This window comes from Amyelois transitella, chromosome 13 (genome assembly GCF_032362555.1).
Source record: "Amyelois transitella isolate CPQ chromosome 13, ilAmyTran1.1, whole genome shotgun sequence".
NCBI classification, from domain to species: Eukaryota; Metazoa; Arthropoda; class Insecta; order Lepidoptera; family Pyralidae; genus Amyelois; species Amyelois transitella.
In genome coordinates, this window is record NC_083516.1 from 1,546,643 (window position 1) to 1,605,589 (window position 58,947).

The following is a 58,947-nucleotide window of genomic DNA, read 5'->3' on the forward strand; positions in this document are numbered from 1 at the left end:
ATAGTTTAAAATGTTGGACTTTTCCACACTTAATTAATTGAAATTGGATTCATCATCCTGATTAAGTCGCATTTCCCTGTCCAACCCGCTAGTGATCGTGGCAAGTGGAAAGATTTAGTCTCTGCCTACCCTACCCGGAAATTGGTGTGATTTTAGTAAGGTTAAAAGTAATTAGTGAACACGATAATACAAAAAATAAAACAATATAAAAATATCCACTTATGTCAATGAGTTGTTTCACAGTGAGAGGGACCATTTAAGGAGCGACGTTCATCTGATTTCCATAATGTTTGCAGGTGAACATAACATACATAAATATAATGACGTCTATATCCCTTGCGGGGTAGACAGAGCCAAAAGTCTATGCCACGCACAGCTGTTTGTCTTAACTCTAGAATTGAGATTCAAATAGTGACAGGATGCTAGCCCATCGCCTATAAGAATCCCAAGTTTATAATAAGCCTATCCCTTAGTCGCCTTTCACGACATCCATGGGATGAAATGAAGTGGTCCCATTCATTAGTGCCGGGCAACAAACGGCATTAGTAAATGTAATTATAGAAACTCCCAAAATAAAGTGACAATAATAAATGTAATTACATATAGAAACTCCCAAAATCAAGTAACAACAAAAAATTTATTTTCTTTTCCTTTTGGCGGCGTGTTTGTTCGGCTTCCCCTTGATGCGTCGCCTCACGCCTATCGCCTCCTCTGTGTCGTCGTCGTCGGAGCCCGCGCTACGCTTTTTTCCCTTAATCGACTTTTTGTCGTTTAACTCTTTCATTTCCTGAAACAGATATTGTAAGGTTACGTTGACGTATACTCGAAATAGTCTCAAACTACCCTTGGAAATGTGGGTATTATTTAGTCTGTATAAGACATTATTAATGTCGTCTCTACATTTCTCAGTCTTTCGATAAAGATACAAAAAAAGTGTATGCCAACTACTTATATTTTTACCCAAATTGTAGAAATCAAGGCAAAAAGAGTTTATAAACAGGATTCTTTTTTTCGTCAGTGGGATAGCATTGCTGGCAACCTGCCTCTTACTCTTATTGACCAATAAGCCATCCACTTAGCGTGGCTTTCGAGACTTGTGACTGTGTCAACGCCGTAAAGTAATAAAGACGCGTTATGTTTGTTGTAACAATTGTAATTGCAACGCCAAATCACTTATTTCCCTCTATTGCAAGCAGTAATTACACTAATACTAGAGGCCGCCCGCGACTTCGTCCGCGTGGAATCAATCCCGCGGGAACTCTGGGATAAAAAGTAGCCTATATGATATTCTGAGTCTTCAGCTACCTACCACATACCAAATTTCATCGTAATCGGATCAGTAGTTTTTGCGTGAAAGAGTAAAAAACATCCATACTGACATCCTGACATAGGTACTTACAAACTTTCGCATTTATAATATTAGTGGGATAACTAGACTAACATCACGCTATTGAAAAAAAAAAAATATTTGACGCACAACTATATTTTTTATTGCCAAGTAACTGTTCCCTATAATGCTGCAAAATTAAATAATACTTACAATGTTGGTGAGCCGCTGAGCTTCGGAGACTCTTTCCTGCAGCACCATTACTTCGTTCTCGTCGCACGCGTACAGAGGAAGCTGTTTGCCGATCAGCTGTTCTATACGCTGGTATAGCTCGACGTCGTACTGGAAAAATAATATTTCATTGAAAAAAACTCTTATCAAAATATTGCATTGTCATCGGTCCTTGATACGTGTGCAAAGTCCCAAGTTGATCAGACGTTTAGAAACCAGTGAAAATTAAGCTCAAAGATTCCGTTACATACATAGATACAACCCAAGCTAATAAAAGCGTAGTAAAATATATATATATATATATATATATATATTATTTTTTACATTTTACAGCTACCATGACAGGAAAGACCTAATGCTTTGGTATAGTAAGATTTTAATCTATCATAAAATAAAACACTCCAATGTCAAAAATACCAAGTACAGTACTACCAAATCGTATCGGCAATATTCGTGGGCGCCAGAATAGCGCAACCTACAGCCCCGAATCAAACCGAAAGAGAAACTCAAAAACGATCTTACTACAAGTACATTAGACTTTAAATTCCTTACAAAAAGTCTCCTGCTATCTCCCTAGTAAGAGCGCACAGGACTCTCGCCTGGAGGATGCTCATGATAAAAACCTTACCCACTTATCGGGAAGGACGCAACCAGAAACTAATTCCAGGATGATAATGATTAGACATGTCCCATGAACAGTAATAACCTCAAATCATTGTTGACAAGTAAAGCTTGCCACAGTAGGTCCCGGGTTCAAATCCCGGCCAGGGCATGATGAGATACGAACTTTCTCTGATTGCCCTGTGTCTGAAACGTACAATTACAATAGAGCCAGATTTCGTAACAAAAGTGATAGACGTCAAAAATACCAAGTATAGTTTTTCTATCACTTTTGTTAGAAAAAGACGCAAGACTCTATTGTAGGTAGGTACTTCATTATCAGGGCCGTAGGTAGACGATCGTAGCTCATCACCCATGACAATGGAGCAAAGGTGATGACGAAGCGCCAATACCTGTGAAACGAAGGTGATGGCTTTCCCCGAGCGGCCGGCGCGGGCGGTGCGGCCGACGCGGTGGATGTAGTCCTTGCTGTGCAGCGGGATGTCCAGGTTCATTACCACGTCCACGTGGGGGATGTCCAGACCTCTGCGGGTGAAAGTTTCATCATTAAATGGAGAATGTTATTTATACATACATATAATCACGTTTATATCCCTTGCGGGGTTGACAGAGCCAACAGTCCTGAGCGGACTGATAGGCCACGTTCAGCTATTTGGCTTTAAGATAGAATTGAGATTCGAGTAGTGACAAGTTTCTAGCCTATCGCCTAAAAAAAGAATCTCAAGTTTGTAAGCCTATCCCTTAATCGCCTTTTACTACATCCATGGGAAAGAGATGGAGTGGTCCTATTCTTTTTTGTATTGGTGCCGGGAACCACACGGCACTGCATGTTATTTATGTATATATATTTATGGCTCTGTCTACCCCGCAAGGGATATAGACGTGACCATATGTATGTATGTATATATTTATGTACATCAAGGAAAAAATAAGAATAGAACTTAAAGTGATGTTTAGTACAAGGGCATTACTTATTTCTATTTTCTTTTTTGCCTTCATCGGGTTTGACGAAGAGTCTACTTTTTCGTAGGAAAGCAAAGGTAAAAGAATAAAATCTTAAGAAGAAATATTTTGGCGTAGGCGCAGCCAAACCGCTGTAAAAAAAACATTCAGTTACATTAAATCCACATTTTGTAACCAACCAAAATGCAGTGTGGTTACCGGCACCTAAGAATGGGACCCGTTCATATCTGTCCCATGGATGTCGTAAAAGGCGACGAAGGGATACGCTGGTAAACGTGGGATTCTTCTTGTAGGCGATGAGCTGGCAACCTGTCACTATTTGAGACTCGAATCCATTATAAAGTCATACAGCTAAACATAGCCCTTGGGTCTTTTGGAAGACTGTTAGCTCTGTCTGCCGCGCTAAGAATGTAGACGAGATAATATGTATTTATGTATGCACCATATAGATTGTATAATGTAAAATTAAATTTAAAATTGAATTAATAGAGGAGGTGCTGTGTGGTTCCCGGCACCAATACAAAAAAGAATAGGGCCACTCCATCTCTTTCCCATGGATGTCGTAAAAGGCGACGAAGGGATAAGCTTACAAACTTGGGATTCTTCTTTAAGGCGATGGTCTAGCAACCTGTCACTATCTGAATCTCAATTCTATCATTAAGCCAAACAGCTGAACCGTGGCCATTCAGTCTTTTCAAGACCGTTGGCTCTGTCTACCCCGCAAGGGTTATAGACGTGACCATATGTATGTATGTATAAATAGACGACCGCTCACCTAGATGCAACATCAGTACATATCAGAATGGACCTGCTCTTGTTCTTAAACTTGTTCAACGCGGCCAGCCTCTTGTTCTGCGACATCTGTCCATGCAGAGGTACAGCAGCCAGACCGAGGTTGCGTAGTAACAACGCGCAACGCAATGCGTTTGCGCACGTCGCGACGAACACTATGATTGAGTTGCCAGCCAGCTCGTTGATTATATGTACTAGGTACACGTCCTGTGGGGATAGAGGAATTAAAATTATATACATACATACATAAAATAGGGGTAGACAGAGATTAAGTATATATATATTTCGTTCCACTTACAATCTCTGCATACGTCTTTAGAATAGAATAGATTTATTTTCAAAATTGGATACAAGGTATCACTTATTGACGTCACATCACATAAATCTAATTATAACTACCTACTACCGCTTCCAAAGCGCATGTGTAGAAGAAACGGCGGAACAAACTACACTGCAGCATTTTCATCGGACGTCAATTTACAAATATAGATCCCTTAAATCTAAATCGTGGACAGCAGAAATGCACATTGTCTACATTAAAAAACATGAATGAATGTAGAACTAATTATGTCAATACAAATTCATTTCAAATTCATTACATCCACATTCAAATACAACTTTTAGCAAGCTCAGCGGTTTAAGGTACTCTTGACTTGACCTTTCAATGTCAGAACGTTATTTATTTGATCAAGGTACGTTCGACTAGGCCTTCCCACTTGTTACGAACTCCTTAGAGTATTCCGAACTCCTTTGTAAAGGACAAGCACTTTGTATTTTAAAATAAGAAAAATAATAAAATAAATGACAGTCTGGTTTTAAGCGTGCATCATCTTTTATTTACCAGCGCAAATATTTATTATATATCAGCAAATTTCCTATATTTTGGTCCTTTTCGAGCTAAAAACAATAAAGATGATTACACGAAGTCATAATAAAAAAATTGTTGAATGTGAACCAACTCAGTCTACATCAAAGGAAAAACAAGGTGAGAATATTGATAATTCTTTATGTTCTCGACGGTCCTCGGCTTCCTCAAAAACAGTACGTAGGCTTGCTCTCCAGGCAGAGCACGCACGTCGCCTAGCAAATTTAGAGGCCGAACGGGAACGCATAGCCTTAGAACGAGAGCGCACTGTCTCTGAATTAGAACTTCAAGCCCAACTCGCCGAAATTGACGACGATACAAATAGTTGTAGAAGTTCCCGTCATAGTGAGTCAGTGCGTAGTCATCCTTGTGAGACTGTACAGAGTTGGCTCGACCAATGTCATAACCCTACTTCAAAAAACAATTTACAGTGTTCGCAGGAGTTTCAGCCTAATGTGAGTGTAGCCTCCGGTCTCCCTACCGTTGTGAATACTGCGGCTCATGAAGCCTTCATGACGGCACCGGTGAGCTTGCCTCGGCCCACTGCTGCGCACGGCGTGTTCCAGGATATTACTCCGACTGCTGTCGATATCCCGGGCACCTTCCTCGTGCGCCACAATACTCCAAACAGTATTCAACACGATCATTGTAACAAAAATAAAACAGAAAGTAGGGCAAACAATGACTTTCAGGCACTTGCCCGGGCTATCTCGGAGCTTAACACAAAGAGGCCAAAGGTGAGTAATATTCCCTTACCAATTTTTGACGGTAAACCTTCCGACTGGCTTATATTTAGGAAAGTTTTTGATAGCACCAAGCCAGCCTACACCGACGCAGAAAATTTAGCAAGATTAAGTACGGCTTTGCGAGGAACGGCCCGAGAAGCTGTTTCCATCCGACTCGTCGCTGCATCGGATCCCGAGGAGGTTATATCTCAACTACATAAAACCTTTGGACAAACCGAGTTGATTATTTTAGGTGAGGTCAACAAAATTAAATTATTCCCTCAAATTATTACTTCAGAGAGCAAGGAAATGACCGACTTTGCATGTAGGGTCCGCAGTTGTGTAGACACTATTAAGTTACTAAATCAAGTCGAGTATTTATATTCGCCCGAATTATCCAATGCCATCATAAGTAAGCTACCTTCCGCATTACGAGACCACTGGGTTCACTTTGCCTTTGAAAGAGCCGCTACAGGTATAAGCAAATTGGAGTTACTTTCTCAATTTTTGGACTACGAAACAGAGGTTCGAAACAAGTTCGGTTACATTGAGAACTTTAATTTGTTAGGTGCTCCCAGTCAGAAAAATAAGGGCAAGGTGGTAACCACTGAATGTACTGTAACTTCTTCTGAACCCGAAGAATCATCTACTGCTAGAAAATACATTCAGTTAAACTGTCGCTATTGCAATTTAACTAATCACGCTATAGAGACATGTAGAAAGTTTTTAGCTTTATCTGTAGACGATAGATGGCGTTGGGCGAAAGAACAAAAGGTTTGTCATCGTTGTCTTAAAAAAGGTAATCACAAGTATCGCTTTTGTAAATCAAAAGATGCGTGTGTTGAGGCGTTATGTGGTAAAAGACATCACAAATTGTTACATCGACCTTCGCATGAAGTTAATTTGGCGATTGATTCTGAAGATCAGTCAGCAAGTCAATCTGTTTCAAATTTGAGTCAACAAGTCATCACCCATACTGATATGAAACCGAACTTAAATATTTATCCTTTAAAACCCTTACTTAAAATAATTGCAGTTACAATTAAAGGCCCTACACGTTCTTATGACACTTACGCTTTATTGGATGATGGTTCAACCGGAACTTTTATTGATTTTAAAATATCCAAGCTTATAGGTGCTCGTGGCCCAAATGCCCATTTACGAATGGACTGTGTAGGGGGGTTATCAAGAGAAACGGCTATAGAATTAGTAAATTTTGATATTCGTGGTCGAAACTGTAATGACTTTTATCATATTAAAGCTAGGTCATTAGATAATCTTAATTTAGGTGCCCGACAGACGGTTTGTAAAGAATTTGTGAATTCATATTCACATCTTTTTGATATTAGTGACGATGTGGTTTATGAAAACGCAGAACCTACAATTCTTATCGGAGTCGATAACTGGCATTTAACTATATCAAGGGAAACTCGCAGTGGTACTAGATCTCAACCCGTAGCATGCCGAACAGCTTTAGGATGGGTTCTTTATGGCGTGGCTCAAAGCAAAACAAAACAAGTTGAATTCGTTAACCACTGCACCTTAGACGATTGCGACAAAATAAAGTCTATGATCAAAGATTATTTTAAATTGGATTCAATAGGCATTACGAAGAAAGAGCTTAGATCGTCGAGTGATGAAAGAGCAATAAGGATCTTAGATAACACTGCCCATCGTCTCCCGAATGGACAGTATGAGGTAGGGCTTTTGTGGCGAGATGACAACCTTTGCATTCCGGATGGCAGTTATAATCTAGCTTTAAGTAGGTACATGAGTTTAGAACGAAAATTTGCCAAAGATCCACAGTATGCAAATCAATATAGAGTTAATGTTCAAACCACTATTGACAAAGGTTATGTAGAATCTTGTGAGTTCCCACCAAACCCAAAAGCTACTTGGTATTTACCACATTTCGGAGTTACGAACCCCAACAAACCAGGAAAACTACGTGTAGTACACGACGCTGCCGCTAAATGTAACGGTGTTAGTTTAAATAATATGTTATTGTCTGGCCCTGACTTACTACAATCTCTTTTTGATATTCTTTTAAGGTTCCGTGAAGGTAAGGTTGCAATATCAGGAGATATTCGAGAGATGTTTCCGCAGATAAAAATTCGGGTTCAAGATAGAGACGCGCAACGGTTTTTATGGCGTATAACTCCTGATTCTCCTATATCTGCTTTTAGAATGTCTTCTCTGATTTTTGGCGCAGTTTCAAGTCCTTTTACTGCATTATATATTAAAAATAAGAACGCCTTAGAATATCAGTCAAGGTTTCCAAATGCCGTCGATGAAATCTTAAATAACCATTATATGGATGATTTTCTCGGAAGTTTCGATAATGTAGAAGAAGCGGCAGCAATAGCACGTGATGTATTTTTTATTCATAAACAGGCTGGTTTTGAAATGCGTTCTTGGGTTTCAAATTGCTCCAAAGCTTTAAAATTTATACCCCCAGAATTAAAAGTTCAGAACACTGAAATTGAATTAGGAAATAGTTCTGTTCCTGTTAGAACTTTGGGGTTAATTTGGTTTCCTTTAGATGATGCAATAGGTTTTAATATTCATTCATCTATTTCTGATTTTCCAGAAAACCCCACGAAACGTAGTGTTTTGTCGCACCTTATGAGCGTTTTCGATCCTTTGGGTTTACTATCTCCTTTAACAATCAGAGGCCGAATCCTTTTTCAGGAAGCTTGGCGAAACAAAATAGGTTGGGATGAAACATTACCAAACAATGAAATTATAAAATGGAAACAATGGTTTTTAGATATTTCTGATTCGGCAAAGTTGCGAATACCGCGGTGTTACATGCATTCCTCAAACTTGACAGTTCTAAAGAGAGAGTTACATTTATTTTGTGATGCAAGTAAAGTTGCATATGCTGCAGCTGCATACTGGCGTTTTACATTTGCTGATGGAACTGTAAAAACCACCTTAATTACTAGCAAAGCCCGTGTAGCTCCAATAAAAATAGTGTCTATTCCAAGATTGGAATTACAAGGTGCTCTAGTAGCAGCTCGACTGGCAGCTTCTGTTGTCAATGCTTGTATCAATAAACCATCCGCGCGTTTCTTTTGGTGCGACTCTAAGAATGTTCTTTCTTGGATCCGAACTAAAACATATAACCTCAAACCATTTGTTGCACATAGAGTTTGTGAAATTTTGGAAATCTCGTCTGAAAGCGAATGGCATTGGGTTCCCACCGTTGAAAATGTTGCAGATGATGCCACTCGTTTCCGGACTGGTAGCATAAGCAAAAGGTGGTTTGAGGGACCTCAGTTTTTATTTTTGTCTCAAAGTGATTGGCCTACAGAGTCAACCACGAATATTTCATGTATGTTGGAGACAAATAAAGATATTACTTCTACAAATTTTGATACACAATGTAAGAATTTTTTAGTTGCAAACCCAGAACGTTTTAGTTCATGGTTGAAGTTTCAACGCGCAACAGTTTTAGCTCAAAATTATCTAAGATTATTAAAGTTTAGGTGTTTGCAAAAAAGCGGGGTAGATATTAAGTTGATTGTATGGCTTGATGGCCACATTACTCGTTTCGATCTGAAGGATACTGGTAACTGTACCAATCGGACACCATATAGCCCTGATCCGACCGCAGAAGATTTACTTCGAGTTCGCCTTCATACATTTCTTGCCTGTCAAAGATCTGCTTTCTCTGCTGAATATAAATGTTTGATCAATGGCACTCCCATACAGGCAAGCAGTAAACTTAGTAAACTTGAAGTCTTTATAAGCGATGATGGTTTGATTCGATTAAAGGGACGTGCCCAGTTAGATTTAGACAACGAAACGAAGGACTTTGTCAGACATCCAATAATCCTAGATGGAAATTCTAATGCCATCAAACTTTTAATAATGTTTTACCATCGCAAGTTTGCCCATGCCAATAATGAGACAATCTTAAATGAAATGAGAAAGGATTTTTTTATATATCGACTGAGAAGTATTATCAAGAAAGTCGCTTATCAGTGTCAATTCTGCAAAAATCGAAAAGCTACGGCATCAATTCCTCCTACTGGAGACTTGCCTCCAGCTCGGCTTGCGCATCATAAACGCCCGTTTACATTTATAGGGCTCGATTATTTTGGCCCTCTTAAAGTAAGCATTGGAAGACGATCAGAGAAGAGATGGGTGGCTATTTTTACCTGTTTGACAGTAAGAGCGATTCATATTGAGATAGTTAACAACCTTTCAGCCGATTCAGCTGTAATGGCATTACGTCGTTTCATTGCCAGACGTGGTACACCATCTGAGATTTGGAGCGATAACGGAACTTCTTTCGTCGGAGCTACCAAAGAACTAAAGGAGCTGTATGGCGCTCCTGTGACTACTTTTGCTGCTAATAATTATATAAAATGGCGGTTTATTCCTCCTGCAGCTCCATTTATGGGCGGATGTTGGGAAAGATTGGTTCGTTCAGTTAAAAATGCATTAAAAGTGACCCTTCCGCCCGGAAAATGTTATCCAGAAGAATTATTGACAACGTTACTAGCTGAAGTCGAAGCATTAATTAACGCTCGCCCTCTCACTTTTGTAGCAGTTGAATCTAATGATGAAGCTCTTACCCCCAACCATTTTATTTTTGGTTCAAACTGTGCAAGTACGATACCCCTTCAACTGACTGACCGGGATTTGATTAGCCGCCAAGACTGGAAGAGAGCTATACGTCTATCCGACCATTTTTGGAAAAGGTGGATTCATGAGTATTTGCCATCGCTGATACCCAGGCAAATAAATTCGCCCAATCACCGGAATTTGGCTGTGGGAGATGTCGTTGTTATCATGGACGAAAACCTTCCTCGAGGCATGTGGCCCAAAGGGCGGATTGTGGCTGTGTACTTGGGAAAAGACAAAAAGGTTCGAATGGCAGATGTAACCACTGAAGGCGGAGTATTTAGAAGACCAGCAAGAAAATTGGTGCAGTTACCTGTATTCCAAAATTCTTAGTTTTAGTTTAAGTTTCAGTTTGTATTTGGGGGGGAGAGTGTTACGAACTCCTTAGAGTATTCCGAACTCCTTTGTAAAGGACAAGCACTTTGTATTTTAAAATAAGAAAAATAATAAAATAAATGACAGTCTGGTTTTAAGCGTGCATCATCTTTTATTTACCAGCGCAAATATTTATTATATATCAGCAAATTTCCTATACCACTCCTGCCTTTCAATTCATTATATATTTGCTTGGTTAAATTGCTTTCATTTATCGTCTCCACATGAATAATATAATTAAAATTTATTAATGAATTATTATTATTATACTAGTTATTTTCAAAAAATAAAAGTGTTTCCATTTTCTTACGCACTAACGCTTCAGAAGCAGCAGTAAACTTTACTTTAAGTAATTTATTTAACGTCAACCAATGTTGTGAAACCAAAAGATGTTATTAAGTGATGTTTAAATGTCTCATAAAATAGAATAAAAATTTTGAAATTCAATTAAGTTTTCTTTGCCTACCCCACGTAGAAAGTGGGAAAAGGCTTTCTTGAAGAGAAATAAAACCAATATGTATGTTTGCTTAGACAGAGAATTCACAAGACTCTGTGTCAAATCCTGATTTAAGGATATATACCTTATATTTAACAGGAGTGGCCATATATTACGGATACATACCTTATATTTAACAGGAATAAAGACGTAATATTGCTGAAGTTTATCCACAGTCTGGTATTTCGTGGAGACCTCCACTTTAACTGGGTCCTGTAAGGACGCCCGCTGCAGTTTCTGGACTTTCTTCGTCATGGTGGCGGAGAAGAGGTACGTGCGGCGCTCCCGAGGGATCACTCGCAGTATCTTGTCCACTTCCACCTCGAAGTCCATGTTGAGGATGCGATCAGCTTCGTCCATTACCTGATAGATAATTTATATTGTAAAGATGTGTTGTTTTTTTATGAGATTTAATTCAATCATAACGCCATACAGCTGAACGTGGCTTTTCGTTCTTTTCAAGACTGCTGGCTCTGTCTTTACCCGCAATCCATTCAAAATTATGGTACATTGTGATTTTTCGTCATGGTAACAGGACATGTAACTAATAAATATTGCTTCGGCCATGTACACCCAAATACCCAAGTGAGTTAGTTTCCTTCATAAAATTTACTGTAAAACTTATCAATTCTAATTTCAACTTTTTTTTAAATTTGAAAACTGAACCAGTATTTGAAACAATATCATTAAAAGTGCCTTGCTACAAAAAAAAAAACAATTAAAGTATACTCACAAGATACTTCAAAGCTTTCAAATTAAATCCTTTTGTGTTCTCAAGGTGGTCCACCAGCCTTCCGGGAGTGGCGATGATGATGTGGGGTTTCTTGGCCAGGACCAGGGCCTGGGCCACCATGTCCATGCCGCCCACTATGACAGCACATTTCACGCCTATACTGGCACCTGCCGAGGAAAAAAAGAAATTATTGTATTATTTTTGCCTGGTTACTAACAGGCATCATTTTTATTTTCAAAAAATGGTAATTTGGCAATAGAATAAAATAATATAGATTTATTTTCAAAATTGGATACAAGGTATCACTTATTGACGTCACATCACTTAAGTCTAATTATAACTACTACCGCTTTCAAAGCGCATGTGTAGAAGAAGCGGCGGAACAAACTACACTGCAGCGTTTTCATCGAACGTCAATATACAAATATAGATCTTTTTAATCTAAATCATGCACGAATGCACATTAAATAGTATAGGATATTTTCAATGTAAAAGAAGGTGATGTGTATTTAATTTACACAACACTTGCATATTTACCGAATTAGGAAGGAAAATAGCAAAATGCTCAAAAACATTTAAATTATTGCTCTAAAATAGAAAAGGTCAATTAAGTAAGGGACACACCTAAATCATAGAGGCACTATCATTAAAAATGGGGCCAGAGTTACAATCAGAATATGATCTGGTAAAGACGGTGAAAGTTGGATGCAGGTCACCACCAACAGAGCGAGGTGGAAGTCATTGGGGGAGGCCTATATTCAGCAGTGGACATCCTACAGCTGAAATGATGATGACGATGAACCGTCAGAAAGATGCATTGTTAGGTCAGAGTAAGAATAAGAAGATATCAAAAGATGATCTTACCAAGTGCTTCAAACTGTTCAGAAATCTGAAATGCCAATTCCCTGGTGGGCGTGAGAATGAGAGCAAAGTATCTCTGTGGGTTTTCCAGTAACGCCTGTAGTATCGGCAGAGCGAAAGCTCCCGTTTTGCCAGAACCCGTCTCTGCCAAACCAATGATGTCTTTGCCTTGAAGGGCCACCGGAATGGCTTCTTTCTGAATTTTTGAAGGTTGCTTCCATTTTAACTCTTCACACGCTTCACACAAAACATCGACAATACCCTAAAAAAAATTACATAATAATATATAACAATAAATTAATAGTATTCTTATCCATACTAATATTTTTAAGGAAAGGGTTTGTATTTTTGTTGTAGTTAGCAGGTAAACTTAACCCGTATTGGATCCATGGTTACACATCCAGTTGTCTGAATGTGCAGGTTTCCTCATGATGTTTTCCCTCACCTTAAGAGCGTCGGTTAGTAAGTATTCACACTATTGTACGTATAACTTTGAAAATAGTCATTGGTACATGGCCGAGTTGGGATTTGAACCTGTGCCATTCTGCGTAACACGCATTTTAACCGATTCGATGACCGACACTCTTAACTCAAGGATACCATATATTACGGTAAAAAAAATATAAATACCAATAAACCATCAACCATATAAGAAATCATAACCTATAAATTAACTGCATAAGATTAAGTATAGCCATTCTCGAGAAATATAGAAACAATGTGGTAAGTTAGTCGATATATATTAAATAGATAGATAGATATCTCATTGATTTAGAGTGGAACTTCCAAAATATTGAATGGAATAATGTTATGCAAATAAATACTTACCAAATCCTTGAATGTAACCGATTCGTCTTTATTTTCTACAGTTTCTTTTTCTGTCTCTTCCACCTGCTCGTCCTCTGAACTATGAGGATCGTCATCAGCAGCCATTTTCTTAAAATTACTATGAATAAGTTACTGATTAAATACACATGTGGATCCCAAATCAAAATCAAATCAACAAAACACTCGAACTCGACTCTACAATAGATAGGTAGGTTGACAACTGACAATGACAAAACTTAATGTCACATTAAAATTCCCTATATATTTTTTATTTCTATAAAAAATATATTTGTTAAGGGGGTGTGGCAAGCATGCCAAAGTTAAGACTCACGAGCCTTAACTAGATATACTGCACTCTATCATGCAATATGTTTCACTATAATGTTAACTCTTAAAACAGACTCATGTTTTGTCTTTGAGTATGTAAACAATAATCACACTTTGAGCTATTATTATTACGTGTTTGAATGAATTTATGATTACGTGTTTCCTATAATCGATTAGTCGGCATTTTATTTGGTTTTTGTAAACCCAAATTTAGTCCACTTTATCGATTCAATCAAAGAGCTATTTTAATTCGTGGATTAGATTTGGACGCAGAAATCTTTTTTGTTAAACGTAAATTAAGGCACCTTATCAATTGAAAGAGCTATTTTAATTCGTGGATTAGATTTGGACGCATAAATCTTTTTATTTTGGCTTCTTTCAACAAGGATAAAAAAAAGCCACTTTTTGACTATGACGTGTAAATTTGACAAGAGAAAGAATTCAACATTTTAGGTTATGTTAAGCTATTCTTAATGCTTTATTTATTATTTGCTTCGGTTTCGTTCATTCGAGATCGATATTTGGTGTGAATATCTAGTAAGGACTTCCAATTTTTACCGTACTTTATCAACGAATATGGCTAAGCATCATCCCGATCTTATCTTCTGCAGAAAACAACCCGGCGTTGGTATGTATTGTTTATTTTTCAACCGCTTCCATAGGAGCATTGTTTATGTTACTTATAATTTTACACTTTACACTATTTTCAGCTATCGGTCGCTTATGTGAAAAATGCGACGGTAAATGCGTAATTTGCGATTCATACGTACGACCGTGCACGCTGGTTCGTATTTGCGATGAATGTAACTATGGCTCATATCAAGGAAGATGCGTCATATGCGGAGGTCCAGGCGTCTCAGACGCGTACTACTGCAAAGAGTGTACTATACAAGAGAAAGATGTAAGTAATTTTATGAATCCTACTCTTTGAAATCCTTGTTTAATACAAATACAGTCCATCTGGGCTTATTCTACAACATTTACTTAATATTTCTTCCTGTCTTTTCTGTTAAGAGTAGAGGACAGTCTGAAACAGATTTATGTGGACAGGCATCAGGTTTATCTGTATGTTCCTTATTCTGAGGCTATTGATAATAAGATCTCTTCAAGGCAAGAGTGAATACACTCTATTTGAGCTTGTGTGCACCACATTAGGCCTCATCTTGCTCATCACCAGGCAAATTGAGGTCAAGCGCACTCAAATCTATTATAAAAAAAATCTTATAAAACTAGACAAATGTTGCAAAAGTGGCATTCTCCATTATTGACGACACAGTATACACATATAATTACATCTATATCGGAGTAGATGGTGCCAACAGTTGAAAAGACTGAAAGGCCAAGTTCAGTTGTATGGCTTAATGATAGATTGAAATTTAAATAATGATCTGAACCTTAACCTTAATAACATACCTTAATAATATATATATATATTAAATTTTTTGTTTCAGAGAGACGGGTGTCCAAAGATCGTGAATTTGGGCAGCTCCAAGACAGATCTGTTCTACGAGAGAAAGAAATATGGATTTAAGCGGCACTAGCAGTAGGGTTCTTTTTTAGTTTTTATTATAAAGACATTTTTATTTTGTGATTTTTAAGTCTAATAGCTTAAGAAAGCTATGTTGTTTATACTAATTATTCAATTATTCAAAAACAACCCTGTAAAATGATATAGGGTTCGGTTTTTTGCCCCCTCTAGTCTATCTATGGTCGACAGCATACCAACTGCAGGGGAAACTCACTTTTATTAAAAGGGGTAAAAAGACCAGATAGTACTCGCTCTGAATAATGTTGGCTGGTGGACTTGTGCGGTCATAAAAATGGGTAAAACCACCACAAAAGCCAAGATGCAGGTGTTTATTTTTAATAGCACTGTGTAACTGGCCAACGATACTTGTCCTGACAGAATTTAAGATAAAAAATATATTTGACTAGAGGCCGCCCGCGATTCGGTCCGCGTGGAATAAATCCAGCGGGAACTCCGGGATAAAAAGTAACCTTTATGTTATTCTACGTCTTCAGCTACCTACATACCAAATTTAATCGTAATCGGTTCAGTAGTTTTTGCGTGAAATAGTAATAAACATCCATACTGACATACTCACAAACTTTCGCATTTATAATATTAGTAGGATAGATATTAATTATCTAGAAATACTTTCCATCATATATGACTTATATATTTCCTTTTTTTTCTTTATTTAATTTAGGGATTTCTGTGTTTGTATACCTTGTAAAGTATAATATTTATGATTGTATAAATCATACTTGTAACCGAAATTTAAATAATAGTTATTACATTTCTGTGGAATTGTAAATTTTGAAATTTCTTGTAATCACAGAGTTATTCATACTATTACTGTATTGTAGAAAGTACCTCATAAAAATAAATACATAAAACAATAAAATAAAATACAGTTGTGCAAACTCACTTTTATTTTTATTTTCCAAGTATCAGATGGAAACTTGATTTCTAATTTTAGTTTAAAGAAACAAACACAAACGTGATTGACGGCTTAAACTATATTTATAACTATATAATTAGCTGATATTTACATAATATTTATACGACTTTGAACTGTACTTATTTCAATATATCTACAAATTTATTACATATTATAAGCATTATTGTCACAAATTACTCTTAACCTGAGAAAAAAGCATTTAACTACGGGTTTCTACACAAACAATTTTTTTTCTTAATATATGTCCTTGCCTTTTAACGAACTTCGATGGGAAGCAGATATAAGGTCTAAGGTAGTACAGCCAACACCACATTAACCTATCCAAATGCAGTGTGAACTGGCCTCCATTACAACAGTCATAGTTCTGTTGTAGGGTAACTTGTCATGCGGCTGATTGTACACCCAAACTCAAATGCATGGGTTCAAAAAATTTCGTTTTGAAAATACATACATAAAATCTTGCCTCTTTCCCGGAGAGGTAGGCAGAGACTACATCTTTCTCCAGTAGACATGATCCCTACACTGCATACTTTCGCTTTATCCATATTCTCTTCGCAACATCGGTCTTGGTCATATCTTTATATATACTTTTTCTGATTGACCTTGGATGTTTATCTACATATATATGTATTTATTATAAAATACAGTATCGTTGAGTTAGTATCTCATAACACAAGTCTCGAACTTCGAGGCTAACTCCATCAGTGTAATTTGTCCCATATATATTCATTTATTTTATTATTTATATGTTTGTTTGTCTCGTCCGTGTAAGCTGCCAATCAGCGTTGATGGATCATTTGAGATGAGATTTTAGACCATTTTAAAGTTTTTTTTTAAGTTGTCTTAAGAATGTCAAGATTTTATACAGTTGGACTGGTTTCTCAGTTTCCTCCGCTAGCACTGCTGGCGGTGGACGCGTAAGAGTTGGACCAAATGTTGGTGCATGTCATATACTAGTGCACGGGAGCGATGATTCAGGCTCGACCGCCACCAAAGGGAAGATCTTCCGCCAGGCTAGGTGTGATGCCTGGGGAACCGCGCGACAGACGATGTTCAGTCGGAGGTTGTATTTATGCTCCAATCCGTGAAATATTTAGTGGAACTTAGCATACGCGCTGTGATAGGGTTGGTGGCGTTTGAAATGTCATCATAGACATTTCGCTGCTATTAGTTGAGCGCGTCGTATTCTCATTGGCTGATGGCGTGTGACGTTAGTGAAGTCGCCACACTAGTATGCCGGCCGCGTGAGAATTATATATCATCTGATGAGATTTTTGCTCAAATTTCAAGTTTGTTTGTTTTGAGAATTCTGAGACTTCAGTGTTCCAGTTTCTTAGCTGCCTCCACTTGAACTGCTGCTGGTGGACACTGAAGGGTTGGGCCAAATGTTGGCCACATCGAAAATAATTTATCGTCTGATGAGATTTTTGACAAAATTTCAATATTATTTGTTGGGAGCATGTTTGTCTTGACAATTCACAGACTTCAATGTTCTGGATACTTAGCTGCCTCCACTTACACTGCTGGCGGTGGACGCCGAGGGGTTGGTCCAAATGTTGGTCTCGTCCGTGTAAGCCGGCCGCGCGGGGATGATCGGCGATCTGACACAAACACTGGAATTTAAAATCGCGGATTAATTGAATTTACCTGGTCATGCCTGAAAATAACTGGATTCCGTTATTCTGCATCTATACTTATCTGAAGTTTTACGTTTTACGTGTTTATTTCAACACCACCTAAAATAAATGTACAAATGTTTGCTACAAATGCTTTAGGACTTAAAGCCATAAGGCATTCTCTACCATCTAAATCTATAGGGCCTTGTTTTAAATGTTTTTCAGTTTGTTGAATGTTTAGATTCTCTCTCTCTCTACCTATCTCTTAGCGTGTTCCCAGTTTCACCCTTCGTTTCTTGAAATCTAATTTAATATTGTAATCTTTACATAGATCTGACTAGGTAACTTTAATGAATCAGATTTTACGTGGTACTAAAAATCTGAAAAAAATATATATTGAGAAGGATTGTTATTATATTGTGACAATTTGGTCTCTTGAAAAAATACTTTTAAAAACTAAATGGATATTCACTCGTGCTGAACTCAAAACATTTTAATATTACATTTATATCTTTTTGTTATTTCATTTAGAAAATCTTAGTTTTTATAAATTATTTAGAAATCTTGTTTACAATATATGCGTGAACCATGCAAATGTAGCAGGCATTCCCAACACGAGACTGACCTTTGGTGTTCAGAATATCAGCTCAGTCCAAACATTGTCCTATAAACACCAAAATACCTTAGTAATCCACATTCACTTTTAAGACGACGACATCAGTTAATTGAGACTTTTATAATGCGTCGCGTAGACGATTCACTGCATTGATTCTTCTCAAAAAAACATTATAGATATTCTAGGGGACATATGTAAGAAAATACAAATCTCAAAACATGATAGGTATCAATATTTTGACTCGATAGATAAAAAATCACAAATGTAGGTCTAAAAATATCTTTCAATGAGTAGAATTTTGTAATAATGTACCTAAGCATAATTTTTTTTTGCTTTACCTTACGTATGAAACAATGTACTTACTAGCATAGTACTGTTTTATTTTTTGATTAAAAACTCTTTTTAAGTATGAAAAACGCAAAATATTGTTTCTACGGGTTTTTGTACGCATTTGTGCGTGAGCGCCCTTGTACAGACAGATATGTCATACCAGTACGACTACGAGGATTCTCGTAAGACTAATTCTTATGACCCTCCACTTTCTCACTGCTAAAGTGCTAAGTAACTTTCGGGTCTCTAAAAATGCTGTTCTCTGATGAGTTCTTTAAAATTATGGATATATCTATCTATATGAAAAATAGAATAGAATAGATTTATCTTCAAAATTGGATACAAGGTATCACTTATTGACGTCACATCACTTAAATCTAATTATAACTACTACCGCTTCCAAAATGTGTAGAAGAACTACTAATTGGTACATACGAGTTAACATCCTCCAATTTCTTCAGCAGCCTCTCATTCTCCCTGCTCAGCAGCTCCTGGTCCCTCAGCAGCTGGTCCCTGACTCCGAACAACTCGCTGTTTTCATTCCTCAAAGCGGTGTTCTCCTCCATGTGTATTTGCACCAGTTCCACTAGTTCCGTTTGCGGCAGTTGGTACAGTTTGTTTGGTTCGATCCGGGTTGGGGTACGCCGATGACCTGGTTAGATAGGTTTAAGGGGTTTCAACAAATTTAGATATATGGATATGTTGGGATCACATTTTAATTGATATAAATAGTGTAAATGTAAATAAATAAATTTAAATGTTTGGAATAAACGGACAAATGTTCCGTTTTTATGTATAAAAACTCATGCGCAGATCTCTTTCGTCCTGCCATAGATTCGGCGCACGAGTAGACGAGTTTGTTTAAAATGTCTGTGTTTGACAAGTGAAAAGATTTAGCGTTTACCTCTCTGGACAGGAGCCCTGGGAAAACCATTTGACAATTCTCCTGGATTGGGAAAAGTCAAGTTGCACGAAACAACTCCCGTCTGACCTCAACCTTTGCAGAGGAACCTAATTAGCTTCCCCTAATTGGGTTAATGTATATTGGATTATGGTAAAATATATACAAGATTAACCGAAACCGCCAAACTTGCATGAAGGGAGTTACAAATGTGGATGAAGCGAAGGAAGTGTGCAGTGATCGTGGCAAGTGGAAAGATGTTGTCTCTGCCTACTCAGCCGGGAAAAAGGCGTGATTTTATGTATGTATGTACTAGAAATATGCCTATTCTCTTCTTTGCCTTTTACTTACATACATAAAATCACGCCTCTTTCTCGGAGGGGTAGGCAGAGACTACCTCTTTCCACTTGCCACGATCTCTGCATACTTCCTTCGCTGCATCCACATTCGTAACATGCCTTTTACTTCATCTATAAATATATGACAATGCTTACCGTATGAATCCATATTGTAATCTGTTTGCACGTGGAGAGCGGTTCGCAAGTGCTGGTTTTCTGCCTGAAGCGCCTCCACTTCTCTCTTCAAACTTAGGATGAGGGCATCTCGGGCGTCCTGGAAAATAATAAATATAACTAGTCAAATAAATATAGTCGAACTTTCAAGGACCAAATTTCGAATGTCTTGACAAATCAAATAAATATAGTCGAACTTTCAAGGACCAAATTTCGAATGGGTTGACAAATCAAATAAATATAGTCGAACTTTCAAGGACCAAATTTCGAATGTCATGACAAATCAAATAAATATAGTCGAACTTTCAAGGACCAAATTTTGAATGTCTTGACAAATCAAATAAATATAGTCGAACTTTCAAGGATCAAATTTCGAATGGGTTGACAAATCAAATAAATATAGTCGAACTTTCAAGGACCAAATTTCGAATGTCATGACAAATCAAATAAATATAGTCAAACTTTCAAGGACCAAATTTTGAATGTCTTGACAAATCAAATAAATATAGTCGAACTTTCAAGGATCAAATTTCGAATGTCTTGACAAATCAAATAAATACCTATAGTCGAACTTTCAAGGATCAAATTTCGAATGTCTTGACAAAGGGAGATGTTAGGAGCACCCGTAATCGTTGAATATGCATGAAAAGAGTGATGAGTGTAGAGGAAGCGGGAGAGGTCTGTAAGGATCGTGGCAAGTGGAAATCCTTAGTCCCTGTCTACCCCAATAGGAAACAGGCGTGATGGTATGTGTCAAATAGTAAAATTATAGCTCTCTAAACAATAATAGAGCTTCACTTAGAATGGACTTGTGAACTATTCTTCGGGTTGTCAACTCATGCCGTGTGGTTCCCGGCACCAATACAAAAAAGAATAGGACCACTCCATCTCTTTCCCACGTCAAAAGTTTCAAAAGGCGCTTATTGAGATTCTTCTTTTAGGCGATGAGCCAGCAACCTTGCAGAATTGAGATAAAATAGTGACACTATTTGAATCTCAGTTCTATCTTTAAGCCAAATAGCTGAAAGTGGCCTATCAGTCTTTTCATTACTATTGGCTCTGTCTACGTATAGACGTGATTATATGAATGAATTAGTAAAATTAGCTCTCTGGAAAATAATAGAGCTTTACTTAGAATGGACTTGTGAACTATATTTCCTATTTAGGGACGAACTCTTTTTGAGGAGCTGAAATGTTAGTATATACAGTGCGTATTTAAAAATGCCAATTAATATAATTTCCGTACCATTTTGACGATGGGCTTGGACTTGATCTTCTTGGCTCGAGCGGCATATCTCAGCGTGTTTATCGTCTCACTGAGATTTGACTTCGAGGGGGCTATGCACGCTATCTGAAAAGACATTATACCTTTCTTGCAAATTTCTGCTTTGTGATGTTATTCTTATACCCTCTGGTTCCCGGGACCAAGATAAAAAAAGAATAGAACCCCTCCATCTCTTTCCCGTGGATGTCGTAAAAGGCGACTGAGGGGTAGGTTTATAAACTTGGGATTCTTCTTTTAGCCGATGAGCTAGCAACCTGTCATTATTTAAATCTCAATGATATCCTTAAGCCAAACAGCTGAACGTGGTCTATAGATAGATATTTTTGAGATTGCTGGCTCTGTTTTCCCCGGCACGGGGTATGGACGTGATTATATGTATGTATGTATGTTATTCTTACCATCAAAGTGACTCCGTTCCCCGCGAGGCTGTCGGCCAACAGCTTCGTCAGCTTGCTGTCCCTATAAGGGATGTGCCCTCTCTTTTTACCGTCACTAAGTTGAGCTATACAGTATCCTGCAGAGTAAAGAAAATATGTTTTGGTTTCTTTAATATGTAATAGATAGATGTAATCATGCACTATTTGAGTCAGAGATATATTGGAGTAGGAGTATATTAGGTGTAGCAGGAGTAGGAGTATAAAATCCAAGCTGGATTTTCCACCTAATATACTTGTTGTACTTATTTGTGTTGCTGTTGAATGGATTCTTCAAAGATTCAAAATCTATTGGTTTAAAAGCTTCGACCTATACATTTCCTAGTCATCAAACGTCATCATCATCACACGGGACGCCGCCGTTTTTATCGCGCGGAAAACTATCGTTGTTTCGCTTTTCATTTTTGTTGACGTTGACGTTGTCACGTCAAAAAAACTAGGGCACTTACCTAGCACCATTAGGCTTCTATTTATATTATTAGCTTCCTCCAGCGTCTTTCCAGAACTATTAGTCTTTTTAGTCATCTCGCTGCCAGCCAGATCGACGAAATTGATCTTCCCGTGAGTAGAGCAAGTGACGTCACCGGCGTTCCGTAGATCGCGGCGCACGCGCACGCACAACAGCGTGTGCGAGCGAGACGAGTGAGCGTTCATTGCGTGCGCGCCTACTGCGCGGTTTCTCATCCCTGAAACATAAAATAAAGCCTCGTTAAGGACTAATAGGTACATACATTTTATCCCGTCTATATCCCTTACGCAGTAGACAGAGCCAACAGTCTTGAAAAGACTGATAGGCCACGTTTAGCTGTTTGGCTTAATGATAAAATTGAGATTCAAATAGTGACAGGTTGCTAGCCCATTTTCAAAATTGGTTACAAGGTGGCACTTTTTGACGTCACATCACTTAAATCTAATATAACTAACTACTATCACTTCTAAAGCGCATGTGTAGAAGAAGTGTCGGAGCAAACTACACTGTAGCATTTTCGACGAACGTCAATTTACAAACACAGATCTCTTAAATATAAATCGTGGACGAATGCACATTGTCTACATTAAAAATCATGATTGAATGAACTGACGGCCTCTGTGGCGCAGCGGTATGCGCTTGTCTGTGACACCGGAGGTCCCGGGTTCGAATCCCGGCCAGGGCATGATGAGAAACGAACTTTCTCTGATTGGCCTGGGTCTTGGATGTTTATCTATATAAGTATTTATTATCAAATATAGTATCGTTGAGTTAGTATCTCGTAACACAAGTCTCGAAATTACTTCGAGGCTAACTCAATCTGTGTAATTTGTCCCGTATATCTAATATATTTAAACGAGCAATTCTTGTATATATATAATCAGGATCTCGGAAACGGCTCCAACGAAGGTCCTAGGTTTGAGAAAAGCTCGGTTCCCAAGATATATAAACATTTTAAAAACTGCGTTTTAAGAAATTATATCAGCGCCATCTCTGGTAGACAGAGCAAAGCTCGGTCAACCGGGTACTTTTTATTTATTTATTAATGTAAAACGAATGATTTCAATACGAATATTTCGTCAAATAAATAAAGATAAGTGCGATTGTCTGTGCATACCTTCTTCCAAAACAGCAAACAAATCATCCAGCTCTTCACAGTCCACCGTGAATAGGTTCTCCACGTAGAAACTCCTGCTTTCCTTGGACCACCGCACTTGGAGAGGCTTTCTAGAGGTGCCTGGGTTCAGTAGGTCTATCACCTGAAATCAAAAATTAAACAATACATACATAAAATCACGCCTCTTTCCCGGAGGGGTAGGCAGAGACTACCTCTTTCCACTTGCCACGATCTCTGCATACTTCCTTCGCTTCATCCACATTCATAATTAAACAATATCTTAACATTAAATTTAAAAATCTAGTTGTTCCCGACTACTGATTCGAATTGAAATATTATTTTTTCGTTGAATAAATCGAGGAAGGCTTTAAGCTATATAAAATCACGCTGCAACTATTGAGAGCGAAGAAATAATGGATGATGTGACAAAAACGAAGGAAATTATTAATCCTTGAGGAATGATGCCCAAAATAACTATTCATTCAACCGGACGGAGCCGCTGGCACAGCTAGTCTAAGAATTAGCTAGTGTAAAAGACTAAGATTAAAAAAAATTAAACTATGTCTAAGACAAAGGTTTCTCTATATGCTAAACATACATAAATACATAAAGCCATATCTATATCCCTTGCGGGGTGGACAGATCCAACTGCCACGAAAAGACTGAAAGGCCACGTTCAGCTGTATGGCTTTATGATGGAATTCTCAGGTTTATAAGTCTTAGTCGTTATAATTTAAGTGCATTTGTCCTCAAAGCAAGATGATGACTACTCACTCTTGCCATAAAAATCTCGTTACCTTCTCATTGTAAATCTCTAAGAATGACGCCTTTAATATGAAGTGGCAGTCTGGCCGCTCCCGGATCAACTTGAAGAGGTACACAAATGATCTGACCACCAGGCCGTGCTCGGGGTTATGTGGACTCGTGCCTTTCTCCACCTTAAAAAAAGAAAATGAAGTCTGTAACCAGAATTCACCCATGTCTACGCGTTAATTTCTATTCCCGTGAGAATTTCGGGCAATTGTCTCTTACCAATTGCACCCTTAATAGTACTTATTCAAAAGCCAGCTAGTTAGACATACATAACATAACTTATAATCACGTCTTTCACACCCTTGCGGGGTAGACAGAGCCCACAGTCATCAAAAGACTGAAAGGCCACGTTTAGCTGTTTGGCTTAATGATAGAATTAAGTTTCAAATAGTGATAGGTTGCTAGCCCATCGCCTAAAAGAGAAATCCCAAGTATATAAACTATCCCTTAATCGCTTTTTACGATATCCATGAGAAAGATAAGGAGTGGTCCTATTCTTTTTTTCTATTGGTGCCGAGAACCACACGGCTAGACTATGCATTGATATCTCAAATTTTAAATTTTAATCATTATTATAGGATACTTCATATCGCTTAATAATTCTCAAATCTTTTGGTTTCACAACATTGGTTGACGTCAAATAAATTACTTGAAACTAAGTTTACTGCCGCTTCCAAGGCGTCAGTGCAGAAGAAGCGGTATCTGTTTAAGGTCAATCAGTTAGATTAATCTTTAATTTATACTAACTTAATTTTTATGAAGTGTCGGTGGTCGATTGCACATAAAATTATAACAATAAATTTTAGGGGTATATATGTATAACAACTACTCCTAAGCCTAAGTTTAAGATCGACAATGGGCTGCCAAGCGGGTACATGACAGATAAATTAAATATAAATAAAATATAAATATATACGGGACAAATTACATAGATTGAGTTAGCCTCGATGTAAGTTCGAAACTTGTGTTACGAGATACTAACTCAACGATACTATATTTTATAATAAATACGTATATAGATAAACATCCAAGACCCAGGCCAATCAGAGAAAGTTCGTTTCTCATCATGCCCTGGCCGGGATTCGAACCCGGGACCTCCGGTGACACAGACAAGCGCACTACCGCTGCGCCACAGAGGCCGTCGAATTGAAAAAAAATTAGCCTCAGTAGGTATTATTTAAAACCTCAAAACGAATGATTTAAAGCAGAGTTCCCCAAACTTTGTGGTGTCTTAGACCCCTTGCCATGTTTTCCTGTGTTGGGTAGACCACCTACTTACCTGATATTAATTTCCAGTATCCTACAACGTAAAGGTGATAGGTAATACAGTCGGAGGCAGAAACCCATTTCCGTTATGGTCACGTTGATCTGGACGTGACTGTACATCACTCTAAATCAACACGATCATTAAAGTACTGAATACTGAAGACCTTGAACCCCATAAGATAATGAAAAATACACAACGCGTCCATTGGATAGGAGTGTGATTTTCTGTAATAATATACTTCAAAGAGTGATAAATAGTCCCGCTTGTTAATTTATGGTGACATAGGTATATAATGACACTTAATGACTAGCGCGGGAATGCTGCCTGTGTGATGGAAACCCTACCAAGGGTTCCAAACTTAAATAATAAATTTTTTTGAGTTTGTAGTTAAGGTATTTTTTTTTAATTACCTAGTTAAAATTATTATTAGAGTAGTTTACAAATTAGTCGTAATAAGGTGTAATGTATTATATATTTATTCTTCGTCGTCCAGGAATGCGCGATGCGATCCTCGGCTATGTACCAATGACCATTTTTGAAGTTATGTACTTACATTAGTTTAAATACTACCCGGTGCTCTTACGGTGAGGGAAAACATTGTATAGAACCTGCACATTCATTATGATTATTCAGTCAGTCCATTTAATCGTCACGCAAGAATTTTATAATGACAAATACAATATTATAACCTCATGCATGATAACAATGGGTAGGTACATTTTGCTACAAAAAAAAGTATAACGCCTTTATAGCGAAGACATCGAAAGTGGTATACTCTCATATGTGGGCCACTGTACATCACACTATAATGACAATGTTGCCTACCGTTTGTCACGTAAAAAAATCGATATAAATGACCGTCAATGTAATTTGGACGTCCATTCACCATCAATCACTAATTGTAGATTGTGTTTGTGCAATACATACATACATACATATGTATATTGGAAACAGTTCCGTTGTAAACATTATCTGCGTTGCGTTAATGACTTCGATGTCTACGTCACCTTCAATTTCTGTGTTATTTGTTTTTAATAACTGAATTATCGCTTGTCAGTACAGTTCAAATATGTTTTATACGTAGGTAACTTTTTATTCGTTATTCTAATAATGACAAGGTGGTTTTATAATCATGAAATAATAAGGCTGTAGATATGTCACGGGGCTAAACATGATGTTGAGTCGATGAAGTTAATGTTATTTGATAGTCGGTAAGTTTTTATTAATTTAACGATTGGTTTTTGCTAACGCTTACGCTTTTAAAAGACAAAAATCTAGCTTTATCTCTTATACCTGAACCACTGGGCAGATTTCCATTAAATTCTGAAGAAATAAAGCTAAACTTGTGACCACGGCATGGGAACTCCACTCTTAGTACTCCTAGACCACATAATGAAACCTAACTCTATTGGATCATGGTTGCCTTCACGTCTAGATGTAGTTTCCTCACGAAGTATCCTCTTAGATACTGTAAGTAGTTAATCTTACAATGAGTTTCCTCGGCAATAATCGACATCGGAGAATAGCGACTACCGCCTTATCAAACCGAATGGTAACTTAATAAAATAACGGCCTTATCACAATTAGATTAAACTTAAAATCCAAAAATACAATGTCACCTACTATCTCGCTCGTAATAACGGACAGTTCAGTTCGCGGATTCAAATGACGCCCTCTGATTGGCTCAAACTAACAAATATTTTCGCGCCATTAAAAAAAAGGACTTATACGCAAGTACGTCGGTGTAGCTTGTTAATACTGTTCGTAGTTAACTAATATGTTCAAAGAAGTTTGAGATGTTATACAAACTCCTTCTTGCTATGTTCTTGTTTATCTGTGGCGCGGCGTCCCATGCGCGCGCATCATAAAAATATATGGCATTCGTGTCCAAGCCATCTTGTGTTTTTATTTCACGAATATATCCGTGGCGCGCGGGAAGATCTTGACAACTAGACCTACATGATTTTTTTTTTATTGGTCCAAACGCTTTCTAAGCCTATTATTCACCTTGTCAAAAAAAAACAGCCAGATTGGTAGAATAATTGCGGAGATATTGCATTTGGTAGTATGTGGATAACTCGATAATTAGGGTTTTTTTCTTGACAAGACTATATATCAATTTTCGAATTCTCAGAATTTTTGCGAAAATTATTACAAGTTGTTTTATCAACTTACGATCTAAAAACAAATGAGGTTCCTAATCTGATATGTGAATTTGTTCCTTTAGAAATTGTACCTCCTTCCCCGATGTAAACTGATAAAACGAATTAATCGGTTATACTCGATTTATATCATACGTACGTTACTTAATATTTTGATTAATACATTTAAAATTTATTTATTTTTTTACATAGTAAATTGATATATTCAGATAATTAGTTAATCTAACGCAATTATAATTGTTTTCTAGTTTGATAGGTACATAACTTTGATCAATCTCACAATATTTTTATATTTTAATAAATATTGACTTTCGTACTAGCTGTTGTCCAAAGCTTCGCCTGCGCAAAAAGTAACTCACATCAGGCTCCATCGAATACAATATACAATAAAAAGGTTTTTACATTTGTAAGCATTTTTGTCACTAGCTTTTATTTTTAAGGAATATAAAAAAAGGAAATATTTGGTTAAGAAAGCTGTGATTAGAAAGAAAAAAGAGTATAAAGAGGAATTTGATAAAAGGCTATCAGAAGACTTTCAGTCAAATCTGAAAGTATTCTGGAAATCCGTAAGGTCAGCCCGAGGAAAAACTATAACCAGAGAGCTGACTAGGATCCGATGCCAGGATGGTAGCGTTGTGAAAGGAGAAGAATGTGTGCTAAAGATATGGAAGGAATATTTTAAAAGTTTATTTGAAAAAAAAGGACATAATAACGATTTCTGCTATAGCGAAGAAAAAGAGAATGAGATGAAAGGCCAAATTGAAATTTTCGAAATTGTGGAAGCACTTAAGAGTATGAAAGCGGCCAAGGCTGCTGGGTATGATAGTGTGGGTCGAGATGCTAAAAGCAGGAAAAGGCGTAGTAGCTAGTCAGTTGTACTGCCTTTTCAATTTGTGTTGGAGAAGCGGCCGAGTACCTACCAAAAGATTGGTGTAAGGCTGTTATCGTACCACTTTACAAAGGAAAAGGGTCACAACTGGACTGCAAAAATTATCGTGGTATAAGCCTGCTTAGCGTCGTCGGCAAATTGTATGCTAAGGTGTTGATTAATAGAGTCAGGAATGAAACTGATGATAAAATATGGGATGCTCAAGCGGGATTTCGAACGGGAATGGGATGTACTGATCAGGTCTTTTCTTTGCGGTGCATAGCCGAAAAGTTTTTGGCCAAGAGTCAAAAAGTCTATTGCACATTCGTAGATCTGGAAAAGGCCTATGACAGAGTTGTGAGGAATGAATTGTGGTCAGCACTTTCTATGCATGGGGTGAGCAGTCTCTCAATACGAGCACTAAAATCCTTATATGAGGATTCGAGTGCTTGTTTTAGGATAAACGGAGCGCACACTGAGTGGTTAAGATTGAGAAAGACGTTAGGCAAGGATGTGTTGCGTCACCGTGGCTGTTCCACCTATTTATGGATAGTTGTTTGACAGATTTTAAAGAGTCTGAAAGTGGATTAAGGATGAATGAGTTACTCGTCAAATGTCTGCTCTATGCCGACGATCAGGTTATACTGGCGTCATCAGCAGAAGAGTTAGTGGAGATGGTAAACTGTATGCATGAAGCTTTAAAGGAGAAAGGAATGAAAGTGAACGTAAGTAAAACTAAAACACTGGTTTTTGAAATGGAGAAAGAAATGACAGCATATAATATTTTGATTGGAGGAGAAAAAGTTGAGCAAGTGAAAGAGGATCAAAGTTTAAATCAGATGGCAAGTGTGATAGTGATATTGAAAGGAGAGTGAACACGGGGAACATGGTAAATGGAGCTTTGCATGCCTTTATGAGCAGTCAGAAACTATCCAAAAAGGCTCGACTGGGTGTGCATGGCGTGTTGGTCCCGACATTAATGTATGGGAGTGAAAGTTGGGTATGGCAAAAGAAGCACGAAAGCAGAATAAATGCAGTGGAAATGAGAGCGTTAAGGAGTATGATGGGTGTGAAATTGAGTGACCGGATAAGGAACAGCGTGATAAGGGAATGTTGTGATGTGAAAGAAGATGTAGTTACAGGAATAGAAAAGGGTATGTTAAGATGGTTCGGTCATATGGAGAGGATGAATTAAAGCAGGTTGACTAAGCAGATATACAAGGAGAGTGTGGAGGGAAAGGTCGGAGTGGGAAGACCTAGACGAACGTATCTTGATCAAATTAAGGACGTCCTGGTAAAGGGCCAGGTCAAAAGTACCCGAAACCGCCGAGCTTGCATGAAGAGAGTTATGAATGTGGATGAAGCGATGGAAGTATGCGGAGATCGTGGCAAATGGAAAGAGGTAGTCTATGCCTACCCCTCCGGGAAAGAGGCGTGATTTTATGTATGTACATATGTAGTAATAGAAATATGATGATAGTAATAGAAAATAATGTTCTGGGGGTACATTTTTAATAACAGCGGCCCAGTTTTCGCAAGCAAGTCAAGGTCGCAATGTATGCAGATGAAGTTGCTACCCATCCACCAAGGATTTTAATAACAGTTTTGGTTTAAAATTGTTGTTTACTACATAAAAGACGAAATATAATAGGTGAAAAACTTGATAACTCATCTTTACATTCTGGAAAATATATTGATAAGTGGATAAGTCACTTGATAAGTCGTCGGTACGCATATTGACATGTCGATTATTTCAAAAACTAAGAAAAATTATGCAAATTACTGTACGTTATTCGAATCATCGTAAAAAGTTTACCTTAGATAAAGCATAAGTTATAAATGTAACAAACATATGCATTTTCCAGAGGAAGCCAAAGTTTAAAATGGCCGCCCTGTAAAATTGCTTTTTTCAACATGTCAAATTCTTCCCGCGGGGCACGGATATTAAAAATATCTATAAATATATCATTAACTCACCAATCCAGGTGGTCCTGTAAGAGTGTGCGTCTTCCCGCTTCCCGTCTGTCCATAGCAGAACGCTGTACACGAGAATCCTTCTATTGCCATTTCTAGTAGCCTCTTGATGCCGGAATATTCCAGAACATCTTCCTGTTAAATAAATTAAAAGGTTAACACTACCAGCTTTCGCCCGCATAAATAGTTATGTCCTTATCACTACGCTACACTATTCATCTACACAAATGCGACCTGAGGGAATAGGCTTATAAACTTGGGATTCTTCTATTAGGCAATGAGCTAGCAACCTGTCACTATTTGAAACTCTGTCTACCCCGTAAGGGGTGTAGACTATATGTATGTATGTTAGTATAATGTCATCTGAATATTAAAAGGCTAAACTTATCATAGTGCCGTGTTCTTTCTATAGAAGCCGTGTGGTTCCCGGCACCAATACAAAAAAGAATAGGACCACTCCATCTCTTTCCCATGGATGTCGTAAAAGGCGACTAAGGGATAGGCTTACAAACTTGGGATTCTTCTTTTAGGCGATGGGCTAGCAACCTGTCACAATTTGAATCTCAATTCCATCATCAAGCCAAATGCTGAATGTGGCCTATTTGTCTTTTCAAGACTGTTGGCTCTGTCTACCCCGCAAGGGATATAGACGGGACCATATGTATGTATGTATCATAGTGCATCTCAACTCTGACAGCTTTACACGTCACGGAGACATAATTTTGGACAACTGAACAACAGAAGCTTTACTTTTGCTGTTTGATAGGTACCTAAGTACAATATATTACAAAAACTCTTCATTGCTATAATAAATATCTACTTCTTTATTTACTATTAAGAAGTGGTAAAGTATGTATCTAAGAATATTGGATAGTATAGTTGAGTTAACACAAGTCTCAAACTTACTAGTTAGTTAGGGGCTAGTTCATTGCAATCTATGTAATTTGTTCCGTATATATTTATATGGGTACCAAAATTTATTAATATACTCTCCTACCTGAGTAGCAGCAGGTTCGAAGACCACGTTGTAAGAGAAGACCTTGGGCTTCTGTCCAGGGGCGTCAGTGTTGCAGACCACTTGGCCTCTCCCGGGAAACTCCAGGATTTCCTTCTCGGCGCATGATCGCTCCTTCTCATTGAAGGGCCGGATTCTGGATGAAAAATATCATCAGATCTTGGTCTCGATTTTCAGATTTGATTTAGTTCTTTTAAAAGAAGGATTTGATTATATTTCTATCATCATCATCTGTGTATTATGAAGTAAAGTCCACTTATTTTCTCTGTCTGTATCTCGGAAAGATGTGGATGGATTTTGTTCCTGTTTGAAAAGTTGGTAAGATTTGAAGTAAGGTTACTTCAATGTGGGGAATCCATTTTCTGGAGTGGGTCGCTAGTGTTTAATAAATAAAATGTTGAGCTCTATAGTGTGAAAGAAGATATAAACTTTCTTCAGAAATCAAACAGGAATAAATTCAAATTCAAAATTTTTATTCATTATTATAGGATACTTCATATCGCTTAATAATTGTCAAAACGTATGGTTTAACAACATTGGTTGACGTCAAATAAATTACTTAACACTAAGTTTACTGCCGCTTCCAAGGCGTCAGTGCAGAAGAAGCGGTAACAAACTGCACTGCAGCATTTTCTCCAAATAAAACAGAAAAGGGAATGCTAAGAAGGTTTGGTCATGTGGAGAGGACGAGTAAAAGCAGGTTGACTAAGCAAATATACAAGAGGATTGTGAGTGGAAATGATGGTAGGGAAAGCCTTACACGATTGTACCTTGATCATAATTAGGAAATGTCTGTCCTGTGGAAAGGTCAGGTCAAGAGAACCCAAGGCATTAATTAAATCATATGGTGAATCTCATGGTAAAGCAGCTATTATGAGTACACTTAATTCAATAACTTGACTTTACATTATTACCGACTTAAAAAAGATATTTAAGTTATGAATAAATATGGTACCTTTCTCATCATTACGTACAAATTGAACGTCCTATTTTAGGTAATAGGCGGCGGTAATTAAATATTATAAAAAGTATTGATTATACGCCTACACATTTATGATTCGATATGGTTGCTAAGTACATTAATTGAATTTATTTTCAGGTTTTTTTAAATTTGTAGATACCATAACTACTATGTTGTTGACGATTCTCTTACGTTCGGACAACTAGGTGTGTGGGTGCATTTGTACACAAGATCCAATATGGGTTAGGTTTCCTTTTAAAAGTAGATCCGGTTGACTAGATTCAAATTCGTAGTTTTATATATATATATATATATATATATATATATATATATGGTATAACTGCGGTTCTTCCCCAGAACAGCTAGGACGCAATTGGGCTTATGCCATGAAAGACTTAGAAAAAGATTTATGTTTTAAGTCTCTTATAGACGTCTGTCATAGGACCTTGGACTCCCACTTAGGGAGGCTTCTGAGGATCATTTGCTTAATAATATACGATCGAATTCTATTTTAAGCAGTTCTGTACTACGGCTTCGTGGCAAATTAACTTCGTGATATGCCTGACCAATAATAATAGGTAATATAGAAGGTTACAAACTAATAACTATAACTGGTTATTACCTAATAGTTGACTTAGTTCAAATTGGACGTAATATAAGGGAGAAGCAGGTCAAATGAGCATTATTAAGGTCGGTTCACACCGACGACACAAGACAGGCGACGCGAAACTGTACACACATTTTGAAAGAAACGGCTTTAACTCTATTTACTACAAGAAGGGAGAGACAGCTATGACTGGACAGACAAAAGTTCTGACCACTATCTGCCTGCCAAGCATCTATTAGATATAAATGGAGTGATTCAATGCTGCACGCCTCTTAACAATATGCTTGACGACGATTATACGACAAAGATGAGAAAAGATTACAAGAAAAGATATATCGCCGCGCCATATCTTTTCTTGTACACAAAGTGACAGAGTCAACAGTCTCGAAAATACTCGTAAGTTTAATGAGGGGTCAAAATTTCAGTCGGTCTACATATTATGTGTGTGAAACAATCGCATTGCGTCTCGACTTGGTGTGAACCGATCCTTAGAGGGCACAAATACGAAATAATTTTAAATACACAGGTGGACTTATGAGTCACCAATAATTTATTACAATTTGTATAAAGTTCGAATTTCGTGTGCAAAAGTCAAAAGTTCATGAATTTATTACATACAGAAAATAAATGGGCTATATATTGAATGTTGACACAATTCCGCGCCGTGTCGACATACTTTTGACTGCATACCAAAATTTTTTGGGACGTAAAATATGAGCTCAAGCGAATTAAAGGGATTTTTCTACCTTGAAAAAGCAGACTTTCCTTTGTGTCTATTTATTACAAAAAAAAAAACTATGATTTAGATGGATCTTTATGGTTACCAATTTCTCATGTAACTCTTTTTTGGCCAGAACAGGCATTTTGTCTTGTGGGTAGCATATATTTATTCAATCTAGTCTTATTCAATTATGATAGCGATATTTGAGATGAGATTCTAATAAACTGAAACGTTAACAAGGAAGCATTAGAAGTGATATTCGACTTTCAAATCTAGATCAAGTCGTTGACTAATCTACCGAAAAAGCAATTTCATGCGCGCAAGTGAAAAAAAGCCAAAGTCTGATAAACCACGAACGCCAACAAGAACATACATACATAAAATCACGCCTCTTTCCCGGAGGGGTAGGCAGAGACTACCTCTTTCCACTTGCCACGATTTCCACGTCAAGAAGAACAATTAGCTAAATCGCAAATTCCCATCACTTGCACCCCCATCCAATCGTCCAATCAGAAAGAATAAAGCTTTACAGTAATGGAAATCGATTGGTATCCAAACTTGTGTCAATAACCCAACGCACCCCGCATTGATAACACTGCGTTATTATTCATAATGCCATTTAATTAATATTGTATCGATGTTTGTAACAGAATGCCTGTATTGAGACATTACAATACATACATATGTACTTACGTACATACAGTCGCGTTTATATCCCTTGCGGGAAGACATAGCCAACAGTCTTGAAAAGACTGATAGGCCACGTTCAGCTTAATTACTTTGTTCTGTCTTCACACAGTCGGGATTTAAACTGCAATATTTGGATTTTATGCCACTTAAAGTGTACCTCAATGACGTCCATTCGAACGCGGAGAGTACAAATGTGGCAGAATAATAAATATTTTACTATAACTTCTCTCAGTTTTTGTTTCTATCTCCTTATTTGAGAACAAACGAACAACGGAATATTTTAAGGCGTACGTTTCTTTCTATCTCCATCTCTGAAGTATCTAGCAGAGAGAATAAGAAGGCAAGACATCCTTGGTAAAGTACGTTTAATAAACCTACCTAGGACTGTAAAAAGCAAGGCGTGGTAGAGCCTGGTATTTAGGAGTGACAGGGATTTCACTAAAAATGTGTCATATGATTAATTATCTATGACTGTCAATGTCATTGTCAAAAGAGATCAATCAGCGTCATCATGCAACTGAATCTTAATGTGGTTTTATTAGGTAAAGTCCTACATGAAACAAAAAACATACATTCATATTATCACGTCTATAACCCTTGCGGGGTAGACAGAGCTAGCAGCCTCGAAAAATTGACCGGCCATGTTCAGCTTTATGGCTTAGTGATGGAAAAAATATACACACTATCTCAGAAACTCTCGATAAATAGAACTGACCTGACGACGACGTTGATGTTGTCCTCGTCAGAGTTGAGGGTAGTGCTGGAGCCTCGGGTGCTACGGTCCAAACTACCAGCTCTGCTGCTGCCGCTGGAAAAAACATGACGTTACAATAAAAATATTAACTACAAGCTTTTACCAAACGGTTCGACAGCGCGAATTTAGCGCTAGTTACAAAAGAAATAAGGGATAGGCTTATAAACTTGGGATTCTACTTTTAGGTGATGGGCTAGCAACATATCACTATTTGAATCTCAATTCCATCATAAAGCCAAACAACTGAACGTGGCCTATCAGTCTTTTCAAGACTGTTGGCTCTGTCTACCCCGCAAGGGATATAGACGTGATTATATGTATGTATGTACAAAAGAATATAGATTTTTCGCAAATCCCACGGGAACTATATTGTAAACCATACCTTTGCTGTTAAATAATTTTAATCGGGAAAGAAATACGTATGCAGGGATCGTGGCAAGTGGAAAGAGGTAGTCTCTGCCTACCCCTCCGGGAAAGAGGCGTGATTTTATGTATGTATGTAAATGCGTGAATGATTTGTTAATTCTTAGTACATAGTCACATAAATAGATGAATTTTACCTTACACGATAAAACAATTCGATCTTTTGTATCTCTAAATCGCAATGAAAACTTATAATGCCCGTTGTATTTTTTTTTTGCAGATATTCTTCCTTTTTTATGCTTTACGACCTATAAAAATTTGAATGCATATTGGAATGCATAACTTTTTTTTTTCCTCATGTAGACCAATCATTTATGGTGTGCTGGTGTTTGCTCAAATGATTGCCCATTTGAAAATAATTTATGCAGTAGAAGAGCCAATCGATTTAAGTGCTCTGCTTATACTCTTCCATAAATATGACTATCTGCTAACTCAGAAAAATCGCCGATACTTTTGCAATTATCCGCTTATTCTCATTTTATTTCTCTTACATTTTAGGTAGTTTTATTAATCTCTAAATCTTCATATATTTACGAATTTAATTATTCAAAAATTTCAATAGATAATCATGCAGCCAAATCGACATATATTTGTCAGTTTAACTAATTAAAAAGCTAAGTCGCATCAACATAATCATATGGACGTTAAAATATTGTAGGGAGTAAACAGCATTTAAGTGCTATTTAAAATTACAAGGGCTCTATACATATGTTATCATTAAATCTGTGGTGTAACAGATTGCATGTTCGTATATTTTTCCACGTAACCACTCGTGTTTTGTTAGGGGAGCCGCTAGTTAACGAACTTTTAAACAACCAAGTTAACTACAAGACTGATTTGCGTCTAATTCCCTTGGCCGTATATTATACAATACCTTGAACAGTTAAGGTAAACGAGTGGTTAACGACCATAACAACTAGACGAATGAAATGTGCCTACGTGTTTTGGGCGGTTTATAGTCTCTCAAATACCGCGATGAATATTAAACACCTTTCCCGCGTTTTCACAGATTGACAGCCGGAATCACGTGCCGTTTCCCATCCAATATGGCGGCAAATGTCAAGGATTCCCGCCTATTGACCAGTTAGGCAGAGGCAATATAATCTTATATATAAAATTCTCGTGACACAATGTTTGTTCCCTTTTTCCGCCGAAACGGCTTGACCGATTCTCATGAAATTTTGTGAGCATATTGAGTAGGTTTGAGAATCAAAAAAGAGAGAAGAGGTAGTGGCACAGGATATACCTATACCTAAATAGTAGTAAGTAGTTGTCCGATTAACTCTTAATCTGTCAAAACGCTTGACAAATTTAGAACAAAAAAATGAATTGTACAAATGATTCATAAATACATTATATCAAAATATACGCAGTTTATAACCTCATTTGAAATGCAAAGCTATTTACCTGTAACATTACAAAGAACAAAGCGGCTATTAGATAGTACAATCAAAACCAATTTCGACGGTAGGTAAATAAAAAAAAAAAATAAGAGGCCATCCAAATTAGATCAAGGTTCTTGATACTACCATTAGAGTCTCAATAGATTCATCGGAAACCATAGATTAAGTTGATTGCTACGTCAAACTGGATGAAAGGTGGCGAAAAAGTAATGAAAATTGTTGGGTTATTGAACTTGGCGAATTGACTCTTTTTTGGTTTGGTTGTTGTGTGTGTTTGAATGGATATAACTTACATACATACATACATATAATCACGTCTATATCCCGTGCGGGTTAGACAGAGCAGTATTGAATATACTGATAGGCTACGTTTAAATGTTTGGCTTAATGATAGGATTGAGATTCAAATAGTGACGGGTTGCTAGTCTATCGCCTAAAAGAAGAATCCCAAGTTTATAAGCCTATCCCTTAGTCGCCTTTTACGACATCCATGGGAAAGAGATGGAGTGGTCCTATTCTTTCTTCGAAAACCTCACGGCAAAAACTATGAATAAAGGAAAATTACTCAGAATTTTCTAATAATGGGCCGAAAGGTATGATATTGCGTGTTCTAAGTTATGTCCAACCCTTTCAGCCGTGATTCAACTCACTCGAAGTGAAGTGTGCTGATTCGTTACTGCGTATAAATTAGCTGTTTTATGTTTTTTTTCATTCTACAATATACTAGAATACTAACAATGGTACCTATTTTAAATACCGCATAGGTAGACAGAGACTACATTCTTTCCACTAGCCATTTTGACAATCTATTTATTATGGTGTACTGAGATGGAGATATGTACCAGACTTTTATTTTGTCATACATACATATATGTATATAAAGTGATCTTATTATCCCTTATGATGTAGACGGAGCCAATAGTTTTGACAAAACTGTAACATATAGTCACGTCTATATCCCTTGCGGGGGAGACAGAGTCAACAGTCTTGAAAAGACTGATAGGCCACGTTCAGCGGTTTGGCTTAATGATAGAATTGAGATTCAAATAGTGACATTGTTGACTATAACTTAGTCGCCTTTTACTACATCCATGGGAAAGAGATGGAGTGGTCCTATTCTTATTTCTTTTTCTGCCGGTAACCACACGGCACGAATTTTGAATTTATTAAAAAATAATTACATATGAATGCCAGTAAGTTTTTATTAGGAAAGTCTTCGACTTCTTCGAAAGACGTCACGATAAGAATCTAGCTTCCGACGTATAATTAATCTTACTCATAGCAAACGGTGACTAGTGGATTAGTCACTATTAAGATTTGCATACATCCATTAACCTACACGCAATCTTTTGTATCTATCTACTAACATCCGCACGCGGCTTTTCTTTTGATAAAAGCTTCCAGCTAGCTAGCTCTTCTCGTGCAAATTGTAAAAGTCTCTCAAGAGATAAGTAGGCTAATAAACTTGAGATTCTTCTTCTAGGCAATAGGCTAGCAACCTGTTACTATTTGGATCTCAATTATAAGAGTATCATCAAACCAAAACAGCTGAACGTGGCCTTTCAGTATTTTCAACACTGTTGGCTCTGTCTACCCCGCAAGGGATATAGACGTGATGATATGTATGTACTTATGTATGTAAATTCAAAATTTTGTAAAATTTAGTAACAAGCCCTAGTCGTAGAATTCACAATGGAAAATTGACCTATATTAATGATAGAATTAAGATTCAAATAGTGACAGGTTGCTAGCCCATCGCCTAAAAAAAGAATCCCAAGTTTGTAAGCCTATCCCTTAGTCACCTTTTACGACATCCATTGGAAAGTGATGGAGTGGTCCTATTCTTTTTTGTACCGGTGCCGAGAACCACACACATCGTATGCAAACATCGTGGTAATTAAATTTCCCTAGCGTAAAAGAGGCATGATGTATATAATAGATGTGACACTAAAGTTCTAAAACTATTTTTACCACAATATCAGTTTTATTTTTTGTGTGATGTTTATCGTTATCAAATTAAATATCTCAGTTAAATGTCGCACACGTACGATTTATTCCTAAATTACTACACTCATATGGTCTGATTGACAAATATTATTGTTTCATATTCATACTTTATTACTAGTCTTTGAATAAAGCTATTACCTATGTCCTTTTTCGCTCATATTTATTTATTTATGTACACAAAATAATATACAGGAGCATTTATTACAGTAATTCTAGTACAAAAGTGCTACTTATTTCAAAAGAAATCTCTTCCAGTAGACCCATGAGAGGAAAGATGAATTTTGGAGCGGTATGGCGTATATCATAACTATTGTATGGTAAATTTCATGAAGACGGTTTTAGTGGTTTAACTGTGACGACCTACAAAACAAACAAACTTACTTTTGCATTTATAATATTGAAAACTGAAAGGTGTCTGTTTATCAGGTCTTCACATGGTCAAAGATTTGATCAATCTTCACAAAATTTCGCATAAACATACTTGGGAATAGTGAGGGTCGTGTGGTTCCCGGCACCAACAGAAAAAAGGATAGGACCACTCCATCTCTCTCCCATGGATGTCGTAAAAGGCGACTAAGGGGTAGGCTTATAAACTTGGGATTCTTCTTTTAGGCGATGGGCTAGCAACCTGTCACTATTTGAACCTAAATTCTATCATTAACCCAAATAGCTGAACGTGGCCTATCGCCTACAAGAAGAATCCCAAGTTTATAATCATATCCCTTAGTCGCCTTTTACGACGAGCAAGCTCGTCGTTTTCGGGCTATCTCGACCTGACCTTTTGCTAGGACTTTCTTATTTTGATCAAGGTACGTTCGTCTAGGCCTTCAAACTCTTACCTTTCCATCAACACTGTCATTGTATAGCAAAAGTTTAAGATAGTTTTTATTTTAAATCTTCATATATATTATAGCATTAGTTCAGCCAGTTAAGGATCGCGTGCAAACAGTTAGCCGCGGACAGACATACATTCTATATTCATGATAGGTAACGTGATGAGGTCAAAGTCAAAGATTTCCAATGAACCGGGTCATTACAGCTTTGGCAACTTTTATTTTAAGCTTCCTGTAATATGCAAGTGTTTTCTGTTAAGTTTAACGTTCATTATATTTACGAATGATATAAATTTGTTTGGAATAGCGACCCTTTTTGTTTTCTCATACATGCATACATACATATAGTCTAGTCATGCTATATCCCATGCGGGTTTGATAGAGGCAACAGACTTGAAAACGATCCGTGGTCACCGAGCTAATGACTATATATTTTAGCTGGTGATTATAAATAAATAAATATAATCACGTCTATATCCCTTGCGGTTTAGACAGAGCCAACATTCTTGTAAAGACTGGTAGGCCACGTTCAGCTATTTGGCTTAATGATAGAATTGAGATTCAAATAGTGACAGGTTGGTAGCCCATCGCCTAAAAGAAGAATCCAAAGTTTATAAGCCTACCCCTTAGTCGCCTTTTACGACATCCATGGGAGAGAGATGGAGTGCTCCTATTCTTTTTTCTTTGGTGCCGGGAACCACACGGCAACATCTTTGTAAACATACCTATTGTTTCTAGACCGGCTATGTATGCTGTCGTCATCCCGCCCCCAGCCTTTGACCAGGGCTGGCAGCACTGAGGAACTAGCCCCCTTGACCAGACCAGCTCCAGGCTGCTCTGTGCTGCGGGTCTTACGGGCTCGGATTTCTTTACCTGTTGGTGTTGGAGAATAAAAAAAATGTTATGAATGGGCAATAATCGGCATTAAGTTTATTTTTTAACTAATGTCACTCCATATCTTTCCCATGTATGTCGTAAAGGACGACTAAGGGAAAGCCCGATAAGCTTGGTACTCATTTTGTCACTTCAGTAAACGTATGACTTAATGATTAAATCGGGATTCATGAGCTGAATGTGGCCTTTCAGTCTTTTCAAGTCTGTTGACTCTGTCACGCAAGGGATACGATACTCATCCCGATAACACACACATATCACGTCTCTAAACTGTACGAGATAGATAGAGTCAATAGTTATAAAACTCATAGAATACGCTTAGCTGTGACATTCAATGATAGTGACAGTTGGCTGGCAAGGAATATCAAGTTACCTTGAACAAGAGATGGTATATTCTTTGGGGCTAGGAACCAAATGGCGTATTACAAGGTTTTTTACCAATGTTAAAAAACTAAAAAGTATGTATGTATATTTATTTTATATCCTGGTAGGCACACGTCTACGCCGTAGCACATGCTACGAAGTGTCAGCTACGAAGAAAAATTGAAATTATGCTATCAGATACTTTAGGCTTACAAACTTTGGATTCCTTTTTCAGGCGATAGGCTAGCAACCTGTCACTATTTGAATTTGAGATTCAAATAGTGACAGGTTGCTCGCCTATCAAAGAAATTCAAAGTTCTAATCTATCATCTAGCCAAAAAGCTGATCGTGGCCGATCAGTCATTTCAAGACTGTTGGCTCTGTCTACCCCGCAAGGGATATAGACGTGACTATAAGTTTCCATGTTCGATATAAGCCAGCAGAGCCTCTGCAAAACTTGGATTTATATCAACTAGGAAAATTCAGGACTAAAATAGTCAAATGCTTACCATTTCTGGTAGTAGCCACACGTGTCTCCATAGACTTAGTTATACTTCTTAGGGCATTCATGGGCGTATCATGGCGATTTAACTTGTCAGTTACAAGTTACCATACAAGCCAGCAGAGCCTCTGCAAAACTTGGACTTGTATCAGGAGGAGTCAGGACTGAAATAGTAAACTGCTTACCATTTCTGGTAGTAGCCACGAGTGTCTCCGCAGACTTGGATATGCTTCTACTCAGGGCAGTGGGCGGCGCTTTCATGGGCGTACCATGGCGATATAACTTGTCAGTTACAAGTTACCATACAAGCCAGCAGAGCTTCTGCAAAACTTGGATTTGTATCAGGAGGAGTCAGGACTGAAATAGTCAAATGCTTACCATTTCTGGTAGTAGCCACGAGTGTCTCCGCAGACTTGGATATGCTTCTACTCAGGGCAGTGGGTGGCGCTTTCATGGGCGTACCATGGCGATATAACATGTCAGTCTTGGGCTGGAACAACTGTAGGTTCTTCAGGGCCATTTCTCTTCATACACATCTTCGTGTTGGAATTTGTGTCGGTCTTCTCGGTTTTCGCATGTCAGAATTAAGTTTTTTACCTGTTCAAATATTATTATTAAAGTTATTGACAGTGCCGTGTGGTTCCCGGTACCAAAAATAAAAAGAATATATGACCATTCCATCTCGTTCCCATGGATATCGTAAAAGTCGACTAAGGGATAGGCTTATAAACTTGAGACTCTTCTTTTAGGCGATGGGCTAGCAACCTGCTACTATTTGAATCTCAATTCTATCATCTAGCCCAAACAGCCTATCAGTCTTTTCAACTGTTGGCTCTGTCTACCCCGCAAGGGATATAGAGCGGTCCCATTCTTTTTTTTTTGGTGCCTGGAACCACACGTCACAAATAAAAAAAACTCAGTATTTCTTTCAATTTATATTTTAACACTATCTTTCCACCATACTAAATGTGAAGTGGTTTGCATGAGGTACATGATGTCGTTAGCAGATGAGAACTTCAGAAATTTGCATCTATGCATATTTATTTGCACGTATGCAAATGAAAACATTACACGTGATAATAAAAAGTAGATAATAAATAAAAGGAAAGTTGGGTTGGTGATAGTACCTAACACAATTTTTATAGAAAAAAGAAAATATGCGGGTCATTTTATCGCTAAATAGATACAAAAGGTTAAGAGAAAGTCAATGAAATTTTACCTGACTATTCACATTTAATAGTAAATAATAGTGAAATCGGTCGGTAGGTACTGAATTTCAATGAAGAAACGGAAAAATCTATTTGTTCATATCATACATAATCATAAATCAACTTTTTTGATATTCTATCTACTTGTATGATGTATGCAAAGATTGACGGATCCAAATATTAATTTTCTAAATTAAATGTCTTTCTTTTAGTTTCTTAATAGTTGTCTCAAAATAAAAGACATTAATAAATCTTTAACAGTCGAATGGACATTTTTTATCGATTTGTAAATACTTTGATCTAACAGTATTTTCAATAAATAATTAAAGGTCCTTGTAGACTTAATAACTTAATGGACATAAAAAAAAATCAAAGAGGATGTTAAAGCCATGACTTATCGCCTTAAAATATGGTGTCTATGTCATAATAATCAATGTCATCTTCATTGTCGTGAGGTCATGTGAACATGCATGTGTCGTCCATCAAAATTAAATATTAAAATGACTTTAAAATAATCCACTCCACCTTTTAATTTGTCTAAAACGTCCACGATTTAATTTCATTATTAATCTACTAACTAATTCCGTTTATTTTTGAAAGTATTTGTTTTTGTTGTCGGACGGAAAACGCGGGAAAGGTTTTTCCAATATGGCGGCGCGGCCGCTTCGCGCGCAATCGGTTCGAAGACTGAATTACTTTCAGTTGGGGTGTTTTGTATCGGGGGTTTTTCACTGTATAACTTGTTACAACGTGAAAGCAATTAGTGTAAGGGGTTAAAATCGATTATTTATTCAAAAGTATCTTTTTAGTTTTCGTAGGTTTTTAATTACTTACTCTTTTTTGTCTAATATACATATATATAATTATGTCTTTGTCCATTACGGGGTAGATAAAGAGCCCTCAGTCTCATAAAGACAGAGATGCCATTTTTTGCTATATAGCTTAGAGATAGAAATGAGAATTAAGAATCCAAAGTATATTAGCCTATCCCTTAGTCCCCTTTTACGACATCCACGAGAAAGAGATGGAGTGGTCCTATTCTAAAGCGCCGGGGACCACTTGAAAATGAAGAATTTCTTCATAGCTTTATTGTAGTAAGACGGGTTTATTTTTATCAAAAAAAATCGACACGACAAGCTAATGACTTTAAAAATAACGAAGGCAGAACAGTCAAATTAATGATTCTGAATAAGTAATGTAAGTCTTTCATTTTCTTACCAGTATAGTCATTAGGGAGGGAATATGAATAAAATACTTGCTTATTTAGGTACCTATTTATTGCAACCTTGAAAAATCATAGAATATATTCATGGACACAAATCATTTCACTTCCTTCGACCTTTGGTAGGAACTATACACAAATTCGACCAAAGGATTAATCACATACGTTTAAGTCTATCAATCTAATATTTTTTTTAGACCATGGGCTGTATGGTGTCGAATGTCAGGATTGATAACAGGAACCTGGGGGCCAACCACAAGCTTTTGTAAAACAATCTTATTTCAAGGAAGTCTTATTATAAGCTTGTAATAACATTACTCATTTTCGTACCATGACCTCTATCGCGCAATCTTATTTTGACATTTTGTCACGCCATATGGCATCGCATATAGGTATGGCACCGCAAAAGCTATTATTCTTTTTAAATATAACTGCTTACATCTATACTATTATTATAAAGCTAAAGAGTTTGTTTGTTTGAACGCGCTCAGAAACTATTGGTTCAAATTGAAAAATTATTTTTGCGTTGAATACCTAGACCATTTATCGAGGAAGGCTTTAGGCTATATAACATCACGCTGCAACTATAAGAAGCAAAGAAATAATGGAAAATGTGAAAAATTCATCCTTGAGGCTTGAGGACGAAGTTGTGGGCACAGCTAGTTATTAAATAAAACTCTAACTTAAATAAAAATCTTATTATTATCATCATGAGTAACAGTTAAGACATAAAAACGTGACTTTAAGTAAGTTATTTCTGTTACAAAAGTAACGAAAGTGCATGCCTATAGTGTCCAACGCTAGATGTTTCTATAAAACTAGAGAAATATTATTGGTATAAAACTATAAGTACGTTGCTCTCTTACAGCGTTACTTGTCTTAACTCACTTTAAAATCTTTTTAGGTAATGCTCAATAAATCAATATTAAACGAAATACTCATGTACCATAACGTCCATAAGGATTTTAACACCGCTGGCATCGATAAAATCAGTTCATTTCTGTAAAAGCCCGCTTGTATTGTTTACAAGTATCAATTATTTATGTTGAGCGAAGGGTGAGGGGGGTTAATGACCGATCAGTAATGGCGGGAACAAGTACCTATAAACATTGTTTTTGATTTCATTCCAGACAAATAATTAACAAACTACTTACTAGATAGATATAAATAGTTCTTAAATATTAAAACAAATAAAATTATATTGATTGATATTGATTGATTCTTACTCGAATCTAATGAAAAGGAACACTATCTCTTTCCCATGGATGTCGTAAAAGACGACTAATGGGTAGGCTTAAAAATTGAGAATTCCTCTTGTAGGCGATGGGCTAGCAATCTGTTAATATTTAAATTTAAATTCCATCTTATAACTCTCTTCTCGCATAGATTGAAGAGTTTGCGAGACTGTTGGCTCTGTCTACCCTGCAACGGATGAAAATCTGATCATAAATGTCTTCGTAATAATAACTAAACTTTTCAGTACAATATGCCATCTACATGTCTATCATTTAGACAGTTCATACTCGTAAACGAGTAAATACCACTGAAAAGCAGATTTTTGAAAATACCTTATTAATATAATTATATCATAGACATGAAATAGAATAGAATAGATTTATTTTCAAAATTGGATACAAGGTATCACTTATTGACGTCACAAAATATGGAAGTATGAAATCCGAGCGGAAACCTTTACATGCCCCTTTCAACAATTTCCAATACACATTATAATTTGCCAAAATACTCGTAGTCAGGCCACTGACACGCAAATTATAGCCATGCCGTTACAGTTTGCTGTTTAGTTGAAAAATTTACGATACGCATCCACAATTTCTGACCGACAATACAATAGAAAACATAGTATATTATGTAGAAGTACATTCTTTGTCCGTGCAGGTTGATCTACATATATAAGTATTTATTATAAAAAGTATCGTTGAGTTCGTATCTCGTAACACAAGTTTCGAACTTATTTCGAGGCTAACTCTATCTGTGTAATTTGTCCCGTATATGTTTTATTATAATTTATTATTTATTTTACAAGTCAATCAACTTAAAGGCTAATAAACTGAGAATTCTTCTTTTAACGATGATGTTAGCAACCTGTAATTTTTCTGAACCTCAATTCCATTACTCGGCCACACAGATAAACGTGACCTTTCAGTATTTTCAAGACTGCTTACTCTGTCTATCCCGCAAGTGATAAAGTCGTTTATGATCAAAGACTTTCTTGGTCCATTTAATCTTTTGGTAAGTATTTTTTTGTAAAATACAAGGTAGTTTATTAAGTAGAATTGCCCAATAACAAGTCTTAATTATATTTTAACTAGAGGCTGCCCGCGACTTTGTCCGCATGGAAATCCTATCAATCCCGCGGGAACGCCGGGATAAAAATTAGCCTATATGTTATTCTGGATCTTCAGCTACCTACGTACCAAATTTCATCGTAATCGGTTCAGTAGTTTTTGCGTGAAAGAGTAACAAACATCCATACTGACATAGGGGAGCGGGGGGTAATGAGAGCGGTCGGGTAATGAGAGCGATACTGTTTTTTCCAAAACAGTCCTTATTAGAGCACGAGTGACCGCTTGGGCGTGTTCGTTAACCTTCGTAAAGGTGCGCCTTCGCGGCCGGATCGCGTCTGTACGCATTGTTAAGTCATGTGGGACAGATGTAGGTTTTTCGGTTCGCGCTTCTAAAAAATTTTACTTTTTGATCCACGAGGTATGTATGGAAATATTATGTTATAGTATTATGTTTATGCTCTTTGCAAACCTTAATTAGTCTTCTTTCAAGTATTATTCGATAAATAGTCATTGAGAATTGAATAAAATATCTGTGTTATAATTTTTCAAAATCGAATAAAGCGAGTAATGGGAGCCTAGGATAGCTCCCATTTCCCGACATGGCTCCCATTGCCCTCACAATATTTATAATGTACTTTTATATAAACACATACTTAGAATCACGTCTTAATCCCTTACGTGGTTGACAGAGCAATAATGGATAATGGACACTAAGTATCTACCTTTTTAAAATTAAGTTTAGATACCGTCTTCAACCCTGAACAAGAACAATTTCTGGCCGATCACCTTCGTCCCTTGTCCAATAAATTTTATGGCCTTACAAAAGAACAATTTTGGAAAACGTACTACATCATTGTTGAAAAAATTTGGATTGCAGAAATATTATATCCAGTATATATACAGATACAGCTAATATAGAAAAATGTATTTCGGGGTTTAAGGTTACAGGAATATTCCCAATGAACCCTTCGGTTTTCTGTGAAGACGATTACATTGATACAGAAGTTGATTTTGTGGGGAATGATGATCAGTCTTCTTTTAATATAACACAGCAACCAGCCACTGAGATACTTCCAGACCCAGCTTTAGTAAGCGAAAATCCGATTCCATCTGCATCTTACGGAACACCACAGAAACAACTTATTCAGCAGTCACCCTCGGTTATTTCTATATTGATTTCACCTCTATCATTTGCAATGCCATATCAACCAACCATTCAAGATGCAGTTACAGACCACCAGATCAAATATTGCTCGGTCCTCATCTGATCATAATAATATACAACAAGCTGAAACCAATACTGATAAGGCTCAAGCAGAAATTACAGAATTTGCTACTGTTGTGTCTATTGTAAGCCCAATGCCACAAATGCATACATCTAATAGAAGTACATTATTAAAAAACAAACAGCATTCTGAAATTTTTACAAGCACACCAATGAAAGACGTCTTTGCAGAGAAAAAGAAGAAACGTATTGAAAAAGAGAGTAAAACAAAAATTACCAAGAAAAACCTAGGAAACTGCAAAAAATGTGCCAAAAAAAAATGTAATAATAAGAAATGTACCAAAGATAAAAAGGTTAAACATAGACTGAATAAAACTAAAAACCAAAGAGTTAAAAAAGCAAAAATAAATTTATTTAAAAGTGACGATGAAGAATCCTTAGAAGATTTAAATGAGAAAGGAGATGGCCCAAAACTGCCCTAGAAACGTATACATAAATGGTATTTTCCTATAATACTGAAATATTAATTTATTAATTATCACGTATTAATTTTTTTCCAAGAACTTGTCAAAATGATTTTCTATAATAAAAGATTATTAATCTTATTTCACTTCCTATCATGGCTTCCTTGACAACAACGAGTTAAGTGTTGCCATTCAAAAGTTTTTATTAACTTCCCGTACGATTACTGATTTCGATTTAATCGATATTTATGAACATGTACAGTATATACGATTAGTAAGAAGCGTTATTTTGGGACCGCTTTAATATGTTTAGGTATATTTAATAACAATCTATATTTTTTACTTTAAAAATAATTTGTTTGCTGTACATTTGGAATTGATTGTGTTACTTAAATCGATAAAAATATATATTTATTAAAAATTGATTTTATGATCTGGCAACACCGACCGGCAACGTCAGACCGACGCGAAGTTACATTTGAATTGAACATCTTTCAGACGTCACTCGTTCGTTCATCCGTTCGTTGTTTCGTTGAGCTTTTTATTTATCTGATATTTATAATTATAATTGTTTATTTATTTTGTTTTGAGTAATGATTTTTAGTCGGCGGTGGCACTAGTTTCACATAAGGGAGCCCCTTAAACCTAAATCAAATGGGTGTATCATGATAGCCGATGCTGCTAGCAATCCATCACTATTTTGATTTCCTGTTTTTAACTATACGCCTCATGGACTTGCTAAATATGGCCTTAGATTTTGTATAGCCTAAGGGATAAAGACAAGTAAGATTTTTAGGATTAGCATACATGATAGTCTCACGTGTTTGGGGGATAGACAGACCTGTTGCCATAAAACACAAAGGTCACATTTATCAAGTTGTTGGGGCGTATTGTTAAATCAAGAATTCGAAATAGTGATGGATTGCTTGTCGCATCCCCTGTCATAAACCACGGTGACTCATTCTCTAGACCAGCTTTTACGATCTGCGCAGGATGAGAAGCAGCTGGCACATTCTATAGGTACTTTAAAAAAAAAATATATTGTTAAATGTGTTTATTGCAATCCAAATAAATGTTTTCTTTTTCTGTATCTTATCTGTTGCAACTAGTTATACCTACATTTAGTTCTGCATAAATATTTAGAAAAAAAAATCTACTAAGTATATGTTCAGTTCAGAGTGTATTTGAATACATGCTGTTGTTTGTGTTGATAAAATTCTCACATACATTACAAATAAATATATATTTCTTTAATATAAAGAATAACCACGCGGGCAAAGCCGCGGGGCAACAACTAGTACCACATATACCACAAATAAATACAAACTGCAATGGTACGTTGATTCATGTTCGCACCAGACTAGTTAAGTGATGTGTAATGTGTATGCGACAGTAAAAACTCCTGAATAAAAACTTATAGCAAAAGCATCTTATAAGAAGTTTGTTGATTAATTGAGCCAGTAGATGAGGAAGTTTACTTTTAAGATTGTAGACATTTGACAAGTTCCTGAAACTTTTTTTATACAAAATATGAATATACAGTGATTCAAGATTATATAAGAATAGTTGTTTTGTGTATACATTCCAGGGCAGTCGTCCATACTTCAATTGGGCCATCTCCTTTATTTGAGATGCTGAGTCAGAATATTCAGAAGAGGAGACTTTGTGTGCAATTTGTCTGGACTCGGGCAAAAGCGGAGAGATGTGGTATCGATGCAGAAGTTGTGGAAACTGGGCACACAGAATGTTCTGGCAGTGACAATGCATCTATTTTTAAAACGCTTAGTTTTTTGAAAAAAAATATTTTTTATCGTTAGTTACTAAGATTTTTATACTAACATGTTACATTTTGTTGATTTAGCTATGGTAAGAATTGTTTATGGGAAAGATTTATAATGTTGGCTCCCATTTCCCATATAGGCTCTCATTTCCCGACGTGTCGGGTAATGAGAGCGAATTTGTTTTTCTGTGTTTTGTTTTGTTATTTCCAAATGCGTACTTTTAGTTGATTCAAACTGTGATTATCTGATACTCAAATACATAAGGTTTATATTCCTAATTAAAATTAATTACAATTTCAACAGATGTCGTTTTTATAAACAATTTTCCTTAGTAGGCTCCAATTACCCCCCACTCCCCTACTCACAAACTTTCGCATTTATAATATTAGTAGGATTACATTGACATATTTGTTCATTATTCTCACAGACACATTTAAAGCTACAAATCCGACCGGCAATCGAACCCAAGACCTATATTCCAAGTTTAAATCGTACGAGTAACGTAAACTCTGTAACGTAAAACTTTACGTAGAGATAGGTAACAATGGCTACCCTGATTTGACCCTTATATGCAGAGGTTATATCGATCGCTTGTCAATCTTACCCGTGTACGAAGCAGGGATAATGATTGATTAACTTTTAACACAGAGTAACGCTTGTTCGGTTCAGCTATATAATATACATACATCTGTATCCTTTACGGGGTAGACAGAGCCATCAGTCACGCAAATACTGAAAGGCCACGTTCAGCTGTATGGCTTAATCATGGAATTGAGATTCAAATAGTGATAACTTGGCCATCACAAAAATAAAAATCTACAGTTATTTTTCATTTAATATTTCTATATGCCCATGTAAGTAGCCTTCATACATACATATCATCACATTTATATCCCTTGCCGGTTAGACAGAGTCAACAGTCTCGAAAACACGCCACGTTCAGCTGTTTGGATAGAATGGATTGCTCAATGATAGAATTGAGATTCAAATAGTAACAGGTTGCTAGCCTACAAGAAGATACCCAAGTTAATAAGACTATTCCTCAGAATCATCAGAGACAGTCTCGAAAAGACCAATTGGCCAGGTTCAGCTGTCTAGCTTAATGATAGAATTGAGATTTAAATAGTGACATTCAAATAGCCTATACGATGTAGGTACATGTCGATATAGGCGTATAAACTTACTTGTTAACAACTATCACTATTTGAATCTCAATTCTATCATTAAGCCAAACAGCTGAACGGCCTGTCAGTCTTTTCAAGACTGTTGGCTCTGTCTACCTTCGCAAGGGGTATAGACGTGATTATATGTATGTATGTTTGTCACTTAATCATTAGTGTTTTGCGTGTATGGAAAATTATAGTACCCTATAAAATGTTGAAGGTTTACGAGGTCCTTGCACTGTCTCCGGTCTACGCATGCGCTAACGATCCGTGTGAAATGTAAAACACAGATGATAGTGGTTAGTCCTCCTCATTATTCCTCATTTCTGCCAGCTCTTCCGTTCCACGTGATGGCCGCAGTATCGTGTGATTACGATTCAAATTTGCGATATATAGGTAGGTACTTGGGAGTGAGTGAGGTCGATGTGGACTCACAGAACTTGGGATACCGAAGAGCTCAGAGGTCAGTGAAAATTGTACATAATAAAAGTGAAAAATGTAGGTACCTACATAATAATAATTAATAAAAAAACAATATTTCATTCAGAAAATAGGCCTTCGCTGGCACTTCTTCCGACGTGGAATTTTACATTTCAATGAAATAAATTTAAGTTATAAGTATTTAACATTTTATATACAAACTGTCAAAAAGCTACAAGCTATAATATACCTGTGCACTTAAGCTTACACATAAATTGTAAAGCTCTGTCTACCTCGTTAGTTATATACCTACATAGGTATAATTGCGTCTTCACCCTTACGAAGACAGAAGTCAACAATAAGCTGTATAGTTTTATCATGGATTTGAGATTCAAATACATACGAGATATAAGATGTTCTGGAGTATGGATCGTGGCAAGTGGAAAGATATAGGTATTCTCTGGCTACCCATCTAGGAAAGAGGCACAATTTATATGTAGTCCATCGCCTTAAACAAGGGATTAAGACGTGATATTTGTATGTATAGGTACCTATATCTATCGGTTGTTGAGGAGCGTAGGTGGTGGAATCGGTAAGTTGTCCCATTAAAATGCGTATGGCGCAAAAAGACATAGGTTCGAATCCCACCGTGCCGTGTGGTTCCCGGCACCAATACAAAAAAGCATAGGACCACTCCATCTCTTTCCCATGGATGTCGTAGAAGGCGACTAAGGGATAGGTTTACAAACTTGGGATTCTTTTTTAGGCGATGGGCTAGATATAGACGTGACCATATGTATGTATGTATGTATATATGTATGTCGAATCCCACCTCGGCTATGTACCAATGACTATTTTCGAAGTTACATACATTATTTTGAATACTAACTGATGCTCATACGGTGGGGGAACACATCGTGATGAAACCTGCACATTCGGGAATCTGTGTGTAACCATGATAGATCCAATACGGTTTTTTTTTTAATCCGATACGGGTTAGATTCCCCTGCAAAGGTTGCGGAGGTCAGACGAGAGTTGCTTCGTTTAAAAACATGACTCACCCAATCCAGGATCCATAGCCAAAGGCATACCCCAGACTTCTCTCCATAGTTTGTTTGTAATATCTTTATTGCATAGAAATTTACACTGTTACAAGAAAATAGTAAGTACATAGTTATAAAAGTAACAAATCAGAGTGTGGTGGTGAGGATGCAACCGGGATTAAAGACAAGAGGAAGATGTTTGTCTATGGGTACCTATACCACAATTTTTTGTCACTAAATACTTACTCTTGTGCTGTGTAGTTCCCGGTACCAATACAAAAAAGAATAGGACCATTCCATCTCTTTCCCATGGATGTCGTAAAAGGCGACTAAGGGATAGGCTTACAAACTTAGAATTCTTTTAAGGCGATGGGCTAGCAACCTGTCACTATTTGAATCACAATTATATCATTAAGCCGAATAGCTGAACGTGGCCATTCAGTCTTTTGAAGACTGTTGGCTCTGTCTACCCCGCAAGGGATATAGACGTGACCATATGTATGTATGTATGCCGGCCTGTCTACAATCAATTGTCACCAGCGTGCACGGTCGGTTGACCGCCACATAATGACGTGTCAGTCGCGCTCCGTCACCCACGCGTTTTGGGCCCGACGACGCGACGCATACGCAGATCGTTATATTTTTATGTTAAGTAATCAACATACATAAATACATATAATCTTATATATAAAATTCTCGTGTCACAATGTTTGTCTCCGTACACCTCCGAAACGGCTTTACCAATTTTAACAAAAATTTTGCATGCATATTCAGCGGGTCTGAGAATCGGCTAACATCTATTTTTCATACCCCTAAGTGTTAAGGGTTGTCCACCCTTAACATTTTTTTTTATTTATATGGCAAAACAGCGTTTGTCGGGACAGCTAGTCATGTATATATTTCTTGCGGGGAAAACAGAGCCAATAGTCTTGAAAAACAGGCTGAAAAGCCACGTACAGCTGTATAGCTTAATGACACAATTGAGATTAGAATCATGGCAAGTTACTAGCCCATCGCCTACAAGAGAAAGTGTTCACTAGCCTTTCCTTTAGTCAGCTTTTATCCATGGGAACCATATGGAGAAGTCCTGTTTTAAGCCCCACGGCTAATTAATCAAGTTTGAAGATTGTTGAGTAACCTGTTAACTCAATTTGTTTACGATTTCTAACTGGCAAATCAATAAATCTTCTGTAATTATCTTAGCATGTAAACGACGGAGGGGTCGCTGGATTCTTTTATTATACATATATATTTTCATCCAGCGACTAGGACTTACATGCATAAAATCACGCCGTTTCCCCGGAGAGGTAGACAGAGACTAGGACCGCTCAAAAAATTGAAAATACTCATTAGTCTGCTCACGCAATTGGATAATTTCATAATATTTTGCAATTTTATTTCATTTCAATGTTGTGAAAAGATGGTCTGTATAATACAGACCATCTTTTCACAACATTTATATGCATATAATAATGCAGTAACCCTTACAGGATAAACAGAGATGGTCTCAAAAAGACACGTTCAGCATAACTTAACGATTAACGATAGAATTGAGATTTGATAATTATTCGATTGGGAGATCAGGTTAATTGTAGGTATTATTTTATTTACCGTAAAGGTTTTACATATATTTACCTTATATTTACATACAGTTCACACATGATGCGCCAGGGTACGCAATGGAACCGACCGACGATACGAAACAATGAGCTTCCTCTTCCTACTAGCTCAGTCAGATCTCATAAATTTGTAAAAAATATTTTTTTTTGGGCGTTCCATTAGTGAAAACTTCCTCATTCATAGCGTACCATAGACAATAGAATAGGTATTACGCAAGAATAAATACATATACGGGAGAATTTAAGTTTACTTAGAGCCTGTTAATTTTCTTTTGTAATAGAATACTTACAATATTTGTAAGGATATAAATTGACTTTTCTTCTTAGTTTCGTTCCCATGGGAAGGAGATTTAAGGAACCCTAATCACCTAGATCTTTTTTATCACTCTGACATTTCATAGATAGCAAGTATTTTTAAGGTTATTCGATAAAACCAAAAACAAACTACACATAAATATACTTGGGCACTATAATAATATGGATTTGTAAAAGGCGACTAAGGGATACCTTAGTCGCCTTTTACAAAATACATTTTGGAAAGATTTGGACTGGTTCTATTCTAGTATAGTGTCGGAAACCTCACGGCATATATTCATCGTCCATCATACGATGAATATAATGTATAGGCATAATAACAGCGTCACTGGAGGCAGTAGCCTTCAAATTGTACCATGTAGCCCCCAACTGATGGATAGACGGATGGACAAACAAAAAAACAAACAATTACCATAATTATTATAAGTGGAGAGCGCCTGCGCAACTGGTCAGTCCACCATACGCATCCGCGGGACGCGCCGCTTGCGCGCCATTGGTACACCGAATTCGAATATCGAACTAACTAAATCTTTATATTCAAATTTAAATTTTTGCGGCTACTGGCCAATTAGAAGCCCATTGACAATAAAAATGTTCAGCTGATGAAGATTTTTGTTTGAAACCTTTTTCTTTTTATCGTAACTGGTTTTGCATACAGTGCAGTAAAGTTTAACATAGAGTAAATGATGGACTTATTGTGATTCTGTTTTTGAATCCCCAACGAAATGGAGTTGGAACGTATATTTGTCTTGGTAAGTTATTTTTGCTATTATGACTTAAAAATCCGAAGTTATGCTAAGCCAGTAAGGGACATATAGATTTGGATAATTTTATACATATTATTATCAAAAAAAAAATACTAATTTATTTATTAAGTAAACAATACACATTAGCTCTCTAATTTATGCTATTCTGAGCTCCCAAAAGTTCTTTTTATTGAACTTTGATTTGATTATGCTGTAAGCTTTAACATTAATTTTTAATTTAATTAGAATAATAACGAGAACAATGAAGATTTCGTAACATGAAACTTTATTAATAAATAATTAAAAGTGGCTACGGAAAGACTTATAAACTTGAAATTCTTCTTTTAAGTTGAAATTCAACATATCATATTATTTAAATCTCAATTCCATTATTAATTCATACAACTGAATGAGACCTTTCAGTCATTTCAAGACTTGACTCTGTCTACCGCGCAAAGAATATAAACGTGATATTATGTATGTTTGTATGTATTAATCAAAGTCATTTTCTTCCGTGATTCCGCCTGTCACATGAGTTGAAAATGTACAGCTGAAACTACTGGACGTAGGAAACTTTTCACAGCTTTTAAGACTACATCAGCTAATTGAGACTTTTATAATGAGTCGTGTAGAAGATTCACTGCATTGATTCTTCTCAAAAAAATATCATAATGTCAATGTGTGCGTGCCTTTCTCAATTTCATTTAGCAGTTGAAAGCCCCTTAACAGACTTCCAAAAAGGAGGTTTAATTTTCAACCACACAATTTATCGCATAGCAATTTTGTCGAAAACTCATGATCACATTTTAATGCTATTTAAATGAAGTACCTACTACAATCATCAGGAAGTTAGGGTAAAATATGTAAGGATCAGATGAAAATCTTCAGACAGACGCCATGAAATTCTTTAACATTTAACAGTTCGTGGGAAAAACATGCTTATTTTAGAGGTTTCAAATGCATTAATTCTATGCAATCACAGACTTAGTTAAAACTTAAAAATAGCTAGAGTGGGTTTAACTTTGAGAAGTAGATATATTATTATTATGTTTAAACATTTATTTATCTTGCTCTGTGCCAACGCCAATCTCCTGTTTGCTTTCCTTCCACCCAAAAGTTAACTGGAAGAGATTGCATTAGCGATAAGTCCGCCTTTGTACCATCTCTATCTGTTTTGTATGTTTTACTCTTATGGTGCATACAAACATACATATGGTCACGTCTATATCCCTTGTAAGGTAAACAGAGCCAACAGTCTCGAAAAGACTGATAGGCCACGCTCAGCTATTTGGCTTAATGATAGAATTGAGATTCAAATAGTGACAGGTTGCTAGCCCATCGCCTAAAAAAAGAATCCCGAGTTTGTAAGCCTATCCCTTAGTCGCCTTTTACGACATCCATGGGAAAGAGATGGAGTGGTCCTATTCTTTTTTGTACTGGTGCCGGAAACCACACGCCACTTATGGTGCAATAAAGAGTTTTATTTATCTATCTATATTTACATACAACTAGCGACCCGCCCCGGCTTCGCACGGATGCAAAATTTTAAATGTTATTATACATAAAAATCTTCCTCATAAATCACTCTACCTGTTACAAAAAACCGCATCAAAATCCGTTGCGTAATTTTAAAGATTTAAGCATACAGACAAACAGACTAAAATAGCGACTTTGTTTTATACTATGTAGTGAAGCTCGTTTAATAGTATAGGATAACTATATGTTTTAAAAGTATAGTTGCTGCAGTGTAGTTTGTTCCGCGGCTTCTTCTTCACATGCGTTTTGGAAGCGGTGGTAGTTATAATTAGATTTAAGTGATGTGACGTCAATAAGTGATACCTTGTATTCAATTTTGAAAATAAATCTATTCTATTCTATTTTATATAGTTAGTTTCGAAGTTAAAAGCGTATTTTGCGCACAAACCGCTACCATTCAAAGTGAGGTTCTAACTTAACCATGTTTATAATTTCATAATCACTGTTTAATGCAAACATTTGTGTTACGGGCACATTGTTTATGTTATATTGTGTTTATACGAGCATAAGTCATAATAACGTTATAATTGCCCATAGACAACAGAGGAAAAAGGTTATGGGAATTAAAAAATTACATGATAGTTTATCGTCGCGTGTCGTAAAGTATATAAAATATCTTTATTGAGTGTAATATGGCAATAAAAAAAATAGATATATATCTTATTTTGCAGGAATTAACATTAATTATATTTTGACGGACAAATTACAAAAATTTATTCTCAGATTAATCACCCTTCATTATGATAAACTTGCTGTGCCCGTAACTTCGTCCGCGTGGAATAATTATTTTGGGCATCATTGAAGCCCTCAAGGATGAATAATTCTCCCCGTTTTTTTTCACATATTCCAGCATTTCTTTGCTCCTTATAGTTGCAGCGTGATGTAATATAGCCTGAAGCCTTCCTCGATAAATGGTCTATTCAACGCAAAAAGAGTTTTACAATTCGAACCAGTCGTTCCTGAGATTAGCGCGTTCAAACAAACAAACAAACAAACTCTTCAGCTTTATAATATTAGTATTTTGATACAGGTATTTTCAAAAGATATTAGGTATTAAAGCAACCTCTCACTTCATACGAATCTCAATTCTATCAGTAAGCCAAACAGCTACGTGGCCTATCACGTTCAGTTCGGCTTATCAGTAGTTTCAAGACTGTTGGCTCTGTCTACCCCGCGAGGGATATAGACGTGATTATACATATGTATGTACCTATGTATGTTAGATATTATAAGTTGTAGGATTTCTTCTTCTTCCTAAATGATTTAGTTCCGGTTACATCTTTGGGTAAGTCAGGTTTTTATGCGAAGCTAATCCCGTCTGACCTCGCATCTTTAGCGAGGGTACCTGTCTAACTAACTAAAAAAAAATAAAGTGTGTGCCAGCTGCGTCTCTTCCCGTGCAAATTGTAAAGGTCAACCAAGAGACAGGCTAATAAACTTAAGATTCTTCTTTTAGGCGATGGGCTAATAGCAACCTATCACTATTTGAATTTCAGTTCCATCATTATTGCACGTAGTCATAGACTAACCAAAAAACCGTTGGCTCTGTCTACCCCGTAGCGGATAAAGACGTGATTATATGTTCCAATGCATGTATTCTACTGACATGTTACATCCAGGGTTCAGCCATCACGCGACCTCCGTAGCACAATGGTATGATGTCACAAACAAACCAAAATTCAGATATCAAGGTTACAGTAACCTAATTACTATTGTTTTTTAACACAGGAAGGCAATAATTTGTTTTGCTTATGATCTTATGAATCTCGTAGTTTTGGTATGACATGTCGGATTCTTTAAATCGAGGTTATGGTAATAATGCAGAGTTAGTTACGTCCTACAATATGTAACAATAAAAATATTGGCTGATCTAAAAGAAAGGTAAATGCAAGACAATAGCAACTGAGCGACAAGTTACATATATACATACATAATTATCACATAAACATGTACGTACAATAAAGATATAAATCACAAAAACATGTAGCAAATGCTGCAGTGTAGTTTGTTCCACCACGTCTTCTACACATGCGTTTTGGAAGCGGTAGTAGATAAGTCTAGATTTTCTTATTGATAAATAAAAAAAGATGTGTCGATACATACATATGCACTGCAGAT

At 36.8% G+C, this 58,947-nt stretch overlaps 4 protein-coding genes across 4 annotated transcripts in view; 2 read left to right on the plus strand and 2 right to left on the minus strand.

Moving 5' to 3' along the window:
• Positions 1 to 618: 618 nt before the first annotated feature.
• Positions 619 to 13,655, minus strand: LOC106135215 (ATP-dependent RNA helicase DDX47). The gene is made up of 8 exons (XM_060947445.1): positions 13,453 to 13,655; positions 12,628 to 12,886; positions 11,764 to 11,930; positions 11,157 to 11,393; positions 3,918 to 4,141; positions 2,572 to 2,704; positions 1,541 to 1,669; positions 619 to 787 (listed from the first exon to the last, which is right to left on the minus strand). Exons 1-8 carry the CDS (start codon positions 13,555 to 13,557, stop codon positions 638 to 640), a joined length of 1,404 nt encoding a protein of 467 aa, XP_060803428.1. The 5' UTR covers positions 13,558 to 13,655; the 3' UTR covers positions 619 to 637.
• Positions 13,656 to 14,190: 535 nt separating this feature from the next.
• Positions 14,191 to 16,210, plus strand: LOC106135216 (PHD finger-like domain-containing protein 5A). Its single transcript, XM_013335456.2, has 3 exons — positions 14,191 to 14,407; positions 14,490 to 14,680; positions 15,231 to 16,210. Exons 1-3 carry the CDS (start codon positions 14,356 to 14,358, stop codon positions 15,318 to 15,320), a joined length of 333 nt encoding a protein of 110 aa, XP_013190910.1. The 5' UTR covers positions 14,191 to 14,355; the 3' UTR covers positions 15,321 to 16,210.
• Positions 16,211 to 17,578: 1,368 nt separating this feature from the next.
• On the minus strand, positions 17,579 to 42,301 carry LOC106141437 (kinesin-like protein KIF12). The gene is made up of 13 exons (XM_060947476.1): positions 42,160 to 42,301; positions 40,748 to 40,895; positions 35,318 to 35,410; positions 31,606 to 31,759; positions 30,612 to 30,743; positions 24,322 to 24,462; positions 23,525 to 23,666; positions 22,388 to 22,624; positions 21,903 to 22,018; positions 21,466 to 21,570; positions 20,202 to 20,319; positions 19,242 to 19,458; positions 17,579 to 17,857 (listed from the first exon to the last, which is right to left on the minus strand). Exons 1-13 carry the CDS (start codon positions 42,299 to 42,301, stop codon positions 17,746 to 17,748), a joined length of 1,857 nt encoding a protein of 618 aa, XP_060803459.1. The 3' UTR covers positions 17,579 to 17,745.
• A 12,805-nt stretch (positions 42,302 to 55,106) lies between these two features.
• Positions 55,107 to 58,947, plus strand: part of LOC106141500 (uncharacterized) — an 8,557-nt gene continuing 4,716 nt past the window's right edge. The window contains exon 1 of the mRNA XM_060947381.1: positions 55,107 to 55,299. Within this exon, the coding sequence (XP_060803364.1) occupies positions 55,273 to 55,299 (27 nt within the window). The 5' untranslated portion in view covers positions 55,107 to 55,272. The remainder of the gene's footprint in view (positions 55,300 to 58,947) is intronic.

Excerpts from the sequence above, each read along its gene's own strand:
- LOC106135215 (XM_060947445.1), bottom strand. The coding sequence starts at position 13,557 with ATGGCTGCTGATGACGATCCTCATAGTTCAGAGGACGAGCAGGTGGAA. Across the intron at positions 1,670-2,571 it reads CCATCACCTTCGTTTCACAG|TACGACGTCGAGCTATACCA; the intron begins GTATTGGCGCTT and ends TTATTTTTCCAG. Across the intron at positions 788-1,540 it reads CTCAGCGGCTCACCAACATT|GAAATGAAAGAGTTAAACGA; the intron begins GTAAGTATTATT and ends TATCTGTTTCAG.
- LOC106135216 (XM_013335456.2), top strand. The coding sequence starts at position 14,356 with ATGGCTAAGCATCATCCCGATCTTATCTTCTGCAGAAAACAACCCGGC. Across the intron at positions 14,408-14,489 it reads CAGAAAACAACCCGGCGTTG|CTATCGGTCGCTTATGTGAA; the intron begins GTATGTATTGTT and ends CACTATTTTCAG. Across the intron at positions 14,681-15,230 it reads GTACTATACAAGAGAAAGAT|AGAGACGGGTGTCCAAAGAT; the intron begins GTAAGTAATTTT and ends TTTTTGTTTCAG.
- LOC106141437 (XM_060947476.1), bottom strand. The coding sequence starts at position 42,301 with ATGGCCCTGAAGAACCTACAGTTGTTCCAGCCCAAGACTGACATGTTA. Across the intron at positions 31,760-35,317 it reads AACATCAACGTCGTCGTCAG|AATCCGGCCCTTCAATGAGA; the intron begins GTCAGTTCTATT and ends TTTTTCATCCAG. Across the intron at positions 19,459-20,201 it reads TTACAATATGGATTCATACG|GTCATCGGCGTACCCCAACC; the intron begins GTAAGCATTGTC and ends CTATCTAACCAG.